The 70,499-nt window shown below is 50.7% G+C and overlaps 2 protein-coding genes and 1 pseudogene across 2 annotated transcripts; all 3 read left to right on the top strand.

Annotated features, from left to right (window-relative positions):
* Nucleotides 1–13,396: 13,396 nt before the first annotated feature.
* Nucleotides 13,397–18,290, top strand: BLACAT1 (BLACAT1 overlapping LEMD1 locus). Its single transcript, XM_045583047.1, has 2 exons — nt 13,397–13,890; nt 17,341–18,290. The coding sequence occupies exon 2, from the start codon at nt 17,373–17,375 to the stop codon at nt 17,472–17,474; it is 102 nt and encodes a 33-aa protein (XP_045439003.1). The 5' UTR covers nt 13,397–13,890; nt 17,341–17,372; the 3' UTR covers nt 17,475–18,290.
* Nucleotides 18,291–37,245: 18,955 nt separating this feature from the next.
* Nucleotides 37,246–64,460, top strand: LEMD1 (LEM domain containing 1). Its single transcript, XM_036442858.1, has 5 exons — nt 37,246–37,327; nt 38,370–38,492; nt 41,289–41,362; nt 63,314–63,390; nt 64,238–64,460. Exons 1-5 carry the CDS (start codon nt 37,246–37,248, stop codon nt 64,458–64,460), a joined length of 579 nt encoding a protein of 192 aa, XP_036298751.1.
* Nucleotides 54,832–56,121, top strand: LOC118721647 (annotated as a pseudogene).
* Nucleotides 64,461–70,499: the final 6,039 nt, after the last annotated feature.

The following is a 70,499-nucleotide window of genomic DNA, read 5'->3' as shown; positions in this document are numbered from 1 at the left end:
CTGCGGCCAGAGTGCAAGCCTTCAGGCCAGATCGATTCTGAAGGAGACTCTGCACTTTTCTTTAAAACGCCATCCTGGTATTTCCGTTCAGCAGATGTGTACGGAACGCCCATTTGAGGGTGGTGGTTTTGTTGCTTCACGTATTAGCTCATTAAAATATTTCATTCTTCGCTTTGGACAGGTCATCCATGCATGTGGTCCATATGTCACAGCTACTAGGGGAACCGTGAAAAGCGAGTTCCTCTTTTTGCTCCGGTGCCCCATTGCCTCTGACCCCCTTCCAGCGGTAACTGCTGTTATCAAGGTCTTTTGTGTGTTTCCCTAGATATTCCACACCCATCGTTTCACTTAATCTTGCAATACCTTCTCAGGCAGATACAGTGAATTCCACTTGAGAGGTGAGGGATCTCTGCCTTGGAAAGGCTGAGTAACGTGCACAGTGGGCGTTAGAAACACGTCAGTGTCGGTGGAGGTGTGTGTAAGTCCGAAGCCCACGTGGTTTCTGCTGTTCAATCAATTCCTTACCTTCCACACAGCCAGAGGCTCTCAGCAGGGTTGGCTTGAGAGCCTGGGTGTGTCGGTGTGTCGGGCCCTGTCCTAGGTGCTGAAGGAGCTTGGAAAGGCAGTGGATGGCTTAGCCCCTATCCTCAATGGGGCTCACCAGAGAGCTGGGAAGGGGCACCTACCTGTAGTCTAGTGGGGAGAAGGTGGGAAGCCACAAACTGGTTTGTCAAGAAATTTGCATGTGACACTGGGTAGGCCATACCCCCTTTCTGACATCAGTTTCCCCATCTGTCCCGTGGAGATAAACTTAATTCTCAGGGTTGTGCGAATCGAGGATAATAACCGTGGCAGTGCTTGGAAAGCATACGATCCCAGCATGTGGAAAGGAGCCTAGGCTGGTCCTAGGGACAGCTTCCCCACGTGACAGCCAAGGGTCAGTAACAAAGAAAACAGAGTGATACGTGGGGCAGGGAAGTCATCATGTATAATAGGTTGTTTGTTTCAGGGTTCTCTTTAGTAGGCAGAGTGGGTCCAGTTGCAACAGACAGCGACTAGAAGTAGACCGGAGGTAGGGTGCAGGTTTAGCCTGGGCTGAGAGATAACACACGAGCGAGCCTCTTCCAAAACCTTCAGCACAGGCCCGGAGAAGTCTGGCCTGGGTCATACGCATAGATGTTACTCCGGGCGGATCTGTTAGTTCCCCCGGAACAGAGCACAGGCCTTCCTAGCCCCACCTCCCTCTCTGCCAGGTGGATGTTTGATTGCCTTCTAAAGCCAGACGCCAGCAGCTCAAGGCCCTTTCTACAAGTTTCTTCTGCTCAGAACTCCCCCCTCCCCCACCTTCTCCAACCCATCTTCACCTAGCTCTCTCTTATTTATCTTTAGGCCTTCACCCAGATCTCATTTCCTCAGAGAAGCCCTTCTGGGCTTGCTAACTACATTAAAAACCCCTGCTAGCCGAAACCGGTTTGGCTCAGTGGATAGAGCGTCAGCCTGAGGACTGAGAGGTCCGGGGTTCGATTCCGGTCAAGGGCATGAACCTTTGTTGCAGGCACATCCCCAGTGTGTGTGTGTGTGTGGGGGGGGGGGGGGAATGTGTGTGTGCAGGAGGCAGCTGATCAATGTCTTTCTCTCATCGATGTTTCTAACTCTATCTCTCTCCCTTCCTCTCTGTAAAAAATATATTAAAAAAACAGACAAAACCCCCCCAAAAAACAAACAAACAAAAAACCCAACTCTGCTAGTCCCATCACCCTCCCCTTACCCATATCACACCAGTGTCAGTGCCCACCAGACTGTCTGCTCCGAGGGGTGGGTGTGGGGGGCGTGGACACCATGCCTACCAGTCCATCTATGTGTCTCCAATGCCTAGCACAGAGCCTGGCACATAAGACATGCTGAATCATTAGTTGAATGAATGAAATAGTCACCCTATTACTGAGTTCAAAACTTGCCGGTACCTTGGTGTGGCATCTCTCACACAGTTGTAATTTTATTTTATTTTATTTATTTATTTTTGCATGACGGCAGATCTGAATCTTTTCTCTCTGTATTTCCCGGTGCCTAGCACATAGAGGTGGTCCTGCATATTACTTACTTGAGGAATGAATGAATGAATGCATTCTTGGCAGGGGGCTGCTCGGAACCAGAGGGTGTTGCCTGTCTTCCAGGCGGGCATGGAAAGGCCCAGGAAATAGGGAACAAGGTTGGGCTGGAGCTGACAGGGCTGGAGAAAGCAAAGAGCCTTAGTGCCACCTCCTCTTTGTCACCGCTACTGTGTGGAGGGCAGGAGATGGCCCCAAGCGAGGGGCCTTGGCCGCTACAGGGCTCCTCTCCTCTCCCCCCAGGCCCTCTCTGAGGCGGGCTTGGCCCAGGTGAGCGACCCCAGCTGCCCCCGCTTCTCCTTCTTGAAGGGCGGTGGGAGCAGAGGTTGGGGGAGGGAGTCTGCAATCTCCATCCTTTCTGGGCTTCTTTCTCCCAGTCTCTTCGTCCCCAGGACACCAGCCAGAACCGAGAGGGGCGAAGAAGGGTCAGGCGGCGCAGGGCGGCGGGGGAGGGGCGGCGAGCCAGCCGGCTGGTGTCCTCCGGTGTCTGGAGCCCAGGCCCCCGGCTCTTGGCCCCGCGCGAAGGGAGGCGAGCCGGAGCTGTGCGGTGCATGCAAAGAGCCGGGCAGACTCCCAGCCCGGCGCCGCCGACGGCCGCCTCCGCCGCAGCCCAATGGGAGGCGAGCAGATAATGTATTCTCTAATCCGCGATCGGTGCCCGGCGCGGGCGGGCGAGTGGCTGGGCTGGGGGTGGGTCTCTTCTCCCCGCTCCCGCTCCCGCCGCGCTCCTCCCCGCCCCCCTTTCTCCCCCCCGCCCCCCCCCCCCCCCCGGCTCCCGGCGCGCACACACACACATTTCCTGACAATTAGCGAGCACACCTTGTCCGCGGCCTCCCTCCGGCGCCGCCGCCGCTTTTGTCTCCCGCCCGCCGGGCTGCGCGGAGCGGGCGCCCGGGCGCGAAGTTGCCGCTCGGACGGACGCGCTGCTCCGGAATGCCGGCCGCCCGGCGGGGCGCGGGGCGCGGGGGACGGGGGAGTGCGGGGCCGGCAGGCTGGGGGCTGCGGGGCTGCCCAAGAGTGGAGAAGAGGAAGAAAAAAGTAAGGCAGCGCCGCTGGTCCCTCTTCCTTTGTTACAGCCCGGAGTGCGTGCGAGCGCGCGCGGCAGTGTCTGTGCGCAGCTAGGTACGCGCGCGTGTGCAAATGCGTTCCTGTGTGTGTGTGGGGGCGCGCGTGTGCAAATGCGTTCCTGTGTGTGTGTGTGCGTGCACTTGTGCAAATACGTCCGGTGTGTGTGTGTGTGCGCGCGCGCGCAGGCCGGGACCGGCGGGGGCGGCGGGACCCCCAGGCGCTGGGTGGCTCTGCCCGCCGCCGGAGGGATCGTGTTCTGGGCCTTCCTCGCTCCGCCGGGAACTCCGGCGAGCGGGCAGGTCGCAGTCCCGCTCTTGCCGGCATCCGCGGCTCTGAGCCCGGAGTTAGTTCCCGGCCGGGCGCCGTGCGGGGGCGCGGGGGCCCGGGCCCAGCCGCGGCGTACGCGCGGGAAGTGGGAGAAGCGCCCGCCGAGGGTCTGCCCCGCCCGCAGGGGGCGCGCGAGGGGGGGGCTTGGGGGCACAGAGCAAGATAAGGCGGCCCCCTGACACCCCGGTGACCACTGCGAGGCTGTGGAGGTGGCTTGTTGAGGCTGGGGCGGGGGGGGTGGGAGGCAGAGACCCAAGTCTGTCTGTCTAAATGCCAAACCTGAAGTTCCGCGCCTCGGCCGTCCTTTCATACCTTAATGCATATGTATGCTGCGCCGAGACAGGCTTGATGATGAATCCCCGGAGTCCTCCGCAGAGGTTAAAGGGACCCCGAAGGTGTGTGCATTGATTGGGCGCCCCGGCGGGGGTGTGTGTGTGCGCGCCCCGTGCGAACCCATTGAGAAGAATCATTATTTCTCTCCGCTGGAAGAGGCTGCGGAGTCTCCGACGAGGAGGGAAGAGAGAGAGGAGAGAGGGAGAGAAAGAGAGACAAAGGAAGTGAGTGCGAGAGGGGAGCCGACTCGGCATCGAACGGTGAGTACTGAGCGGAAACAAATGGGCAGAAAGTGCCGCGAGCTCGAGCCCTGGGCCGGGCTGAGGGCCGGGGGCGGCCGGGGAGGGCTCGCCTCCTCGCGGGGCTCTGGCTGGGCGGCGAGGGGTGCTGGGGTTCGGCCGGACTCCGCCGCGATGCGGCCCAGGCACTCACCCGAAAGCCGGGCCAACTGGACGCGGCCGCGTCGACGCGCCCCAGGTCGGCCAAAGGGAGCCCCCGCCCGGCCCCCATCGCCTTTGTTCTTGTAAAGGTGTTTGCAGTTGGTGCGATTCAGGGGGGCAGTGTGAGAGGGAGCGAGGGCCCTGGCTCAGGAGGTCGCCCAGGCTCCCACTCCGGGCTTGGAGAGACCAGCTTTGGGGGCCACCACCCTTTCTTTCCTTCACCCCAGGGTGCGGGTGGGATTGGGGGAAAAGGGATATAGGCGAGGCAGGGGTCAGGGCTTGGTGACACCTGTGCCTGTGTTTGGCACGAAGAAGGGAAAGCAGAGGTGTCTGGTACCCCTGGGGCAAAGGTCCCGGGAGACCCCATCATGGGAGGCTAGGTGAAACCCTTAGGGCAGGATCACCCCCTCCCTCCTCGAACCCGGGGTCTTCACACACACACACACACACACACACCTAAGAGGGGCTGGAGCTGGAGGCCAGCCTGGGAGCAGAGCCCAGCCAGGGAGGCTGGGAAGCAGCAACGGACAGGAGACCCGCACCCTTTTCCTGAGAAAGGGTCCTTGGCAGAGTGACCATAGAGAACCGGCTGGCCACCTGCCCCTGCCTCTGCCCAACTGGTCAGGAGAGTGCGCCTGGGGGCCCAAGGGAGACCCGCCCCTCCTGACTGCCATCCCACCGCCTTCCTGGGGAAGCACTAGAATCCTGCCCCCGCCCCTCAGTTCCCATTAACAAATGCTTCTTTGGGTTTGATTTTACTTTCTCCTGGTGATTCTTTCATTGTACCGTCAGCAACCAGGGAACAACCTAGCCCAGCCTGAGCCTGGAGGAGGGTAACTTTGGAGGCTATTTGGCCCTCATGAGGCTGGGATGGGAGCCCCGGGATCAAAGAGCTCTGAGTTGACTGTCCCCTAAGATGCCCCCTTGGTGGGGGCACTTTTGGTGGCCTGAAAACCCTGGTCACGTCCTCCAAGCGGACACAGCCGAGGCTCAGTGCTGGGAACAGTGTCTGTCTCTGTCACTCAATTCCAGCTCCCCATTGCCCCATTGGGGCTTCCCTCTCCGAGCACGCGCTCTCTCTCTCTCTCTCTCTCTCTCTCTCTCTCTCTCTCACACACACACACACACACACACACACACACACAGTATCCACCTGAGGCCACCTGCCTAAAGGTATGAAGAGGAAGGAGGGACCCTCAAACAGAGAGAGTGCCAAGTTCAGTGTAAGACACCCCGCCACTGCCGCCAAAAGGCAGTGTGAAGGCCCTGGGCGGTGAGGGAGACCAGGGCCAGGGTGGGAGGACTGCTCTGAATGCCATCATTGCCTGTGGGCCCATCTTCCCCTCACTGCTTGTGTGGCTGAGCCTCACGGAGGGCTGTGTCCCAGTGCCTAGCACAGCCCCTGCCGCATTGTACGTGCTCAGTGCATGTTTGTTAAACCAGTGGCTGCCCCTGCAGACCGTCTCCCCACCCCAACCCCCACTTCTCTGCCTGCCTCCTCCTCTGAGTATGTCAAACTCCACAGGGGCTTGGGAGAGGGTGGCATGCTGTAGGCTCGGCCACCTTCGCCCACTGTGGGCTGAGGGAGGCCCGGGAGGAAGGGAGTGGGCTGGCAGGAGGAGATGGGGTCTGGGGTAGGTCGCTGGAACATTCTGATGTTCGTGAATGGCTTGGGCTGAAATGCATGTGAGTTTGCCAATGACCCGTTATTGTATTTTTTTTCTTTAACAGCTTGGCTGCTCTGAGAGGCAGAACTGTGGCCAGGTCCTGAGGTTGGGGAGGCTGGATTCTGGTGACCCAAGCACTTTCTGTGTTTTCCTCCCTCCCACAGCCCAGCCCTGGGAGCTTAGGAGAAGTCAGAGGCAGGGGCCGAACGTGTCAGGGCTGCAAAGACCCCTCCCCTTTATCGCTCTGTCCTCTGGTCTCGCTCTGCCTTGATGGTCTGAGGCTACCCCAGGGCTCCCTCCCCTTCCCATCCCCTAAGCCCGGGGACCCTGTCAGGCTGGGAGCTCCCTCCGTTTGCTTGGGAGGCTCAGCACTGAGACCCCGGAGACAAACAGACAAAGCCCTCGGAAGAAAAAAGAAAACTCATGCCTGGCTTCTCTGTGCTTTCTTGCTCAGTGGCCAGCACCCTCCCCCTGAAGCCAGTGACTGGGAAGGAGCCTGAGCTGGTCATGCTTTGGAGCAGAAGCAGAGCCAGGAGGCAGCGGAGGTGTGTGCCGCAGAGGAGGCCGCCTAGGGGCCCAGAAATCAGGTGGTCCTCCTGCTTTTGGGAGCAGGCACCCCTCTGGTCTGGTTCGGGTCTAGAGGACCGTGTGGAGGAGATTGCCTGGTCCGCCTGGAACTGGCCCTCAGGGTCAGTAATGGGCCGAGGACTGCACCCACAGACCCATCCCAATGTCACCTCCAAATCTGGAGGCCTGTTTGGGCAGAGGCAGCAGAATCAAATCCCTGGCACTCTGAAGTTTCTGCAGTGTGTCTTCTCCCCCCTCATGATGGGGTGGAATCAGATGTCAGGAGGTGTGTTCCTACCCCTAACCCAGCCTGCTCCAGCACAGGGACTCTCCTCCCCGACAGGACAGACCCTGAGGAGCTACACACACACACACACACACACACACACACACACACACATCTGAGCAATGGGAGAATCTAGATCGTTTGCTCTTGTTTCCAAGCTTCACCATTCATTCGTTCGTTCACTCACTCACTCATTCAACAACTACATGCCTGTATCGTTCAGCCAGCATCCTTAGAATGAGGTGGTATGCTTCCACTTCAACCTCCGTGGGAGGGTGTGTGGGGTTGTGAGAGTGCCTCACCTTCCTAGCTGAGTATCTTCCTAATGTCCTGGTTTCCGGACACCAGGGGCAAAGAAAGAGGCGGGGCTGCTGGGCTCCCAGCCCCTCAAAAGGCAACTAAGTCTGTAGACTCATGAAATCTTGGAGGTGATGGAACCTCGGGTTTGCCGTAACCTCATACCAAGTGCAAGAATCCCTAATACGCTAGCGTACCACCTACTGTGTGCCTACTGAGCGCCTACTGTGTGCCTGGCCACGGTGCTGAGAGGTGGTTGTGCCCCCGGTGGCTTCGTTCTAGTTCCTCAGTCTTCTCCCCAGGCTGGGCCTCGTCTGTGCCCCTGGCCCCTTCTACAATATTACGGCTTTCTTTCTGGTGGAGGGTGAGCAGCTCACTAGCCCCTCCCACTCCTCTCCTTGCAAAGGAATGTTCTCTGATCTGCCTGATTTTTCAACTGGAGCTGCTTCCAACCCCAGTGCTTAGAGGTAGGCTGAGGCTCAGGGTGACTGGGCCGTCGGAGGCAGTGGTGGGAGTGGGGGCTCCTTGCCAAGGGAGCTGCTGCCGCCTGCTCCCCCGTGAAACAAGCCTTCGTGCCCAGGCTGCACCTGGGTCTCCAGCAGGTGTGGCAGCAAAGGACGCATTCCCGAGAGGGGATGGCGCCTGGGCCCTTAGAGTGTGTGCTCCCTAGTCGGGCAGCCGGACCCGAAGGGAATGGTGGGAGGTTGGGGATATCCCAAGACCACGGCTGGCCCTCGTCCTCCACCCACTCTGCCTCCTCCCTAAGCTGCTTGTTTTCCACGGCAGCCTCTTTCCTCATTGTCAGCATCCTTCCTTTTCAGTCTCTCCTTTCTCCCAGACTCCCCCTGCTCCCTGTCCTAAGAGCAAACATGCCCGTCCCGCTTCTGTAAGCCTCCGTTTTCTCATCTAGATGAGAAGAAGAATACCAACACTTGGTATTAAAGGCCTAGCGTGCGCTTGACATGGTTTTCACTTAATAAAATATCAGTTCCTTCCTCCCCGCCCCGTTTCTCCTCTATCATTTCTCTCACATTTCCATCTCCTTTCACCATTGCTCTGGGTCTCCCCCAGTCCTGTCTCCTCCCCTCTGTTTTGTCTCCTTTTACTTCCTCCCGATTGTCCCCTGCCTCCCTCCCCCAACCTCTGCCCCCCACAGGCGCGGGCCGGGCTGTGCGCAGAGTGCAGGGCGGGAAGGGCTGGTGGCGGTCTCGGCTTCTCATTAGAGCCCAGGAATGTGTGGAGTCAGGAGGGACAAAGGGAGCCGGCCACAGGAAGAATGGGGCCTCTGTTGGGGCTGGAGAACTTTCCCAAATCCTCCTCCGCTCCGCTGAATGGCGTACCTGAGGGGCGGGGAGGGGAGGAGGAGGCCACAGGTGGTGCCCGGGGAACTGGCAGGGCCCCTGCAGAGACAATGGGAGCCCTCAGCATCTGCTGGCATTTCTGGGGAGCGCTCAGCCCTCAGAGGTGACTGTCTCCCTCCCTGCAGGGGCCTGCCTGGGAAACGGCCGGGGAAGCCGGAGAGGAGTGCAGTCCTCACCCCGCAGCGCGGCAGGAGGTTTGGGGCGGCCACGGAGGAGGCAGGGATGGTGGGATGGCCCCCACTTGAGGAGGGTGAACCCTTGGGGTTCTCACCCAGTGACAGCCTTTCGCTAGAATGCAGATTCTCAGGTCTGGACAAAGCAGGGTTTCCTCTGAAGAGAAGGTGAGGCCTGGCTGACCTGCTTCTCCTTCCACCTTCCAGGAGGTCTGGACAGGCCACTGAGACCTGAGAGCTGTCCTCCCCGTCACGCCCTAATCCTTCTGGCCCCAGTAACACCCAGGAGAGAGGCAGCCCCCTGTGGAGGTGGGCTGGGCCAGGGGCCGGCCAGGGCGAGGAATCCATGGTCCGAGGGAAGGACCAGGTGAGAGTGAGTGGATGGGGCCCAGACCTGAGCTGGTCTGAGGATCTTGGAGAGACGGACAGACAGGTGCAGCCGCAGAGGCTGGGCAGGGACACGGTCTGGGTGAGGAGAGGAGCGAGCTAGGGCCGAGAGGTGGGGAGAGCACTCTGGAGGAAGGGGCCTCTGGGCAGCTGCCTCAGGTCTCCTGCCAAAAATCAAAGCATAAAAAAGCTAGAGGGGAGCAGCGGCGGGAGGAAGGAGAGAGGAGGTGGGGAGGGGCGGAGGGAGGGGAGTCCAGCCACACCAATAGCCTGGCAGGGGGATGTGAGTAATACATGGTGTGTGTGTTCAGACGGAGTGAGATCAAAAGCGAGCAGATACAAGAGGTTTGTGCTTCACTGACCAGACAGCCGGAGGCTCAATGAGACCTTTGTTACTCCGGCCCAACCGAGTCAGGGTTGAAGAAATACCTGACCTCCTGCCGGCCCCGCCCACCCCACCCACACCCACACCCACCGGCCACTGGGCTGGGGGAGGGGCGGGTCAGGTCTTCCCTAGTGAGTCAAGTCCAGTGGTGCACAACTCAGACCAGGAGGCAGCGTGCGGACCGGAAGGCCTGCCCCAGTGGCTGGGCGAGGAGCTCCTGGGGTAAGCGGGAGGGAGTGGGTGGCTGCATGGAAGCAGGCAGTGGCTCTTGGGGAGTCATGAGCCCCTTGGCCCAGCGCCCCGTGGGAGAGGACTGAGGGCATTCTTGGAGCCCACAGTGTTTGCAGGGCCTGTGTCTGGGCTCTGGGGGCCGATGACCGTAAGTTTCACGTGGGAAGTTGGAGGGTGTCAGTTTGGCTCTTAAAATTGGGCAAGATTGGTGTGTGTGTGTGTGTGTGTGTAGTGTGGGAAGCAGCCAGGGTCCCGCAGAGAGCCAGTGAGCCTCCTCCAGAGGCTGGGGATAGGGCTGAGGTGGGATTGCCCCTGCTGCCTGGCAGAGACAGGGCCTGGTCTGTGTGGGGTCCCTGAGAGAGGTCAAGGCTGGGCTTGGGGGATTCGAATTCCCTGGAGCTTCTCCGAACTCTCCTCCAAGGCCGATGCAGGCCCACCACTGCCCCATCGTGGGAGAGGGAGGAGGAGACAGCCCTGCGTTTAGAACACGTTTTCCTGGGGCCGGAGACCTTGGTTTCCTTGGACTCAGCCCTTCACCCTGAAGCTGGAGGTGCCTGTGCCAGCCCCCCCGCCCCCATCCTGCCAATGAGGGAGGCAGAGCGTCACGCACCTCTCCCCCAGCATCACCCAGGGGTGGCGAGCGCCATGGCTAGCTCCTTGCTGGAGGTGGGAGACGGTGGGGAGGTCAAGCGCTGGCCCTTTTCCTGCCGCCTTCTAAACCGCCCGAGAATGGAACTGTCTGTAACTACCGGGACCCGTCTGGAAAGTTGGGCCATCTCCCATCCCCCCACCTTCGGGGCTCAGCAGATGTGTTCGTCCCTCTACAGCAAAGGCAGGCGCTTATCTCTGCTCTCCTCCTCCCAGACCCTCTTGCCCTCTCTGCTTCCCGTGGCCGGACTAGAAAGGGTTAAACTTGGTAAGGGGAGCATCCGACGGGGCTGGTCCTGGGCCTGCAGCAGTGCAGTGAAAAGATCCGGCCCTATTCTCTGGGGGTGGGGTGGGGGGTGCAGTGAAGGCCCCTGGGCAGGGGCTGGAGGCTAATTAAGGGGCCTGGAGGAGTCCTTTATGGCCTGGAAGCCACCCCTCATCCCGGAGGGAGGCCCATTGTGCAGGGCTTTTGTGGGCCCAGAACCGGGAACTCATTACTGGGATGGCTTTCATGCTTCTGGGGCCGGCCCAGCCGGTGAGAGAATGTAACCTGGGGGGCCCAGGACCTCAGAGGAGGCAGTGTGGGTGGGTGGGTGGGAAGGGGCATGAGGGCATCCAAGTCCCTTCAGCTCCCCGAGTCCTTTTGTGATTCCTGCTGCCGGACCCCCTCCGCTCTGCTGTGGCCTATGGCTTTTCATTCCTATGTGATTGCCGTTGGAACTCATGTAGGGCTAAAAGCCATGGGCTACAGTGAGGGGCCTGCTCCTTCTCCTGCAGCGTCTGCGTCTCCCTCAGGACCAGGCTGGGAGACCGCCGGGAAGGGGCACCCGATGGGGCTCGGTTTGGGGGCGGGGCATGCAGGGGGTCTGGGGCTAGGCTGTGTGACGTTGGCCAAGTCACTTCCCCTCTCTGGTCCTGGTCCTTCACTCTGAAATGAAGAGGCTGGAAAGAGACGTGCAGGGGCGCGGAGGTCTCTGTCAGCTCCTGCCTTTGTCAGCTCCTGCCTCCTTGCCACGTCACTGAGGCCTGGCCTGCGCCCTGGGATTGGGGGCTGGAGTCAGGAATGTTGGGCCACTTGGCACTTGGACCTTTGCTCAGTACCTCCAGGACAGCCTCTGCCTCTCGGCCTCACTCACTCCTCGTGGTCGGCTCGAATCCTCAGCCTTTGTCGGGGGAAGAGAGACCCGGGTCCTCTCCGTGGCTGACATGGGAGGACTCAGGCTGGCCACTGGGAGAGAGGAACTTCAGCAGAGAAAGCAGGAAGCAGCCACCCCCACAGGCTCTGGTTGGAGCCCAGGATCCCAGCTCCTGGCCTGCTACCCTGTCCAGGCACTTCCTCCCTTCCCGCTGAATCTATGAAAGACCTGCTCTCCCTGCCCTCTCCCGCCTGGCTCCCCCTACCTGGTCCTCTCTGCAACTTGCCTACCTGCACCCCTGCCGCCCTGGAGGACTCCGCAGAGGGAGCTGAGGCAGGCAGTCTGGCGGGAGGAGCGGAGGAAGCACCCTCGCCTCCCCTCCCCTTCCAGCCCCCAGTCTGCCTAAGACAGACCAAATATAGAGCCAGAGGACTATGTTTGATAGGGAGAATCAGAAGGCAAGTTACGTGTGATGCCTCAGAGCCTTTCATTTTCCCAGCCGATACCTACCTCATACCCGCCATGTGTCAGACCCAATTCTGTCCATCATACCTGTGCTCGCTCATTTCATCCTGGAAGCAACCCTTGAGAAAGGAACTATTATTATCCCACTTGTGGGAAATCTGAGACTCAAGGGAGCTAGGAAAGTGGCCCAAGTTCACACGGCCGGGAAGGGGCAGTGCTGGGGTTTGAACCTGTGCTCTCGCCACATCACGCCAGAGGCTGGGAGCACCGACCAGCTGGTGCATGGCAAAGTGCTCAGAACTGGAAAGTGCTGTTCCCACCTGAGGGGCTCTCACCACGTCCCTCTTGGACGTCTGTCTACAAATTGCCCCCAGGGCCCAACTCTAATCACTGGTTTTCCTTTCCGGAGAGCTGGGGGTCAGGAATCCAACAAGAAGAGAAAGCCCAGGCCAACTGGGTTTTGCTGGGGCGGATCCAAGCCACTTCAATGGTGCTGGGAACAGAGAGGAGAATTTGCCAGGGTTTTCACTCACCTCTGGTTCTCCCGCCCAGAGAGCAGAGGTGGCCAGCACCTCCCTCCCCGCTCCTTATCCATCTGCCCTGGCTCAGTGTCAGCCTATCCTGTTTCCTGTCACGCCCTGAGGACACCCCAGCACCGGTCTGCCTCCCTTAGCTCCGGGTCTCCTAGGTGAGAAGCCAGCTAGGAGCAGCACCCCTCCTGCAGCTGGACCCGTGTCGCCCAGTTTGCAGGAAGGCCCCAACACTGGGCGGGACCGGGACCATGGGGGCAGATGACTGCTCCAGCGACTAAAGCTCCAGCAAGGCTCAGTAGGGGCTTCTGGGTAAATGGTTGTCGAATGAATGGAATTGAAAGCTTGAAGAAAGGGGGTGAGGGCGGGGGTGAAGGTAGTAAGTTGTCAGGAGCAGGGACAAAGCAAGCGCACAGCTCAGCAGCGCACCTGGGCCAGTTCACCTGGATGGGCCCGGGCAGGGGAGCTTCCGGGATTAGAGCTGCAGCTTTCTGTTCTCTGTCGTGGGCCCCACGCCCTCTCTCCCGGCACGACTTGCAGATCAGAGGGCTGCGTCTCCTGTTCCCTGGTGCAGACAGCTGGAACCTAGCATTCTGAGCCATCTAAGTCTCCCGTGGTCCTCGGAGACAGCCAGCAGAAGGCTCCATGGGGAAAGTGCTTCCATGTTTAACTACACTGAGGTCCAAGCGGATCTCTGGTTGTTCTTGTCCTGTGTCTTAGTGGAGACGGAGTTTGACTGCTAAAACCACCCCTTTCTGTTGAAAACAATCTGGCTCATCTTGACAAGGGGGGGCATCACGTGTGAGCTGGGGGCGGGGGGCTTCTGGGACTGACAGTTTGGACCACTGGGTCCTGAGCTGTGGGGGCCCTCAGTTATGCTCGAGACTCTGCCGGCTCCCACGGCTGGGTCCCTCAGAACCAATGGCCAGTGTGTGGGTGCCCCTGTAGTCTTGACAGGTGTGTGTGTGTGTGGGGGGGGGAGGAGCTTCCCCTCTACATGAGTGAGCAAGCCATGGAGGGCAGAGAGGACTTTCCTGCAGATGCCAGAGTGCTCAGCCAGCCAGAGGCAGGGACCCAGCCTCTCGCAGGCCAAGAAGGAGTTAATCTCCAAGGAGAACTCGGGCTTCTCCCAGACGAGGCCTGTGCCCAGCTTTGCTGCTGCCAACTCCGGGAAGAAGTCCTGGGATCTGTAGTCTGTGCCACCACCCACCCCTGGCCTGCCTGTTTATCAACACAGTCCTGGAGACTACAGTTCCCAGAAACCTGCAGAGGCCAGGCTTTGGGGGGAAGGGGTGGGGTGTGAGGCTCAGTGGTGGCGGGAGAGGGAGGAGGTGGGGAGAGAAAACCCAGTTCACCCCCTTCCTTTCTAATTCTTCCTCCTCCTGGTGTGTCTGCTCCAGCGCCTGAGTTAATCCCCCAAATCCGGTCTCCCAGGCCGCAGCTGCTTCCCTGCGCCGTGATGAATGGCTCGGGGAGGGAAGGTGAATTCATATTTTAATTACGGAGGCCCGGTGCTGAGGGGGCGGGGCGGGGGGGGGCTGAGCATTGTTCTAGAGGCCGAGGGTGTCCCTCCTCCCTGGGTCACTTCTCTTTCTGCCCTTTACCTGGGGTCGGGGGTGGGGTGGGTGTAAGATGGGGGGTGAGGAGCCTAGAGGAAGATACTCTGCTTCTGCTTTTGGAGGTGAGGGGGTGGGGGGTGGGAGGCACAGGATCCCTTTTCTTGTTAGAGAATTCCTGGCATGTACCAACACTTACAATTCTCTCCCAACCCCCACTGCCGCCCACTTTGAGGGGACACCGCCAGAATGGGAAACACCCAGGAGTTTGTGGTCTGCAAGCCCGGAGCCCTGGCTGTCTTCTCATCTTAGCGTCTCGCCTGTTCCGAGTCCCTCTTGCTTCTTCCACCTGTTAAGCGGTCTCTGCCCCATTTTCACTGGAGGTTTTGGATGGGGGACCCCGTGGGGGTGTTTGGCAAAGAGAGGAGATGTGAGGGTGAGGACCAAGGGAGGCTGGGACCCTCCTGTGGTTTGGGATGATGGTGGGGATCTGACTTCACCAGGGAGCCCTCCAGCTAATGCTGCTGAGTGAAGGGACAAAGACGGGGGGCAAAGCAGGCAGCAGCAGAGACCACGGCCCTGGCAAAGGGTCCCCAGGCACCTGCTGCTGGGGCCGCGGGAGGGGGCGGGGCCCCACAGTGGGCAAACTAAAATGGGAAGGGGTTCTCTGCTCCATGTCCCCCCCTGGGGCTGGCTGGGGACCTGTGAGTCACAGACAGTCCAGACTGCCTCCAGGGCTCGGAGCATGCACCTCACAGGGAGGGCCCTGGGGGCTGGTGGAGAGGGGAGGGGATGCCCAGAGCATTTTGAACCAAAGACCTGAGCCTGGCTCTTCTCTGTCCTTAGAAACAAGGGCCCAGGAATCCCGTGAGGCAGTCAGCTCTGGACCCCTCTGGGAAGCCACTGCAGCCCCAGCACCTGAGCGCACCTCCTTTCCTCCGGAGGTCCTGGCTCCCCTTCCCCCCAACTCCCTCCAGTGAGCCAAATCCTCAGGATCTCCTCACCTTCCCAAAGGCGCCAGTGGGACCCATCATGTCAGGGGACAGTTTGCTGTTTTTAAGAAAGCTGGCCTTGGAGGGGAGGCGGGTAGAGAGAGGGGTTGGATCTTTACACCCTGGAACCCTGAGTTGGGGGAGAGGGGGTGTGCGAGAGGGCAGTTATGGGCCAAGCTACTTGCCTGGCTTGTTTTCTTCAGCAGTTCCTTCCCCACATCCGCTTTGTTGATTTAACCCCAGATAGTTTCCCCGTAATCGTGGGAATGCTTTGTAGATAGTACCCTTGACATACATCCCCCAGCAAAGAAAATGTACGACTACCCATTGCAAGGGGACCCCCGTTCTCCCCCGCCCCCGTTCTCCCTCCCTGATCAAGCGAGGGTTCCCAGCGGTTTGGGGTCTAAGCGTTAAACCTTGATGAGCTTCCTGGTATGACGAAAAGAGGTAATGAAAGCCCAGTGGAGGACAGCCATCGCCCGGGGGGGGACACAGCGTGCCAGCGTCAGAGCCAGGAATAGAACCCGGCCACCCAAGCCCCAGTTGAGACACCTGCCTCTCTCTAGGTTTTGTCTCGGAGGGATCCAGAGACAGCTGCGGGAGAGAGATCTAGAAATCTAGTAGTTATGTCTTGGCGCTGGCTATATGTACGGCGAGCAGATTGCTCCCGCTTTCTATATATACTCCGGGAGAGTGGGTGTCTGGACGGCGCTGGGAAGCGGGTGATGAAACCAGTCTACCTGCCCGTGCTGACTCACGCCGGGCCTCCTGCCCACCCAGCTGGCCCTTGCAAATGCATCGCACCTATAAGTGACCGTCGGTCACTGCATTCCCGGGACCCGACGGGCGAGGGGACCGTGGGCATTGTGCTTGGGGAGGGCCTGCCAGCTGGGCCCCCTGCCCTATCTGGAGAAGCACGAAGGAGCTTGTCTGCCAGAACGAGGTTGGCCAGACTTTTGCAACTGTCCAGAGAGCCATCCCTGGGCACAGGCCAGGCTCCTCAAACACAGTGGACACACTGCAGGGGTGCCCAGCACCTGGGGCCTGGGACATCCATGCAATCTCTTGCAAGAGGGTCTGGGCCCAGGGACATGCCTCGTGCTTGCTTCTCCACAGCCCCTGCCTCCCCCTCCTCTGGGCATTGGGCCGGGCTGCCTTCTGTGTTCGCAGAGCAGTGACTCAGGCAGGCGCAGGGCGGAGGCCAGCCCCTGGCCCACACAGGGGGCTTTCCTCTGGGCCCAGCTGCTCCGCTTGAATTGACATGAATGCGCTTCTGCCCTCTCGGCAGGCGGGAGGGCAGAGGAGTGAGCTGGAGGAATGTGTGTGTGTGTGTGTTGGGGGGCCACAGGAGTGTGGAGAAAGGGGTGCTCGCACAGACTGAGTGTATCTTCTGAAGCCCCTCCTACCCCCAGACTGACTGCCTCAGACACCAGGGGGACCCCAAAGGTAGAGGACCACATGCCCAGCTGGGGCAAGCACAGCCTCAACCTCAGATTTCTTTTGTGCCCGGGGAGAAACTATACTTTTATCCTGATGGCCCTTCCTCCTGAGCCCTCTGCCCAGCATAGGTGCTCAATAAAAGAGCCTGTTGGCTAAAAGAACACTGCTTTAAAAAAAGATACATAAATGGTTTTATTGATTTCAGAGAGGAAGGGAGAGAGAGAGAGAGAAACATCAATGAGAGAGAATCATAGGTTGGCTACCTCCTGCACACCCCGTACTGGGGACGGAGCCCCAAACATGGTCATGTGCCCTGACGGGGAATCGAACCATGACCTGGTTCATGGGGTGGATGTTCAACCACTGAGCCACACCGCTGTGCTTCTTTCTGTTCTCTGCGTGAGGACAGATGTGTGCTGCCCTGAAGCGGTCAAAGCAAGTGCATTATGTCCCCTATAGACTTCCCCGAGGGCCTCAGACACATGGGGGCTGCCAGGGAAGGGAGGAAGCCGGGACTCAGTTCCAGGTGTCAAGGTCGAGGCTGTGCTGGACGAGGGGCCTTCTTCAAGGTCCACACAGTCCTGCGTTGGCATCATCAGACCCTGTGACCTGAGTGGAACGCTCCCTCCTAACCTGTGTACAGGGGCCCGGGCAGAGCTTGCTCTGAGTCAGCCTGCTTCCTGTCTCCAACCGCAGGTGTGGTGATGAGGTTAGGCGGAGGGAGTGGGAGGGGAGCAGTGCGGTCAGCTGGCAGTTTCTCCTCCCTGCCGGGGACTCGGACCGCTCCACTCCAGGAATGCCGTCAGCTCCAGCTCCGCACAGGTCAGGAAACGGGTTTCTGAGCTGCTGTTTGGTGTCGTGGCCCTTCCCCCGGTAGACATTAACCGCAGCTGCCTCTCTCCTGTCTCTCTCCCGCCCCTGCCCTCCCGGCCTTCCTCTGCAGCTCTCAGGTGAGCCCCCGGCCTGGCCTAGGGCATGCCCCAGTTCACCTTCGCCTGCTTCTGTGGCTTCCACGGCTTCTGCAAGATGAAGAGGAAGAAGGAGAACGTGCGCAGGGAGCGGGAAACAGCGGTGTGAGCGGGTGCCGGGCCTCGGGCACCTCTGGCTGAGGCTGGTGGCAGCATCGGCCCTTCTCCACTTGGCCTGACTGCATCCAATCCGAGGGCATCAGTCCAGGCCCCTGGCTTCTAGTCCCTGGAGACCCCCCTGGAGAGGTCCCAGTCACTCCAAGGGAGGCCCAGGACCTTACCAGGAGCCCCGAGAGGCCCCTGGAGAGACACGTCTTCCTGCCCCGAGGCTCCAGGCTCTGCTCAGGGTACCTCTCCCCTGAGACACCTCAGCCTTACTATTGCTAATGAGGAAACTGGACACGGTCTGGTCTGCTCGCCCGAGGAGCTCCCCGCAGCGCTGACTCCTCAGGAGGCCACAGCTCGGCTGTGCCCGTTGGACAGAGAGACGAGCCCATCGGAGCCCAGAGTGGGGTCTCTCCTAGAACCCGCAGCAGTAGCCTCTGTGGTTGTGGGAGATGAGTCTCTTCCCAGAATCCCCTGGGCCAGATGGAGCCAGGCCTGAGGGGCAGGCTGGTTGAGTAGGGTGGCCAGGTGTGTCTCCCTCTTCCCCACACTCCACAGAGCAACCGCCCCTGCAGCCCTGGCCTCTGCCCACTCCCTTCCTTCCGGCTCTACCGGCAGCTCAGGTGGGAGAGCTGTTCCCTAGGCTCCGACACCCCTCAGGGCCTGCCTCCAGGGCAGACTGAGGGGCCCTCTCCCAGACTGAGCCCTGAGCCGTGTGCTCCCTTCCCCTGTCTCTTTGTCTCCCCCACTTGCTTCTCTCAGAAGCCACAGGGGGGACCTGTTTGCATGGGACGCCTTTAGGGGAAACTCTGGGGGAGGGGGACCTCTAGGACTTTACTCTTAGTCTCCTCTGCCCCGTTCCCAGCCTATTTCCAGGAGGTAGGAAGCAAACAAAAAACTACTTCCTTCCTCCCCCCCTCCCCCGACTGTGATGTAACTTAGCCTGTCGTGGGCCTAGAGGGCCACGCGGACAGCAGAGCCCGCGCAGACACTAGCAGCTCCTGCCTCTGCAGTCTGTCTGCCTCTGCTTCAGCCCAGCAGCCGTCAGCCCAGCAGCCCTCCACTCAGGGACACAGCTGCCTTTCCCACAGCACAGGTGTCCTGGGCAGGGGAGACCCGGGCCCGGGACAGAAAGAGGGGCCGTGTGCCCCTTTCCTTGGCATGTGGGCCTCTCTGGGCCGTGGGGAGGGCAGGAGACCTCTTCTGCTGGTCCCTCCGGAGCCCGGGAGGAGCAAGGGTGCATTGCATCCGGGCAGCCTTGGCCCGGCCAGCTCCTGCTCGTGAAGCCGAAGCACAAGTTCAGATGTCTCTCCTCCGGTCCTTGGCCCCGGCCCCCTCTCCCCCATCACAGCCTTCCAAGATCTGCAATTCCCTTTTATACCCAAAGAACTGTACACAGAAGTCCTTCTCTCCAGGAAGCGGCAATAAAGGCCCTCGGGGTCACAAGGACAGAGGAAAACGCCCTGGTTCTTGGACTGTGGCGGCGGCCTTGGCGCGGCAAAGAGCTTTCAAGGGTAGAGGCAGGCGGGCCGGCCCCCAGGGCACCCGTGTCCCGGCGGCTCCTGCGGGCTGAGGCCCAGAGAAGGCGCTGCTGTGGTGGAGGGTGAAACCGTATCCCCGGGACTCAGAGGTGTTGAGTGTTCTGTCCTGACCACACGGGCTCACCCCGAGGAAAGGTCAGGAGAGGGGAGAACACAGGCGGGAGGGGTAGGGTGGGGGGGAGCGGGCGCTTCCCTCGCAGCCTCTCCGGCCTTGGCAGGGATGTCAGCCGCAGGGGGTTGGCCTTGAGCCTGTCCTGAGCGTGTCTCTGAGCGTGCCCTCTCCCCCCAGCACTCCCCTGGCTCTGGAGGGATACTGAATCTACCGGGCCCCTCTGTGGGAACACGGGAGAGGGCCCAAGGACAAGGTGCTAGTATGTCTGAGTGGAAGCCCAGCGGTGCCTGTAGGCAGACCACTGCCCTTGGCCTCCCAGCTGGTGGTCCTGTCTGCGTCCAAGGCTAAGGTTGGGGCCAGCACCGCAGTGGAAAGGCCTGAGGAGCAGGCATAGCAGCGTCTAGCCTGACACCTCTCCTACAGTCCCTGTTTCCTTCTCAGCCTTAAGGGGGGCCGTCTGGAGACCCGTTCCTGCCTCTCCGCCTCTGGGCTTCCCCGGGGAGAGGTTCCTTCCGGAAAGGGCCGTGCGGCCCAGAGCCTCAGAGGGCCGTCCAGGCTCTTCTTCCTCTTGCTCTTCAGAGGAGGGGGCGGGGCCTGGGCCCTGGTGCCAGCCTCACTCCTCCCCAGTGGTTAGGTGGGATGGTCTTGCCCTGCTAACTCCCTCCCACGAACCTCTCCCAGACGCCAGCTGGGAGGTGGGGACTGGGAAGTCCGGGGTGAGGCCGGGGAGCGCGGGTGGGGGGCATAGGGGGTGAGGGGGCACAGTGAGGAGATGATCCTGAGGACGCTCTGGCCATTTGTCTGTGGGGCATGGCCCTGAGTCCTGGTGAAGAGGGGGAACCGTAGTCTCCTGGGCCTCCTCTCCCTCTGAAGTGAGAAGGTCTCACACCATTTCCCTTCCTATGCTGTGGCTGTGGCTGCGGCTGTGGCTGCGGAGCGGGGGATAAAGTTGTGACGGGTGGTGGTACTTAAGGCTCCTGTGACTTGAATGCAGTCAGGGACCCTGGCCCGAGACCCTGAGGGGCTTCCTGTCTCAGGCTGAGGTTTTTTTTGTTTTTTTAATTAGAATGTCATTTCCTTACCCATTCCTGTGGGGGTGGGGACAGGGGCTTTGAATGAAGCATATGGGTCAACAGAAATATTATATATGAGGAGATAATTGGGGGAGGAAAAAAAGCAATAATTTACCTGAAATAGGCATGAGGTAGCACAGTGGGGTACTGAGAGCTAGGGCCCATGTGGACACTGATGACGGGGTGCCCTCAGGCTAATCGCGTCCTACTTCTGCGACTCAGGTTCCTTAACACAAGGAGGGGTTGCATTCATGTTCTCCAGGTTCCCCCCTTCCCAGGCTCTGCGTCCGGGAAGCTGAGCATCAGTGGGGTTCCGGGCTGTGAGGCCAGGGGAATGCAGGTTTCCTGTGCCCCCCCCCCCCCCCCCCCCGTTGGTCAGCTCTGTGCTTGCAGCAAATAGGGATGCTACGGTAGATCCAAGAAATGGAGGGGAGGGGGGGTACGAAGAGGGAAAGCCAAAGCACCCAGAGCTGCTAGGGTCCTCCCCCAACATTCCCTGCCCAGGGAGCCAGTGCATCTGCCGCCTTCCTATACCCAGGCCCCGAGGGAGCACGTGTCAGCCTGGACTCCAACTCCAGGCCCTGTCTAGAGCATCACAAGTGCCACTTTTGTCCTCTCTCACACACACACACACACACACACACACACACACACACACACCACTCCTTGCAAATGGGGTCCCAAAGACTCACTCCCTGCTCCTCTTATGGAATCCATGAGCCCTTCTCTGAGCCGACTGGACCCACCCCACCTCATCACCTTGCCACCTGCAAGGGGAAATGACTCAGCAATCTGCCCTGTCCGCAGACTGAATGTGCATTTCGCCCAGTGGCTTGGGGTGTGCTGGTGGTAGGATGGGCCAGTGACTGGCCGTCGATACACAGCTGCAGCCCCCCATTGCCCAGTGCTCCTCCACGGCTGACTCCTGACCTTGCAATTTGCTTCCTGTCTCCCAGCCCCTGCAAAAAGGTGGTGGCCAGACCCATCCCCCCACCTCACCGGGAGGCGTGCCTTGCAAAAGGGCACGTGGTATCTGCTGTGGCTTGAATTTTTGGAGACAGACACTTGGTCATAACCACAGAGATGGGCTTTCACCAGGGGAGGGAATCTCCAGCTCCTGCGTTGGGTGGGCTCTTGGCAGGCTGGTCCGGAAAACCTGAAGGTGGTTGCTGGGCCCAACAGGTGTTGGGGATAAAACACCACCAGAACCAAGAACCAGAATCTGTTTCCAAAGACTGAGCACCCATCCCTTTGACTCGAGAACAAGAGACAGCCCTCTCCAGCATCTCCCAGTTTCAATGCAAACGGTTCCCTAAGGCTGTGTTGCTAAACAACCCAGGAGCAGAGAGTGTGGCTTTTCAGAGTAAATCTACCGCCCAGGCCATGCCCCTAGGCCAGTGCCAACTGTGCCAGGCTCCTGGCCAGTCCTGCCTGGGCCCCCTTCTCAGAGCCACAGACCATGGAGAGGAGACAGAAACCTTGGCTGTTCCGGGGGGAGCCCAGCACACCAGGACCACCCTCCAGGAGGGTGAGGCGTGGGGCTCAGGTTATCTCTGGAGAAACTGATGCTGAGGGAGAAATTCCAGAAGGCGGGAAATTCTCCCTTATCGCGCCCCTCCCACCCCACCCCCAGCCTGAGCTCTGGAGTTCTGGGGTTTCCTTAGGCAGCCTTCCCTCCACTCAGCTCATTCCCGTTCTATCCGAGAAGCAAGACGCGGAGGAAGGCTGGAGGGGGAGATGGCAGGACCCAGACCAGATCCTCAGGACTCTTCCCAGCCTTCGTTGCCATGGCAATGCTGCTATTTTCATCTCAATGTTCATGATGCTCAAAGCCCTCACTTTCTCTGTTCCAGAAAGGCCAGCCTGACTCTGCCCTCACCCTCCAATGCAGCCCCTTCTCCCCGGGGCCTGGGAGGAAAAGGAGAGATGGAGGGAAGGGGTACCCACCACCCGGGGACCGTTTAGGGTGGGCTGCCCTGCATGTTGGAGCCTTTTCGGTGTCCAGCTTCGGCGCTCAGGTTAATAGTTTCAGAATCAAACTCACCCACGTATGCCCCAGAGCGCAAAGGAGATGCCACTCTGGATGAGGTTTCCACGTGCTTAGACATGGGCGCTGCCCCGGGAAGACCAGATCTGGTTCTGAAGAACGTCCTGTTAGCAGCACCAGCTGTCCCTTGGCGGGATGGAGAGGCGGGTTTGTGTTAACCATCATTACACGGACCATCACTGGGGGATCCACACCAGCATTCCCTTTCCTCTGCCCTCCGCCAAAGCCCCAGGCATCGGGGCTTCATGCCTATGCCCAGTCTCATGCCCAAAGCAAGTTAGAGCAAGTTGGCACCTATCTCCAGGCCGCAACACCGTCTCCTGGTTCCTCTCCTACACCCCCCCCCCCCCCCCGCCCCGCCCCGCCTCTCCCCTCCAGCCATGTTTCCCTTCAGGGGCTTGAGGGGAAGCCCGGATTTCAGGATAGGATTTCGTAGAGCTGTTTGGTTTCTGTCCCAGCCTCGGGTCCTCTCCCTGTGCCCCCACGTCACCCCAGTAATAAGGTGCCCTGAGAGCCCATGGTACTAACATTCCCCACCTAGAAGCTCAGTGAACTATGAACCCAGCGGCTGGGCGGTTGGGCTGGGGCTTGCATTTCGTGCAGGACCTCCAGCCCATGACCTTGGAGACAGGCCCAGTAGCACTCACGGTGCTGGACTCCGGCATCCAAGTTCTACCTCCGCCCAGCTGCTCCTGCACGGCTGTTTTCTAGGGAGCCCGAGACCCATTCGCTAAGCCTCCACTGGGTTCATTTTGGCTCCGGTGGCACGGTCTCCCGGATCTGTGCACCTGGAGTCAGCACTTCTCCCGGTTGCCACTGGAAAGCGTGCCGGCAGACACCGCTCCGTTAATTGCTGTAATAAACAGACTTTATTACATCCCTTCGCAGTAAATGAATTATGTTGTCGGGGTGGATGGGGCATCCGTGTGTATTCCGCGCAGGGATACACTGCAGCGGCGGCACAAGCCAAGCATTTCCGCCAAGTGCTCTGGAGAGGAGGAAGGGAGGCTGGGAGGCAGGGAGCAGCATGAACAAGGGAGGTGGTGTGGCCTAGGAGGAGGCCCCTGGGACAGCCCGGAGCCCCGAGCCTCACTCGTGCTCCCCATGAGCTGAGCGAAGGCAGGCCTCCTGCCTCTTCCCACCGCAGAGAAACCGTGGGATAAAACCGGCTGGAGGAGCTGGGGTAGGGAATAGGGATGGTGGTTTGGGACTACAATATGATCACGTGGACTTAAAGGTGCCTTCATTTTTTAAAATACTTTTTAAAAAAAATTGATTTTAGACAGAGGAAAGAGGGAGATAGAGATAGGAACATCGAACATCCATGATCAGAGAAAATCATTGATCAACTGCCCCCTGCATGCCCCGCACTGATCAAACCCATAACCAGGGCATGTGCCCTGACCCGGAATTGCACCATGACCACCTAGTTCGTGGGTCGATGCTCAACCACTGAACCACACAGGCCGGGTAAGGCACCTTGATTTATTTTTAAAAAAATACATTTTATTGATTTTTAATATAATCAATAGATAAAGGAAGGGAGAGGGAGAGAGAGCTAGATACATCGATGAGAGAGAAACATCAATCAGCTGCCTCCTGCACACCCCCCACTGGGGATGTGCCTGCAACCAAGGCACAGGCCCCTGTGGCCGGAATCGAACCTGGAAACCCTGAATCCACAGGCCGACGCTCTATCCACTGAGCCAAACCAGGTTGGGCAAGGAACCCTTATTTTTTACAGAAAGAATAAAGACCTTTGGCTGGGCTTCTCAGCACTACTGACAGAACAAATGGGAATTTACAGACTTACAAGGAGAGGAAGATGCTATGAGGTGGCATACTATTGCGAACAAGATTTACTCTATCGTGGTATGTGAAGCATCAATAAAACTCTTTTTAAAAAGAATTCTTCTATAACTCCACTTGGATCGGAGGGACGGAGATTTCAGATCGTCACCGAAGGGCCGGAGAGCTGGGGCCATCAGCTCCAGCTCCAGAGCCAGCTGCTCCTGACGGGGCGGCTGCTCTTTTCCCAGTCAGCCGCCATGGTGCCCAGCACATCCGCACACAATGAGTCCCCTCACCACCTGGGACAGATCAGCGCCCCGCACCTTTCCGTCTTGTTGTTGGTCCGGTAGGCTTGGGACTCTGTCTCGGGACCTCGGTTTCCCTCCTCTTCAGGAGTCAGCTGGGGTGCCTTCTCCCAGCCCTTCTGCTTTCCGCACCCCAGTCCTCACCCCACCCCCGGTGGGGGGAAATGTGTGTGTGCTGTGTCCTGTTGTCAACTCAATCCATTCGATTGATATTGAGTCCCGACTGTGCAAAGCCCGGTGGGAGGAGCTGCGGGAGAAACGGGAAAACCAGACATTGATTTCCCCTTGAGGAACTCACAATTTAATGAAAAGCGGCATGCCAAGGCTCAAAGGATGCAAGATGCCTCAGAGGACAAGCAAAGGGCGTGGAGGCTGCAGTGGCCTGAAAGCGCAGCTGTTTAGAGAGGGGAGGTATCATGGAAGGCTTCACAGAGGAGGTGACATTGATCTGAGCCCTGAAGGATGGAGAGGGGAGGGTTCGGAGCACAGACTCTGGAGACATCTCTATGCCAGTATCTACAGACAGACGCCAGACAGAACTGTGCGAGCAGGTGCTGTATGCAGCTTCTCCTGTCACAGGTGGGCCTTCTGGCTCCCAAATGTTTCTCCTCTCCAGGAGGGTGGCCCCTGAAATGTCACCAGTGCTTCCTCTCCTTTACTTTAGGCTTCCATCCTCTGGGACTGATACTGTGGGAGAGAGGCAAATCCCGGGTAGTTATCAGGCATTTGTCCTGATATCAATGAGTGCATCGAATTCCCTTCCTGGAGAAGTTTCATTAGGATGGAGGGGGAAATCATGAGAGCATCGGCAGGCATCTGGCTGGGGCACGGGCACCTTGTAGGGACAGAGGGCAAGAAAGGTGTAGCTGGGAGCTCTGACGATGAACCTCCCCTAGCTCCCAGCTCTGCCCAGCCAGGACTGTGCCTACGGATGCTCCTTCACTCTCCAGACCCGCTCCTTCCTTTTCTCTTCCTCCTCTGCTCTTCAACTACCTTCCCCTCCCTCCTTCCAAAGAGACTGTCAGGAAACCTCAGAGACATCTTATGATGCCCCATCCTGAAGGCCGGGGACAGCGGCACGGGCTGGCTGTCCTGGCTCTGCCCCCGCTCAGGTACTTCCTAGGTGGCTAGATAGACACGTGACGTTGTCTGTCTGGGCCTCAGTTTCCCTCCTCCTAGGATGAGTGGCTCTCTGCGTCCGCCTCCCTTTCTCCCCATTAGCTATGGTGGTCGGGGGAGCACAAGACTTGGGTTCTGATCTCGATTCTCTCCAAGAGCTGTGGCAGCCTAGAGAACCAACTCCTCTCCCCAAACCTCTGCCTTCCCTGGGTAAAGCCGCCCTGAAAGCTGTGTGAGGGTCAGGTAATATATGCTGAAGGGTTTATTTACTTCACTCACGCCTGGCACAAAGTAGGGGTTCAGTACAAGTCGCCGGAGAGGGTTAGTTGAAAGAACTACAAATGGCAAGAGGTACTGCCTATCCCACACATGGCATTGCTTCTAGCACAGTGTTGGGGAGAGGACAGAGATTCCGAAAACAAGTCACACTGCGTGGAAGACAGCTATGCCGAAACCGGTGTGGCTCAGTGGATAGACCTTTGGCTGCGGACTGAAAGGTCCCAGGTTCAATTCTGGTCAAGGGCATGTGCCTTGGTTGTGGGGCATGCGCAGGAGGCAGCTGATTGATGTTTTTCTCTCATCGATGTTTCTGACTATCTCTCTCCTTTCCTCTCTGTGAAAAATCAATAAAATATATATATTTTAAAATGAATTGAAGACAGCTGTGATTTGAAGACAGGTACGGAGACGTCAGGGATTATGACATTAGCTCACCTGTGTGCTAGGTAGCTTCTCCTTCCCCAGGTAGTGGACGAGAAACAGTGCATAGTGAGGCTGCCCCTCTGGTGGTGCGGTGACATCGAGCTGGGGTTCCTCCAGCTTCCGATTTTCCGAGCCCTCTTCCCCACACCCTGACCTCCAACTGGCTGAACACACTAGACCAAGCATGCTAAACTCGCGGCCAGCAGGCCACATGCAGCCCACAATGAATATTTTTGCGGCCTAGCCAATATAACGGTATGTAAGAAATTTAAAAAAAAAAAAAAAAAAAATATATATATATATATATATATATATATATATATATATATATATGCTTTATTGATTTTTTACAGAGAGGAAGGGAGAGAGATTGAGAGTTAGAAACGTCAATCCCCTGCCTCCTGCATGTTCCCTACTGGGGATGTGCCCACAACTAAGGTACATGCCCTTGACTGGAATTGAACCTAGGACCTTTCAGTCCGCAGGCTGATGCTCTATCCACTGAGCCAAACTGGTTTTGGCAGAAATGTTTTAATAGAATGTTGATAACTTAATTCTTACACTATCCTGTTATACATAATTATTAATAATGAACTACAACGTTCGCTAGTGACTGATGACTATAATCCTGTTGCATTCATTTCCCTCACGTGCCTTACACACAAGTGCACCATTTCTCTCCGCTAACACCAGCAGAGGATATTTTAGCAGCGGATTGCCACGTCATTAGTCTTGGACTGACTTGTCTGGAGTGCGCAACAGGAAATATTTCGCTTTTGGAGGACAAGAGAAATATGTTTATTTGTGTGACGCTTACTAATTTGTGCAGTTATTCAGTGTCTGGTAAGTTAATGTTCAAGAAAAAAAATAATTTTTATTAAAATGTTCTATTATTTTATATTCAAGATGACACATTTATTTCAGTGCTTTGTATTCAGCATGCCTCTATTGAAATAAACCTACGCTTCTATGAAAATTGAAGCTTTGTTGTTGTTGTTTTGTTTGTTTGTTTTTGCGACTCACATAAACTCAAACCTTGTTTATCTGGCCCGTGTGAGCCTTTGGGTTTGACCTGCTTGCTGTAGGCAGATCCCTTTCCTCTGCTACAATTCCGGGAGCCTCCTGCAGGGGGCGCTCTCCTGTCGTCTCAGCCTCAGCAGAGGAGGGGCTGGAGCAGGGATGAGGGGAGGAGGGCACATGTGAAGGAAAACCAGGCCCAGGCGTCGCTCACATATTTACATAGGAGCTGTCAAAACAGTTATTTTTAAGTCAAGTTCTGTCTGCTGCGGGTTTGCACTCGGCAGCGCGGGGGCGGGGCGCCCTGCTGCGGGGTGCAGGCTGCGTGGGGGCTGTGGGTGCAGCGGATGTGCCCGGCTGTGTGCGCACTCGGGGGGGCCACTGCCTCTTCCTATGGCCACTTTGCTCCTGACTTGGGGAGCTGCGGAAACGCGGCTGCTCCCTGCCTTGTGGTTCCTGGCCATCCTGGTTTCCAGGGCAACGGGCATCCCATCCTGGCTAAGGTGGGGTTCCGCCCTGTGCTCATCGTCTGCTGGAAAGGAGATTCCACGCCTGGTCCTTCCCTGATTACCCTCAGTCTGGAAGTTCTCCGTGGCCTAATGACACCCCTCCTAGCTGCGACCCGGGCCCATTCATTCCATCTCTAAAGCAAGGTGTCCTGGGCTCCAGCTGCTGGACCAGCTCCCCACCCCATCAGCCTTTCTGGGCCGGCAGGAGCTGGCCAGCGTTCCGTGGCTGAAGCTGAGGACCCTTGGTCCACATGCAGGGGAGAGAATGACTTCGCTCTAACTATCAGGAAGGGCGAGAATTAACATATTCCTCCCGCCCTCGCCAATGAAGGGCCTGCGGTTTGACAGTGACGACGCTTCCTTCTAGCTCTCGCTGGCTCTCTCGGGGGCAGCGGGGTTTGAGGCAGACGCTGGCTGGCCCTGCTGTCATCAATATGTGTCCAGGCCCTGTCCAATGTCTGCTCGGTAATGAGCGGTGTTTCGGAATGTCACCTCTGCTAATGGGGAAGCGGCACCTGTGCACAGCCGGAACCACCTCTCTGTCTTCATTAGGCAGCCCGCCGCCTGCCGCCCGCCGCCCTGGCCGGGTGACAGATGACAGGGCTGAGGGAGGAGAGCAGCAGCCTCCTGCTGTCCAGGATTCAATCCCAGACAATGACCCGGAATGCCCGTCCCTGTCCCCTGCTCCCTCCCGCCCTCCTCCCTCCCCACAAAGGCACCGCCGGGGAGAAATGCTCTTGTGGAGCGAGAGGCTGCAAGGACACATCGCAGCTAGGAACCCGGCAAAGGAGATGGAGGAGACAGTCCCAGAAACAAAGCCTGTCCGGGCCATTGTGGCTCCTGTCCGGATTGCATTTGGGGACATCTTCCTCCCCCCACACCCCAGGCTACCTTTTGTGTCCCTTCTAAGAAATCTGCAGCAGGCAGCAGACACAGGCTACGGGCACAGGAGTGCTCCAATTCCAGACTCTCTCCCCACCCCTCCCCCAGGTCTGCATATTGTCCTCCAGCAAAATCCTGCTCCTTTCAAATCTCAGTCCTCAAGTCCCTTGACATGGGGCATTGAGATGAGCCAAGCCCCCAAATGGCATGGGACACTGCCATGTCTTCTGAGGACCCCTGCTATTATGATAAAAACATCACCACGCATACCGCATTCCTCTGACTCAGCTCCATGATTGCACCCCACCCCACCCCCAAGGCTGTTTGGTTTTTTATATTGATAATTTTATTGATTTCAGAGAGGAAGGGAGAGGGAGAGAGAGAGATAGAAACATTAATCATGAGAGAATCATTGATCCGCTGCCTCCCGCACATCCCCCATTGGGGATGGAGCTTGCAACCCAGGCGTGTGCCCTGCCTGGGAATCCAAGTGAACTGTGACCTCCCAGTTCATAGGTCAATGCTCACCCACCGAGCCACATGGCTGGGCCCAGGGCTGTTTTAAATAGTGGGGCATCTCCTTTGTCTCCTCTACTGCCCAGCTGACCCACACGTGGCTCTCCTGACTAGCTCCGTGGCTGGAGTGGCTGTGGTGCCAGCTTTGGGGCATGGTGATGATCACTTGGCATTGCCCTCGGCAACTGTCTGATCTGGAAGCTGCATCGATAGTTGGTTTCTGGACTGGGGCTGGTAGGTGACTTGGCTTCACTTTGCCAGGCCTTCACTTTGAAAGGCGGTGATAGGGCCACCTCAAAGGTAATCATCCTTTGATTCAGGCCAGAGTCATCCTGGACATCCCCAACTCTCTACTCTGAATTTGATTGATCAGTAAGTCCTGTGGGTTCTCCCTCCCAAATCTCCCTCAAATCTACTGCTCCCCATTCCCCCCTCCTCCCTGCCCCCCCCCACCACCGTGGGCCAGGCTGTCCTCCTTTCTCACCTGGCCTCTCCCTTCTCATCTCTCTATGCTCTCGCTCCTGTGGCTCCACCCATCCTGACCTTCTTTTCTTTCTTTCTTTTTTTAATTTTTAAAATGTATTTTATTGACTTTTTACAGAGAGGAAGGGAGAGGGATAGAGAGCCGGAAACATCAATGAGAGAGAAACATCGACCAGCTGCCTCCTGCACACCCCCCACTGGGGATGTGCCTGCAACCAATGTACATGCCCTTGACCAGAATCGAACCTGGGACCCCTCAGTCCTCACACCGATGCTCTATCCACTGAGCCAAACCATCCTGGCTTTCTTGATTCAGGAACACAAGCAGGACCATCCAATCTAAATTAGACCTCTGCCCCCCATCTTCTTCTCAAGTATCAGGAATGGCTAGATTCTCCGGAGCCTAACTTTGTTTTGTTTTCATCTTATGAGTATGAAGTGGTAGACTTTTTGTGTGTGGCTGCTAAAAAGCTGGGTCACATTGGAGATCCCCCTGCATGTACCATAAAGGTCTATGTCGTTGTTTAGGGATTCTGGCTCTTGTCACTTCATTCTTGGCTTCATTTAATGCTCCCACTTTTTTTCTTTTTTCTTTTGCTTCCACTTTGGTCATGGTACAGCATCTCCTTTAAGCCATGGAATTCACAGAACCTGGTTTAAGGACAGGAATGGATGTCCCATGCCCTCTCCAACTTGCCTTATCTAGTCTCTCATTAAACTTAGTTGCTCCTGCCGAAACTGGTTTGGCTCAGTGGATAGAGCGTCGGCTTCTAGTTACACAGCCACCTCTCCATGGGCCAGCCCCAGCTCCATTGTGGCCCCCACAGATGACCCACACTGAACTGTAACATGGAGTGGCTTTTCCCTCCCCTCCCCTGCTCCCTCCTTCCCCTGCCCAGCTGTCATGGGATCAGGGACTATTAGTTAATTTTAATATTAGCCTAAGAAAGATTAATTAAGAAGGCAAATTTGCTCTAAGAGGTGTAATTAATTCCAGAGCCAAACAGAGGAGTGCTATGGATTATCTGCATTGCTGCTGCCTTCAAATAGTGTGCACGGTCCAGGGCTGACCGGAGGCGGGCAGAGTAATTTTTTAAGGGTCAGTGCTGTGTAGAACAAACTCCATATGGTTCCTGGTGTAAGCAGGCCCATGGCTAAGACAAAAGATTTAGACCGAGGTGGGGCCTGTGCGAGAGAAGTGAAGAGGAACCATCTGACCAGGCATCCCGGTCTGGCTATTCCAGCTTCTAAATCACTCATGAACCGTGTGTCCTCCTCTCCAGTCCTTCTCCACACTGGTCCGGCCCAAGTCTGAAACAACTCTTTTGTGGACCGTGTAATAATGTCCCCAAGTAGCTTCCAGACTTCGTCTTGCCAACTCATTCTCCGTTCAGAACCACGCCTCGATTGTCTCAAATGTATAAACACATAATTCTCCACTCAGTGTCAAACATGTATTTAATCATGTCATGTCCTGCTTATGCACTTTTTAAAAATGTATATGTATTTTATTGATTCTTTTTTTACAGAGAGGAAGGGACGATAGAGAGATAGAAACATCAATGAGAGAGAAACATCGATCAGCTGCCTCCCGCACACCTCCCACTGGGGATGTGCCTGCAACCAAGGCACATGCTCTTGACAGGAACCGAACCTGGGACCCTTCAGTCCACTGAGCCAAACCGGTTTCGGCACCTGCTCATACACTTTCAAACATGCCTGGAGGATCCTTAGCGTGGTCCTCTCCAAATTGGCTCCAACCTACTCACCTGGCCCATTTCCTCTCTTGCTCACCACACTCCTAGAATGGCTGCCCCAAGCCCCCTGTTATAAGGCAAACTATTGCCGGTTCTGGAAGTCTCAGTCTAAATGAAACCTTCAAACCCTAAGGGCTTCCAGTTCTGGGCTCCTGTTAACAGTTTATTTTCTTGTAATTACTGTATTTGTTTTATTTTCTCTTTAAGGAGACAATGAGCTCCTTGAAAGGACTATAGCTTTTGCATCTTTGTATTCTCTTCTACTTCTCCCTAAATTAGGCCAACTAGAATGTCTGTTCCAGAGGAGATGATCAATCAATATTTCAAATATGTTTCTTATTGATTTCAGAGAGAGAAGGGAGAGAGAGAGAGAGAGAGAGAGAGAGAGAGAGAGAGAGAGAGAGAGAGAGAGAGAGAAAGAATGATGAGAGAGAATCACTGATCCACTGCTTCCTGCACAGCCTCTACTGGGATCGAGCCTGCAACCTGGGCATATGCTCTGAGTGGGAATCGAACCGTGAACTGATTCCTGGATTGGTGCTCTACCACTGAGCCACACCAGCCAGGCACTCAATATTTCTTGAAAGAAATTGGTCAGTTAATGATTTCAACAAGGATACCAACCAGGTTAGCTCATTGAAACCCTAACTTTCTCTTTTTCTCTTCCAGTCAATAGTCAATGGCTCCTTGAACTATCTGGGAAGATGCTGGAGTTCTCCACTTCCTTTTTCCTGCCTGGCTGAGGCTCAGAGGCAGGTGGCTTCAGGAGGAAAGTCATAGGAGAATGGCAAGTGATGGGACTGCAGCCTGACAGCTGCTGATCTTTGCTCTAGCTGATTTCCCCCTTTGCAAATGGTTCTTTGGCAATTGAAACTGCAAATCTACTATCTGCTCCCCTATGTAAATTGCATTTACATTTAAATTGTGCATTCTTCTGAAGGATGGGGCTGGTAAATAAGGGCAGATTGAACTTGAGGAGAGGAAATTGTGCCCCGCGTCAGACCTGAGACTGAAGTGACATCTGGCTTTTACTATTTCCGTTATTTCAGTTTAATAACGGCATGTGGCATTAAGGGAGAAGAAATTGGATCCACATTTTAACGAAAGGAGGAAGCTCTCGGGGTTCAGATACCTTATCATGTTGAATACCTAGTCGATTGGCAATTAAAACTTCCCTCAAGAACTGGAATAAAATATGTTCGCAGCCATGGAGGAAATAAAAAACAAGCTAATGCCCAAGACTTCACAGGTACAACCAAGGGAACTGGGGGCTGTAAACATCAAAATGGGATATTTCAGCATCCTGCAGAGTACAAGAATCCTTTTTGAAAAAATATATTTTTTAAGTTGATTTCAGAGAGGAAGGGAGAGGGGGAGAAAGAGAGAAACATCAAGGAGAGAGAATCATTAATCGGCTGCCTCCTGCACGCTCCACACTGGGGATCAAGCCGAACCTTGACTTCCTGGTCAACGCTCAACCACGGAGCCATGCCAGTCAGGCAGAGTACAGGAATTCTTAAACAGAACAATGATGAGAGTAGAGCCATGGATGAGCTGGTGGGGGAATCTTTAAGAGAATGACCTCAGACAGAATAGCTTGCACATAATAGAGGGCTCCACCCAAGGAGAGTATCTGATTGAATCCTTTGTCAGCCTCGCTTGTTATAATCCCCAGAGGTCTGACCAAAAACTATTTTAGAAATGCCTGTTTCATTCCAATATTTTAACTGCTTAAATGGAAGGGGTTCCACCAGCTGTCTGCTTTCCTTGTGTGTGTAAAGCAATTCTGGGAAATGTAAACAAAATGCTTGTGCATCCTAATAACCCAAGCCTATCATTTATGTGCTTTGATTGAAACAAACGTGCCAACTTTCAACCTCTTTGTCTGGTGCATCCAGTGTTTGGATGTTGGCAAATGTGTGTATTACATGTTTGTTTGGAAACTGAGCCAGGGCTCTTGGAACTGTTGGCAGCGGAATGGCACCAGGGGTTAGACGGGTGGAGTCAAACCGGACCTCGGTTCAGCCACCTCAGTACTTGAGTCCTGGCTAAGAAAGAATTCTGAGACTAGGCTCCAGCTAGAAGAGAAAGTTTATTTAGAAAGCCACAGAAGTGGAAGAAGTGAGTGACAGAAGAAATGGGCTCAGGAAACAAGTTACAGAGGCAAACGAAGGGACTCTTAGAGCGTAGGAGTGAGAAAGGTAAAGGTCATGCAATGTGAGGTGGGGTGGAGGGGAGAGGAAGAAAATGAGAAAAGTGAGGGCGTGCTCTTGACAGAGAGAGCACCCTGGGTCCTTCGACCTGAGAGTATGTATCTGCAGCTCTCAGAATATCCAGCAGCTTCCCAGGTGTGTCCTTTCAGAGTGTGTGTGTGGGGGTGTCTTGTTTTCCCAGTTTGGCCAGGCACTGGGGGCTTTCCCCCTGGTGACCTTCTGTACTTGGCCCATCGTCCTTGCTCTGCTCAGTCTGTCTAACGGCCTACCACAGAGGCTCTGTGTGGATCACTCAAGGAGCCTCCCTGACCAAGCGCCCAAAGGTGCTCAGTCCTTTCCCAGCATCGGGGAAGTACAGACATGATAGGGTCGCACGGTAAGTGTAAGTAGAATGGAGCCCCCTGGAGAAGAGGCTGGATGTAGGATGTCTCTGAGGCTAGGGCACATGCATAATTAGTGCTTGCTGTGTGGTAGAACTCATTAAATGCACATGACAGCCCTGTGAGGTGGGCACCCCTGCCATCCCCATTGCAGATGAAGCAAAGGAGACGACGAGTTTAGTAACTTCCCCTACTTGGCATCCATCACCCACTCTGGAAAGAGGCAGGCTGGAATTTGGCTCCAGTCAGGCTGGCTCCACTGTCCCCTTAACCCCTTTCGGGTGACTCCTTCCGATCCCTGGTATTTAATTAAGACATGTGTTTTCCCAAAGTCACATTTTGTCTTGCATAAGTGTTTCAGCCTAATTTGTCTTGCACGATTGTCTCAGCAAACTCAAGCTCCTAGTCTAAGGGATCTTTCCTTAAAGAAACTTAAGCAACAACAACAAGAACTGGCCTCCTGCAACATAGATGCTGTCTGTTCCCGGCTGTCATAGGAGTGTGCCGAGCATGAAACGGGATACGAGTTTGCTTTGAAAAGGCCCAAACCATCCACATTCTGCAACGTACTATTTATCTGCACTCTGACCGGATCCATATTTTTAAATGAGCAACTCCTTAACAAGTTAATACAGGTTACTTTCATTTTCTCATTTTCAGTGGTCAGCAAACCACGGCTCGTGAGCCACATGCGGCTCTTTGGCCCCTTGGGTGTGGCTCTTCCACAAAATACCACGGCCTGGGCGAGTCTATTTGGAAGAAGTGGCGTTAGAAGAAGTTTAAGTTTAAAATAAATGTGGTTCTCGCCGAAACCGGTTTGGCTCAGTGGTGGAGCGTCGGTCTGCCGACTGAAAGGTCCCGGGTTCAATTCCGGTCAAGGGCATGTACCTTGATTACGGGCACATCCCCGGTATGGGGTGTGCAAGAGGCAGCTGGTCGATGTTTCTCTCTCATCGACGTTTCTAGCTCTCTATCTCTCTCCCTTCCTCTCTGTAAAAAATCAATAAAAATATATTTTTAAAAAAATGTGGTTCTCAAAAGAAATGTCAATCGTTGTACTGTTGATATTTGGCTCTCTTGACTAATAAGTTTGCTGACCACTGCCCTGGAGGATATGGCCAAACTACCCATCTGCTACTGTGGCTCTTATATGTCGGCAAACTGTGGCTCACGAGTCACATGAGGCTCTCGAGTGACTAATGTCAAGCATCGAGGCCAATGCTCTGCCGCTCTGGTGACTAATGAGTCTGCAGACCACTGGCCTAGATGCTTGACATTTGATTTCTCCTTTATCTTTTCAGTTTCTCAGCAGCGCTTGGTTTGGTGGCAGCTCCTTTTCCTCACTTCCTGTTGCCTGCTGATAACCGCCCCTGCATCCCTTGACATGTTAACATGGCAGTCAGCCTGTGAAGTCAACCAGTGCCGCCTCTGTTTGACCCTAGGTTAAATGAATCCTCAGACTTGCACATCAGTCTGTTGCTAAGGAGGTTATTGATGTCACACTGTCAGTATTATGATTATCACAATATCCAACAGGCAGAAAGGGGCTGGTTGCTCGTGGGAACCCTTGGGTGAAACACACCCAGCTTCAGTAACCAACCCAACTGCACAGACTTCAGACAACCATGTAAAGGGGTGAGTGGATGATGAATCATCCGGTTGGATCCCATTTGAATATTCCTCTTCCATATGTGTGTTCCCTCCAGGCAATTGTCTAGTGTCACTTGAAATGGATGAGAGCTCTTTTGGAGGTTATTTTTGGGAAGGTGGTGAGACAACAGACAGCTGTTCTCTGGAGAAAATGTCACAGGATCTGCCTAAGCTAGCTTCCAGTAAAAAATAAAAATAAAAAAAATCAATCAATAAAAATAAAAAATGGAAGCACATTGTCCTTTTCCTTCCTAACGTTAGGATGTTTACTAGTGACCTAAAAGTGTTAATTTAGCCCTAACAGTTTGGCTCAGTGGATAGAGCGTTGGCCTGTGGACTGAAAGATCCCAAGTTCGATTCCAGTCAAGGGCCATGTACTCTGATTGTGGGCACATCCCCAGTGAGGGGTGTGCAGAAGGCAGCTGATCAATGATTCTCTTTCATCGATGTTTCTAGCTCTCTATACCTCTCCCTTCCTCTCTGTAAAAATTCAATAAAATATATTAAAAAAATAAAAAAATAAAAGCGTTCCTTCAGCTTCTCAAACATACAGAAAAGAGGGGAAGACATTTTCTAAGCCCCTGTGTGACCCTGGCCCGAGCAGAGCTTTAAAAGTGGAGACCTGTTAAGCTGGGCGTTCTCAAACAGCCTTGGTATGCATGACAATTCACAGCTTTCTCTAGCTGTGTACCATGTTCTTCCTAATTGGACATTGACTGATCACCAATAGAGGCAAAGTCATTACTTAAAATTGGTCCAGATCCTCCGATGCTGAGTAATTGTCTTGAAGCCATTTTCACGGTGATATTAAAAAGCCTGGAGACATGATAGAAACGAGGTCCAATAAATAAACCCCTAAATTAAAAATCTCTGTTAAAAGGTTTGACAAATGGATCTGTCCGTTAGGATTTTGTGAAGTGGGTGGAGGGGCCGGTTTGGGTGGACAGAGGGATCAACTGGATAACGCTGGTCGAACGGGAGGCTGTGCAGGTTGGGGAAGCCATGTTGAGATTTGCGTGAATCTATATAAATCAATTCACGTGCAAGCGAATGAACAGCTGACTTTTTCAAATGCCAATTCAGCAATTACAGAGTCTGCTGGCGGTTAATTAAAAACGACCCTCTTGTTACATTCAGAGTTAAATTACAAGTGTGCAAACTACTACTGTTTGCAATATCTGAATGCTCTGTACTCTCTGTACTCTCATCAAAAGGCGGGCTGGGATAAATAACTTCTATTTAACTCACTAAAAAATCGCTCTCAGCTCTTTCATATTTAATTAACTTCTTATCTTCTCAGAACTTGAGTCTCTCTCAGCTCCTAAGCAGTAATAGAAATATGTGTTCATTCGTTCCTTTTGGGCAGAGGATTTCCTCACATTAGTTGAGTAGAAAAGTTAGAAATAAGTGAACCCCAACATGGGGAGAGTGACATCCATCCAAAGCTTTGCATCGAGGCAAACAAATCTGGAATAGATTTGTGGCCGAAACAGCAAAAAATGGTGATTTTTTTTTCTTTTTATTGTCTTTGCACCTCCAAGATTGGGGAGCTCAGTTTGGACATACGTTGACTGAGTGGTGACATTTTAGTTCTTCCTTGTAAGGCTGTCTTAATGAACTTAATGTTTTACTCTTTCAGAGATCTCACTATCAGAAAAGAGACCAAGCTGCCATCACCATGGTGGACGTGAAATTTCTGAGTGACTGTGACTTACAGAATGAACTTAATAAGCTTGGATTTTCACCTGGCCCAATTCTATGTATGTATTCTGAGTATCTATGCGGCAAATATAAGAGACTAGGACTCATAGACTACCTCAAAGATTTAAATTTATTTTTAGTGAAAGAAACATATGTAATAAAAATCATTAAACTAGAAATAGGAAAATAAAAAAAAGCAGAAAAACCCTAAAGAAGGTAAGAGGTGATAAACAGACTCAGATACTTCATACAGATTAGTAAGTATGGAGTCAGACAGAAAAAAAAAATCTCTTCCCCCCAGTTACTCTTGATTACATCATCCTGGGCTCTTTTCCATTCTTAGCATATGCACTGTGCTAACCATGCATGTATGTATTGTCCATAGTCCTTATAGAGTCTGTGGAATAGACGGAATTACAATATTGTCAGTCTTCTCAGATGTATCCAATGCCTGACTCTATGGCTAACTCACAGAGGCTTCCCCTGAAGTGTCTGTGGAAGGGACAGAGTGAGTTGAGTAGATGGGAGGTCCCCCTCATTGTGAAAAACCCAGTTAATAATGTAAGTATAAGAGGAAGGATCTGAGCCTGGCTGACATGGCTCAGGGATTGAGCCTCAACCTAGGAACCAGGTGGTCATGGTTCTGTTCCCGGGCAGGGCACATGCCTTGGTTGCAGGTTCAATCCCTAGTGCAAGGCAGCTGATCAATAATTCTCATCATTGATGTTTCTATTTCTCTCCTCCCTTTCTCTCAGAAATCAATACCCCCCCCCCCTATATAATGAGAGGAATATGCTAATGTTCCTACAGGGCATTATCTGTTATGCCCTGAGTTGTAAGGACCAGATCATGGTTCTGCAGGAGGGCTGGGCCGTGAACTACAGAAGGGGGCAGGGCTGCAAGGTATAAGGGAGGGAGAGGAGGAGGGAGGGAAACTGCAGGAGGGTGGGGCAGCCGGCAGAGAGCTACCCATGGATTCGTGTGCAGGGCTACTAGTATTAAATAAAAAGAATAAGGATCTGAGTTGTGAAATACTTTGAACCCAATAAGAGCCCGTATACAAACAGAACAACTTAAACTGTTCTCCACATTCTCCCTCAGCTTCCACCAGAAAACTGTATGAAAACAAGTTAAAGCAATTGTTGGTCTCACTTCCCTGTGTATCACTTACAATGAATGGACCGGGAAAGCAGCACAGAACTCAAGACTATGAAGATGGGCAAGGTACCATTAGAGGCTCTACTGTTCAATAGCAACTTTGCACTTATTATTACTTATTGATATTTTTTATTGATTCCAGAGAGGAAGGGAGAGGGAGAGAGAGATAGAAACATCCATGATGAGAGAGAATCATCGATTCACGCCAGTGACTTAGTTGAGTAGCAAATCTATTTGGTTTCTAAAACCAGAAGTTCCTACAGATAATTTCCAGGACTCCTGTAAGGTCTCAGCCTCTGTTTTGCCTTAGTCAATAATTCTGATAATTATTTTCTTTGGATTAGATGATTTCACATACATTAAGAAAGATGAACCAGACCCTCCCTCCCTATGCCTACTGCCCTCCTGCCTTCATGGGAGCTGACCACAGCTGGTCTCTCCCAGGTCCTAGGGGGTGGGGAGTGGTGGTCTCTGGGACGCAAGAGCTTCCCCTACAGTGGCCCCTGCCCAGGTGCACCTTTCCCCTGTGGGGGCATCTAGTTTAGGCTTCTAGGCCAGTGGTCGGCAAACACATCAGTCCACAGAGCCAAATATCAACAGGACAACGATTGACATTTCTTTTGAGAGTCAAATTTTTAAACTTCAACTTCTTCTAATGCCATTTCTTCCACATAGACTCACCCAGGCCATGGTATTTTGTGGAAGAGCCACACCCAAGGGGCCAAAGAGCAGCATGTGGCTCACGAGGCACAGTTTGCCGACCACGGTCCTAGGGGGTAGACTTAAAGATTCCCACAGTACATCCCAAGGCTCTCCCATTCAGTAAATATTTATTAGACTTTCTCTATGAGTAAAATAAGAGGAAGTACCGTTCAGTAAAGGCCATCAATGCATTTCCGGCCTAACTTCCATGATCTCACTTAATATTCACAACACTTCGCTAGAGTTCAGCATCACAGAGCGAGGAAGTGGCCCCAGAAGATAAGCCGCCACTAAAGGGGCCACGAAGCGCAAGGCCCATCTGTCTTCGTCAGCACGACACGTCCAGCTGCCAGGGCAGGCCCACGCCCATCGCAGGGATTCAGTATATGTTTGTTGAATGAATGTGATAGAGAAGTGAGATTTGAACCCAGGACTGGCTGTCATAAGTGTGCTCTTTCCACCACAGCCTGTGTTTTTCTCACAATTTCTAGTGTGAGAATAGACACATCACTTTTTTTTTTTTTTTTACCATGTTTGATATATACCCCTTCCCCTCCAAAAATGGCAATTTCATATAAGTTCAAGTTCATAGTTCAGCAAACATTATAATATACCCTGCAATGGTATTAAAGGTAGCATGGATACTGAGGTGTCCCCCAAGAGTCTGGAATGGCTGGCCTGGTGGTGAGCGGGCAGCAGGACAGTTAGCCTGGGGGTGCCTCAGGGCTCGTGGCTGCCCCAGACCCTTTCTGGAGGTGGGGTGTGTTCACAGTCCTGTCCCGGCCCTGGGGCTGCCTCTGCTTCCTGCCTGGGAAGGAGCTGAAGGGACAAAACCAGCCCTCAGATGTAAAGCAGTACCAGGCTCCAAGATTCCAGGGAGGCGAGCGTGTGCCCTCACTGCTCATGATGCTGAGGACTGCAGATCAACGCTGCCAGAGTCTCCGTCCACGCCGCCCTGGGTCCCAGCATGTGGGCCTCCACGCAGCCCCCACCAAGGGGCAGTCATGCTAGGGCCAGGCCAAAGCGGGGCCTTCGGTTCAGCTTTGCATTGCTTTATGCGGTGGCCGCCTGATGCTAGCTCTCCGTCAAGCCAGAGGTGGGAGGTCTGCCTCAGTCCTAGCTTTGTCTTGGGGCGCAGGCTGTCACTGGCCAGGGGTGGGTACAAGTCAAAAACCTGCTTCTCAGAAACCGGCCTGGATCAGACATTGGAACTTGCGCCTTGGAGGTGCCATTAGGATGGAGGGGTGGACGTGGAACTAGGGGGGTCCTGTGGAGACTCAGCCTTGAGCACTTCACAGAGATACCTCGTCCTGGGGAGCAGGGAGGGGCATCCAAACAATGGGTGGATTCCATTCTTCTCATTTTCATTCATTGTTTTGGCACCGGGTGAGCACAGCTTTCTAATCTACCCTTTTACAAAAATACATATTTTATTTATTTATTTATTTATTTATTTATTTATTTATTTATTTATTACAGAGAGGAAGGGAGAGGGAGAGGGAGAAATATCAACCAGTTGCCTCCTGCACACCCCCTACTGGGGATGTGCCCGCAACCAAGGTACATGCCTCTGACTGGAGTTGAACCTGGGACCCTTGAGTCTGTAGTTGACGCTCTATCCACTGAGCCAAACCGGTTAGGGCTCTACCTTTTTTTTTTTCAACCTCCCCAAATTATATTTCTGACCTGGGAGCTCATTTAAAATCCCCTCCAGGAAAAGCTCGCTGATATTCTAGAGCAGGGATGGCTCCAAGCTTATCAAACAGCTTCCTCCCAGCCTGAGGCGAGGGCTGACCTACAGCCACCTTTCTGCCGGGCTGCTCCCCTGCCGGTGAAGCCTGAGCACAGGTCTGGCCTTCCCTCCCCTGGATGCCTCTCAGGATACAATGGCTGGGCTGCAAGCAACCGCCCAGCAGAGCAGCCCGCTCGGGCTCAGCATGCTTTGCTCTCGGAGGCCCCCCAACCCCACAGCTTCCCTGACAGGGCCCCCCATGTCCCCAGAGGAAGGCCTGGGTGTGGTCCTCAAAGGCCAGGGCACAGATGCTCTCTCCCTCGCAGCTCTCTCCGGCCCCGGGATGAATAGAATTCACTGCTTGCTGGTTTTCGTGGCTGGCTCGTCTGTCCTCATGGCTTATTTTCCTTTTGTCTCCCATGATCCAGAGCTGAGGGGCATTATCGTTTTCAAAGGAAATATCATACTCTCACCAGGAAAAAAGAAGGGATGTGCCAAAAAAGTATGTACCGTTGGAATGCATGGGCACTTGCACACGCAGTGAACATTAAGAGGCAGCTGCTCCCCGTGTGAGGGCGTAGCACGGCGCTGCATTGCGCTGTGGCGGGGATGTAGGTTAAAGAAGCTCGTTGGAAGGCAGGTTTCTGTCTTGTGACACTATTACCAGGTGGTAGCGCAGGCCCCAGAGGAGCAGCCCCTCTCTGAAAGAGCAGCGCCCCGTTTTACTCCCCGGCTGCCCGCCCACCCTCTCTCTGCGTCCACCGCCGGGGGTCTGCCTTCACAGAGCACCCAGCTCAGCCCCAGGCCCAGGGGAGCACAGAGCATGTGCGGGTGTCTGTCCCCTTCTCCTGTCCGGGCGCTGAGAGCTGGCTCCTACCCTCACCAAACGGTTTGGCTGCCCTTCCACCTGCCAGCTGTGTGACGCTGGTGTGTGTGTGTGTGTGTGTGTGTGTGTGTGTGTGTGTGTGTGTCACTGAATGGACCTGAACCTCCTCTCCCAGTTCAGTTAGCAGGACCTACCTCCGAGGGTGTGTGAGGGAAAGGCAGGTGAAGCTCTGAGCACAGAACACGGCACATCATGCTTTCCTTCCGTCCCTAAACTCCAAGATTGCTGCGCTAGTGACTTGTGCTGGGTCCCTCTTTATTTAGAGCCACCTGCCTCCTCCCACGTTGGCAACTCTGCTCTCTCTAGGTTCTGGACTCTGCCCCCCGCCTGTGTCCACTCTGACTATGTCTTCAGCCACTTCTCTTCCTGCTCCGCATCGCGCGCCCCGGGTCCTCTCCTCCTCTCCTTCACTTACCACCTCTGTGTCCTGACTCCACATGTACCCCTCCATGCTGGCCCTCTCTCCTGAGCCACAGATCTCCTCCTGGAAAGCTCCTTCCCTCCTTCCTGCATTCATTCAACAAATGGTTTTTTATTTGCTTACTTATTTTTACCTTCCCCCAGGGCATGTTTCTATTGGTTTTAGAGAGAGAGGAAGGGAGAAGGGGAGAGATAGAGAGAGAGAGAGAGAGAGAGAGAGAGAGAGAGAGAGAGAGAGAGAGAGAGAGAGAGAAAGAGAAACATTGATGTGAGAGAGAAATATTAATGGGTTGCCTCTAGTAGGTGCCTCAACTGGAGATCGAACCCACAACCTGGGCATGTGCTCTGACTAGGAATCGAACCCGTGACACTTTGGTGCAGAGGACAATGCTCCAACCCAGTGGTTGGCAAACTGCGGCTCGGGAGCCACATACAGCTCTTTGGCCCCTTGAGTGTGGCTCTTCCACAGAATACCACAGCCTGGGCGAGTCTGTTTTGAAGAAGTAGTGTTAAAAGAAGTTTAAATTTGGCTCTCAAAAGAAATTTCAATTGTTGTACTGTTGATATTTGGCTCTGTTGACTAATGAGTTTGCCGACCACCGCTCCAACCAACTGAGCCACACCAGCCACGACCACAAACGTCCACGTATGATTACGGATGTTTCATGGGTTATACAGGCTATTTATACTTTTGTGGCCACCCCAGCACCTCACTCCAGCACCACCTGCATTTGTGGCCTCCCTTTACCTTGATGGTTCCACCTCCTTCTCACGCTCCAGTCTCAATATCACATCGCTACCTCGGAAGGCCCATTCCCCCTTGCTCTTCACACAAAAACAGTCCAGTCGCTAAGTCCTATGGATTTGAATTACAATTTTCAAAAATCCACCCCTCCTTTCTCTTCCCACTGCTGCTTTCCCAGCTCGCACCCACATTATTGTTGGTTTATTAATTCAAACACTAGCAATACCCTCCTAATTGGCCTCTGCCTCCAACCTTTACCAATGCCAGTTCAGATCTACAAGCAGAGATTGAATCATGTCTTTTCTTTGCCTGGAAACTTGCTGTACAGCAGGAAGAGACACCGGATCTCCTGCACATCCATCTCCCTCACCATCCGACCCAGCGCCCGCTTACCTTGTTTCTCCACCTCTCCCGCCTCTCCCCACACACCTGGGCCTCAACCATTCTTTATGCCTAGAATTCTTCTCATGCTTTCACCCACCCCCTCTTTCTTCCTGTTACAATTCTGTGATCACTTACAGTGGTTCTCAACTCTTCTGATTCCATGACCCCCTAATATAGTTCCTCATGGTGTGGTGACCCCCAACCATAAAATTATTTTTGTTGCTACTTCATAACGGTAATTTTGCTACTGTTTTTTTTTAAATATATATATTTTATTGATTTTGTACAGAGAGGAAGGGAGAGAGATACAAAGTTAGAAACATCGATGAGAGAGAGTCATCGATCAGCTGCCTCTTGCACACCCCCTACTGGGGATATGCCCTTGACTGGAATCGAACCTGGGACCCTTCAGTCCCCAAGCCGACGCTCTATCCATTGAGCCAAACCGGTTTCGGCTAATTTTGCTACTGTTAATGAATTGTCATGTAAACACCTATGTTTTCTGATGGTCATAGAGGCCTCTCCCGTGCATCCCATTAAAATTGCACGTTGTCATCATGCTGAGTGAAATAAACCAGTCAATGAAAGAGAAACTCCACATGACCTCACTCATTTATGGATAATAAAGAACATTATAAACGGATGAACCAAAAGATAGATATAGAGACAGTAAATCAACAAGTAGAATGTCAAATTACATCAGGTCGGGTAGGGAGATCTGGGGGAGATAATAGATCACCCGAAGGACTTGTATACATGCATATAAGTACAACCAATGGACACAAAACTATGGGGAGGGAGGGTATGTATGGGAGGGGGGGCAATGTTAAAATATGTACACAGGTAATAATTTAATTAAAAAAAATAAAATTGCACGTTGTCTCATTCAGTAACTGTCACAGGGCTTTGCTCATACCAGGAGCCCAAAGACTACTTTATCAAGCCTAGCCAACAGCTCCAGTGGCACACAGGCTGGTTTGAAAATAGGATCTCATGTTTAAAATACTTGTTGTGTCTAAATATTGATAAATGAAAGAAACTCTAGGTAAACATTCCTGAAGTAAGTCAGTACGTTAGCTTTCCATCTGAACCTAATTCACAATTGATGGAATATTCTGATCGCAAACTTTCTCAGAGATACTTCTTAAATCTTTCACACGAACCTCGTTTCTGCAGAAAACCCTTTCGCCTAGCTCCTGCCAAGACATTTACAGGAGAAAAGCAACCTGAGTGTTTACAATGCAACCAATGTCCTTCAGGCGTTGCTTTACGGTAAACCTGAAATAAAACCACATCAATAGTTTGAATTGGCAATAGAATTAAATGGAAAGTTTGTGATGGCATATAAAATGTTTTGATCTGAAGGATTATATAAGCCATTTTGATTCTCAGAAGAGCCGCAAGACATCTGTTCCATTTCAAATCTGAACGTCAATGTAAATAAGCATTTACATTTCCACGTTAAAAGGTAGTAGAACGTGTGTTTATTGAGACACTTGTCTGGCACCATAGACTTTAATTACTTAAGAGCATTGGCCCGTGCCTAACAGTTCTCTAAGTACCCGGGAAGGTGGATTATACATTTCTTGGAAACATTAATGAACACATATTTTCCTCTCATTCCAGTAGGTTTCTAGTGAAATACAAATCACCTTGAGATTTGGATTACGCCAATTTCTGGATACTTTTTAACACCGTACGTGTGTTTTATTTATTTTAAAAATATTTTAAATTAATTTTGAGAGAAGAAAGAGAGAGAGAGAGAGAGAGAGAGAGAGAGAGAGAAAGGGAGAGGGAGAGAAACATCTATGTGAGAGAGAAACATTGATTGGCAACCTCCTGCCTGCCCCCTACTGGGCATCAAGCCCGCAACTGAAGCACGTGCCTGATGGGAATCCAACTGGCAACCTTTTGATGCACAGGACAATGCCCAACCAAATGACACTAACTAGGTATACATGTATATTTTATTAAATTATATATGCAGCCTATTTGATTTGGTGATGAAGGCCACTTAGAAAGCTAAGTCACTTTTTTTTTTTAATTGGGGAACTTTCTCATCAGATAGATTCGAGACACAGCTTGAGCTTCCATCGATGGAGCAGGGAGTGAAGCCAATGTGTGTAAGTCAGGTTCCCAAAACCTCTAAGGAGGAGAGATGGGACTCGGGAATGGCAGGGAGGCAAGGCAGAAGGACCTACTACGTCAGGCTGCACAAAGGGGGTTTGCACAAATGGATGACCATGTCATTTATCACGACAAACAGGATGCTTTTGGGAGTGAAAGGGGACACCCAACAGAAGGGTGCTGGGATGACAGGAATAAAGCAGAACCGTCCTGGCAAACCAGAGCCTCGAGCCATCCCGGGTTTGGGCGTGGCCCCAAGGGCTGAAGTGTTTGCCTGTGCCTTCCCCTCTGCAGGGGGTGCTGCCTGCAGAGGGCGGCTGGCCCTGGAGGGGTGCTCCTGTGTGTGTGTGTGTGTGTGTGTGTGTGTGTGTGTGTGTGAGAGAGAGAGAGAGAGAGAGAGAGAGAGAGAGAGAGAGAAAGAGAGAATGTGTGTGGTTACTCAGTCCCTGTTGGATGAACTGAAAGGAACTTTTGTCCTATATTCATGTTGATGATCCTCCTTTTTCTGGTTTCCTATTCTGTACCATCTCCTTTGGACTTGCCTTAATGTATTCTCTTGAGAGATAATGCTTAGGCCATAGTGAATTGATGAGCATCACAGAGCTTCCAGCCTTTGAGTGGACACCTGAAATAAAGGGCGTTGTGCTAGATCTTCTTGTTCCTGTCCCGAATAAACTTTAAAATGAGCTCTTGAAACACCGAATATGTGTGTCAGAGATAGGGACTCTAGCCTGTGTGGCGTGGCTCAGTGGTTGAGCATGGACCTATGAACCGGGAGGTCAGGGGTCGATTCCTGGTCATGGCATATGCCTGGGTTGCTAACTTGATCCCCTTTGTGGGGCATGCAGGAGGTCGCCAATCAGTGATTCTCATCATTGATGTTCCTCTCTCTCTCTCTCTCCCTTCCTTTCTGAAATAAAAATAAAATGTTTTTAAAAATTGGGGCTTTAGAAACAGCCTGCATAGGTTCAAATTCCGTCTCTGTCACTAACCTTGACAAGACACTTGACCTCTCTATCTCTTAGCTCCTCATCTATTGTATAAATAAGGGTAATAATAGTCTCTACTTCATAATGTGTTATGAGGATTAAGTTAAAGTATCGATATGTAAAATAGAGTAGTGATGGCACATAGTAAGAGCTGTCAAAGTACAAATAAGAACTATTACTATCATTAATATTCCTATTATATAAGAAGCCTGGTATTTAGTCATCTGAAATGCAAAGCAATATATTTAAGCGAACAATAATATAACGGAAGCTAAATTTTCAGTATTGAGCTCTATAGACTGTGGTTTATCAGAGTGCCTACAGATATATTTATATAATTAAATATACAGATGCAATTAAAGATTAGTGTCTGGAAGTGCTGTGCATTTAGTGAAGCCGACCAAGCTTAAAAAAAAAAAAAAAAAGTTATTTGAGCCCTCCCACTATATAGGACTCCTTTCTTAGTCTGATACTTAAATTCTTCTTTCCTTTGCCTCTTTAAACATTTAAAAAAAACAACTTCAAGCTTAGAAAAAGTTGCAAGTAATAAAACAAAGAATTCCCATATGCTTTTTACCCAGATTGTTACTTTTGACCACATTTGCTGTGCGTGTGCGTGTACACGCGCGCGCGTGTGTGTGCATGTGTGTGTGTGTGTGTGTGTGTGTGTGTAGTGTGTCTTTCTGAATTATTTGAGAGCAAACTGTAGGCATGAAGCCCCTCAGTTCTCTGGCATGTATTCTGCCTCCCTCCCAAGAACACTTTCCTACATGTTCACGGAACAACACTCCCAATAAGGAATTCACATTGATTCAGTGACAGCATCCAATATTCACATCCCATTCAAATACCACCAGCTATCCCATAATGTCTCTGTCTTCCAGTCCTCGGCTAGTCCAGGCGCACATGTTGCTTTTGGTTGTCAAGGCCCTTCAGCCTCCTTCAATTTCAAACAGCAGTGCCTCCATCTTTCCCTGGCATTCACGTTCTTAACCATTAAAAATTTTAAAAAAATTCATTTCAGAAAGGAAGGGAGAGGGAGAGAGAGATAGAAGCATCAATGATGAGAGAGAATTACTGATTGGCTGCCTCCTCCACACCCCCTACTGTGGGTCAAGCCCACACGTGGGGACTGTGCCCTTGGCCTAATGGAACCCCAGGACCCTTCAGTTGACGCTCTAATCCCTGAGCCAAGCCAGCTAAGGTGCCCTTGACCATTTAAAAGAGAATATGCCTTTCATCCTGTAGGCGACTTCTGCCTGATTTTTCATTTTGACTATTCAGAGAGCCCGTGTCCTCTGGGCAGGAAATCCCCAGGAGGATGCCGTGCTCTTCTCAGAGCATCACACCAGGTGGCAATGCTACGCTCTTCCACCGCTGGTAACATTAACCTTAATCACCTGGAGAAGTTGGTGTCTGTCAGGTTTCTCCATAAAACCATCATTTTTCTCCCCATTTGTAATCAAACAGTATTCTGTGGGGAAATATTCTGAAATGACACTAACATAGTGCTCCTATTCAAACCTCATCCATTAGCCCTCGCTCCCCTAGAGGACTGCCTGAATCAGCTTCCATTGTAACGATGGCCCATTGAGACTTTCTGTTTCTATTGTTCCCTGTCCGTTTATTAGATGGTAGTCAGCATAAGGAAGACCTTCCCTCCTCTCTCATTTTATTCATTCATTCATTTGTTTGCTTGTTCTTTGTTTCATTTGTTCTTTCATTCAATCATATTATACTCACTGATTCTTTTTAATCAAACGAACTGTATCTTGATATCTTTATATATTTTAATGCTCAAATTGTCCCAGATTTGGCCAGTGGAAGCCTACTGTGTTTTTTTTTTTTTTTTTTTTTTTTTTTTTTTTTTTTTTTTTTTTTTGATATGTCCTCCTCATTCCTTGAGCACGTCCTGAATTTCTGGCACAAAAAGATGTTTCAGACCCATCTGGTGCTTTTTCTATCCCAGGAGGGAGCCCTAGATGGTGTCTACTGCAGGATTGTGTTTACTTTTCCTACAGGACGGTATTTAAAAGAAGATCTAGCTCTGGTCGATGTGGCTCAGTCTGTTGAGCATTGTCCCATGCACTGAAAGGTTGCCAGTTCAATTCCCAGTCCAGGCAGATGCCCAGATTGCATGTTTAGTCACCAGTTAGCCAGGGTGCATTCAGGGGCAACTGATTGATGTTTTTTCTCATATCAGTGTTTCTTTCTTTCTCCCTCTCCTGTCCTCCCTCTCTAAAATCAATAATAAATTAAAAAAAAAACATTAAAAAAAAGGTCTAGGTCTTCAGTGAGCTCATTGCTACTGGGAATCATTGCTTCTAGATCCTCTTGGTGAATACAGCTAGAAAATAAATGTGTGTATATATGGACATCTGCACATATGCATCCTAACTTTTTATATATATCTCTCTATATATAAATTTAAAAATCATAAGTGCATACTGATCTTCAATCACAATCCAATATTTCAGTGTTCTTTCTAATCTGTCATTGCCCTGTTTGTAAATCACTTCTGTGACAGTGAGAAACCTGGCTCCCAGGACCCTCAATAGATTTGCATTTTGCTCCACTTTCTAATTCCCTCAGTGTAACCCATATCCCAGTCATAACAGCCACCACCTCCTTCTCTGCATAGCCCTCAGCTCCACCTCCGCCACCACTGGACATGGCAACACCTCCATGTGGCCTCCCATCACGATCTCTCTTCCTGGACACAGGGCTCACTGAAGCCTGCAGGCCATCTCCTTCCCTCCCGCTGCCATTCTTTGGCCACCAGGAACCCCAATGTACACTGCCCCTCCCCCTCCATTTCTTTGGCCTCCAGGTATTCTGATCCCTCGTTTGCGTTGCCTCTGCCCCACTTCTTGTGTAAGACACATGACATTCCAGGGAAGGACAAGGGAGGGAAGGAAAGCTTCAAGTTTCTTTTTTGCTCCCAATTCTGAGGTCTGTTTCAATGTCTTGGTGCCAAAACGTCAATAGGATTTTTATTTTTGTGTCTCAATTACTGTTGTTGTTGGTAAGATACTTTGTAGGCCTATCATGTGTATGTGCAGGGCCTAACCCAATTGCTACTATCGGAAGACCCAGTGTACCAAGGGAATATACACTGAGTGGCCAGATTATGATGATCTCTGAACACATAATAATCTGGCCACTCAGTATATAACCTATATAATAAAAGGCTAATATGCAAATTGACCCCTTGACCAGTAGTTTAACCAGCAGGCAGGCCAGCCAACCGCCCATGTCCTACCCCCCCCCCAGCCCCCGCCAGGTTGGCCAGCCCCCACCCATGCACAAATTCATGCACTGGGCCTCTAATATCTATGTCTATGTCTATATATCTATATCTATATCTATATCTATATCTATATCTATATCTATATCTATATCTTACCTACCATAATAATAGACAAACATGTAAATTGACCATACCTCTGCTACGCCACCAGTCAATCAAGAGTGATATGCAAACTAACCCAACAAAGATGGGAGTTAATTTGCATACACAGACGCTAAGTGATAGGGTGGCAGAACCACCCCCGGTCTCTCAGGGCCTCTGGACAGCTTGGTAAGGCGAGGCTGGAGTGGAAAGAGGTGGCTCCCAGAGTGAAAAGAGGCTGGGCTGGGGTGGAAAGGGGGTGCCGGCAGCCAGAGAAAGGAAAGCCCATTTTAGCACAAATCTTCATACATCAGGTTTCTAATATATATATATATATATATATATATATATATATATATATATATATACACACACACACACACACACACACACACACACACACACACACAGCGGCCAGAATATTATGTGTTCAGAGAGCATAATTATCTGGCCACTCAGTGTATATTAAAGGACTACCATTAAGTGTGTGGTTTGAGTTGCATGTAAAGGTTTTAGGCGACCCAATGTTAAACATCTCTATAATACTTTCTTAATTAATTGAAAAGCATCCTTATTCCCAATAGTGTTATATATTCCAGTTGGGTCAATGTGAAGAGTAAATTACATATTTGATGACTACTTAATAAACCCTTCATTCTTACCTTTGACATGTACTAATGGGAGCTAAATACCATGTTTATAAGGAATGCAACACTCTTCCTGTACAACTACTGACCTCCTAGTATATCTGCTTAAATGTGCTAATAATCCATGTCTTTATCTCATTGATTACATGCTGATTCTTTCTGTGTAATAGAACCCAGTCTTTGAAAGGCATCAGGAAGAGTTAGTGAAACCAAACTCTGATCACAATGATTCTAAGATGATAAGAAAGGTAAACTTTATTTTCATAAAACCGAATTATGAGCAGTGGTGTTCTCTTTCTTTAGGAAAAAAATATGCATTTGTTCAAAAAACCCAACATTGCTTTCGTTTTCAACTAAGAATATTTAACCAAACTCACTTTAGCTAGTTTATCATTTGCACGATGGGTATAGCTCTACGTATCCATTTTAAAGAAAGGGGTTTCCTGTTTGCCTCCACGATGAGCACTCCTGAGTTATTTTGAACTCTTGGGATTTGGTAGGGCTTCCTTAGTACCAGGCTCTATTCATCAGGATGCAGGAATCTAGGCATTATTTATAATGATTGATCCTGGAATTTCCTCTCTGAAAGGCTTCTCCGAGGAGGCTCTGGGGCGCATCTTACAGATGCAGAAAGAAGCAGAGAGGGGGTATGGCTTGCCTGAGACCACACAGGGTTAGCAGAAAAACTGGAAAGAGCATTCCAGTCTTCTAATTTCCATGTCGCAGCCTTTTCCATGATGTCCAGCCGCCAAAGGAAGAGGAGCCACAAAGGCCCCTGAGTGGTGAAACAGCTCCCCCCAGTGTCTCGTTCTGTGGTCTCCCAGGGCTCCTCGTCCCCTGTGACGGCGAAGGCTTACTTTCTGGGGTGGCCTTGCACCTGAGGCCCTTCTCACTGGCCCTTCCGTCCACACAGGAAAGCCATGGTACAGAAATCACAGCTAAAATGGACTGACATCTATGCACATTTTCTTCTGTCCACTTGGAATTTGCTCAAGTAGACAGAAGAAATTTCAAACCTGAAAACTTTTTTTTAAAGAAATATGTTTTTATTGACTTCAGAGAGAGGAAGGGAAAGAAACATCCATGATGAGAGAGAATCATGGACAGGCTGCTTTCTGCACACTCTCTACTGGGGACCGAGCCCGCACCCCAGCCATGTGCCTTGACCAGGGATCAAACTGAACCGTGACCTCCTGGTTCATAGGTCAATGATCAACCACTGAGCAACACCAGTCGGGCCGGAAAACTTTTTTTTTTTTTAATACTTTATTATAACACATGCATCTAAAAATGCATAAAGAATTATGTAATAAGTGGTTAGATTCTCACCCTAGAGATTAAAAATTAAAGCATTGCTAATTCCGTTGAAGACCCCAATTTTCATATTCCCCTTCCTTCATTTCCCCTAAGGTAACCACTACCCTGAATTTTCTACTTATTATTCTTTTCCTTTTCTTTACAGTATCCACAAACTTTAGTTTCTCATGATTTTGGATTTTATTTAAATGATATCGTAGTGTAAGTATTCTTTTGGTCACTTCTCTTTACCTTTCACCATTATGTTATGAGCTTCACTCCATACTTGTAGCTCTCACTCATTCATTTTCACTGCCGTATAATTATTGTAAAAATCTATGTATCCATTCCTTATTTACGGGACATTTGAATTTTTGCCAGGTTTGCCTAATACAAACAATGCTGTTACAGCCGAAGCCGGTTTGGCTCAGTGGTAGAGCGTAGGTCTGCGGACTGAAGGGTCCCGGGTTCAATTTCGGTCAAGGGCATGTACATTAGTTGCAGGCACATCTCCGGTAGGGGGTGTGCAGGAGGCAGCTGGTCGATGTTTCTCTCTCATCGACGTTTCTAGCTCTCTATCTCTCTCCCTTCCTCTCTATAAAAAATCAATAAAATATATATATTTTTAAAAATACAAAAAAACAAAAAACAATGCTGTTACAAACAATCGTGGCACACAATCCACTGTGTACAGGTGCAAGAATTTTTTCCTGATTGAATGAATATACCCAGAAGGGTAACTGCAGGATAGATACCTGCTCTTCAGCTGAAGAGATCATGCTAAATCACTCTACAGTGGCCACACCACTTTATATTCCTACCAGCAACGTATTAAGAGCTCCATTATTCTAAACCTTCTTCAAAGTGTATCATTGCCAGGTTTCATTTTTGTCAACGTAGTGGATGTAAGATGGTATTTTATTATGATTGTAATGCGTATTACTCTTAGGCTAATAAGGTTGAGCATCTTCTCACATGTTCATTGGTTATTTATGTTCAGTTCATTGGTTATTTATGTTCTGTAAAACATCTTTTCATGTTTTTTTTTGCCCATTTTTCTATTAGGCTGTTTATCTTTTTCTCATAACTTTATAGGAGCTCTTACGTATTTTGGATACTAACCCTTTGTCAGTCATAAGTGTAGCGCAGATCTCTTAGAAGTTTGGGGTTGTCTTAACATTTTTTGTTTGTTTGTTTGTTTGTTTTCAGCAGTTCACATCATAACTGAGAGTGAGGTACAGAGATTCTCATACAACCTCTGCTCCCCTTTTGCCCCCCATCTCATGAATAGCTTCCCCCATTATTAACATCTCCCACAGTGGGCTTGTCTTTTCACATTTTTCTACTAGCCTTTAAAAAAAAAATCTTCACCTGAGGGTATACTTTCATTGATTTTGAGAGTGAGAGAGGGGGAAGGTAAGTGAGAAAGAGAGAGAGGAGAGAGAGAGAGTAACATTGATGTGAGAAACATCAATTGGTTGCCTCCCAAACAAATCAAACCTGTAACCTTTTATTTTTATTTATTTTTTAAAATATATTTTATTGATTTTACCCAGAGAGGAATTGAGAGGAATAGAGAGTTAGAAATGTCGATGAGAGAGAAACATCTACCAGCTCCCTCTTGCACACCCCCCACTAGGGATGTGCCCGCAACCAATGTACATGCCCTTGACCAGAATTGAACCTGGGACCTTTCAGTCCCCAGACAGACGCTCTTCCACTGAGCCAAACCGGCTTCGGCAAACCTGCAACTTTTTAGTGAATGGGGTGATGCTCCAACCAATTGAGCCACCACCAGTTTGGGCTCTACTTGCCTTTTAAAAATGTAATTTAAAACAATTTTCAAACTTAAAGCAAGTTTCCAACAAAGAATTCCTACATGGCCTTCACCCAGATGTACCAATTGTTAACGTTTTACCATGTTTGTTTTATAATGTTATCTATTTATTATTTTTTCTTGAACTAATTTATGACATCATAATCTTTTACTTTCTTCCCCAAACTTCAGTATATATTTCTTTAGTCTAAAAACATAAGGATATTTACAATGATGAGAATCAGAAATTTTCTCTCTCTGTGTGTGTGTGTTTATGTTTTGATTGCTTTCAGAAAGAGGGAGAGGGAGAGATAGAAATGTCAATGGGCTGCCTCCTGCACGCCCCCTACTGGGAATTGAGCCTGAAACCCGGACATATGCTCTGACAGGGAATTAAATAAATGACCTTTTTTGATACATGAGATGATTCTCAACCAACAGTGTCACACTGGCTGAGCAGAAATTTTTGTTAAGGTTAAATTCACATGACATAAAATTTTCTATTTTAAAGTGCAAAATTCAATGGCATATAGTATATTCACAATGCTGCCTCCACTTAGATTCAAAACATGTTCATTCACCCCAAAATAAAACTCAGTACCATTACACAGTTACTCCACAAGCCCTTCCTGACAACTACTGATCTGCTTTCAGTTTCAATGGGTATTTTCTTCTGTATGTTTCCTATAAATGGAATTATCCAATATGTGATGTTTTGTGACCTTTTTAATTTACTATAAGGTTTTTAAAGTTTATCCATGTTGTAGTGTGTGTGTATCAGCACACCATCTCTTGTTATGACTGAATAATAATGTTATGGACATTTTGGATTGTTTCTACCTCTTGACTACTGCAAATGATGGTACTGTGAACGCTCATTCATGTATAAGTGTCTGTTTTCCATTTCTTTTGAATATATACCTACGAGTGGAATTTTGAGCCATGTGATAATTCTATGTTTAACTTTTTTTAGTAATGGCAAAACTGTTTTCCACAGTGGGTGATCATCTTACACTCCCACCACCAATGTATGCAGGTTCCAATTTCTCCATATCATTGCCAACCCAACATTAAAAAATTTTTTTTTATTTTATTGATTTTTAGAAAGAGAGAAAGGGAGATGGAGAGAGAGAATGCCCTCTCCCGGGGGATCCAGCCCACAACCCGAGCCGGGTATAGGCCCTGATTGGGTACCAAACTTCTGGGTCATGGGATGATGCTCAACCAAATTGAGCCACACCAGCTAGGATTCCACCCCACCTTTTTGAAAATGGTCATCCTCATGTGTATGAGGTGGTAGCTCACTGAGGCCTTGATTTGCATTTCCCTGATGACTAATGATGTTGAGACTCTTTTCATTTGCTCATTGAATAAACATTTCTCCAAAGAATACGTACAAATGTTCACGTCACTTGTCCATATTTTAATTGGGTTGTCTTTAGATTAAGATGTAAGAATTGTTTATATATCATATTCTGACTACTAGACTGTTACCAAATGTATGATTTGCAAATCTTTTTCCCATTCTGTGAAAAGGATTGCCTTTTCTCTTTCTTCACAATGTCATTTGATGCACAGAAGTTTGCTAGTTCTTGACATGGATTTCTCTGGGTTTGTCTTTGGAATTCACTCAGCTTTTTGAAATCTGTAGAGTTGTATCTTTTGCCATGTCTGGGACATGTTCAGCTCTTATTTCTTCAAATACCCTTTTCATCCACACCTTACTCTTCTCTCCTCCAGGGACTCTGATAACACAAATATTAGATCTTTTGTTTTGGGTTGTTTTTTTGGAAGAGCTTACACGGTTAAGAGACCATAGGTAATAATTCTGTGAGCTCTCCACTCCTGTCTCTTCAGCAGCGAACATGGTGCATTCTCTAGTCTCTGTTTGTCTTCTTCAATCCCCCAAAAGGTGCGATAACATTATGGATCTCCTCCTTTACCAGCCACAGTATCTTAATGCAGTTCAGATGATGTGTCCACATATTCTTTGCTACTTGACTACAGCAGGCATAACAAACAAAAGTGTTCGAAAATGCCAGCAGGTGCTAAAAGATGTAGGCAAAGTTATTTAATGGGATTCCTACACATACAAAGACCCAATTACTGAGTTTGTTGAATGCTTAGATGTTCACTTTTACTTTGATGGGGCTCAGAGAGAAAGCTGTGCTTATAAATGACTTCCTGGTGTCTTGACTTGAGGGTTTCACTGAAAATTCCCATCTCTTCATATCTGAGACTTCTAGCTGCATCCAGCATGTATCAGCATTAACACATTGGCAGATACACGAAGCATGACTCCAGAAGCAGCTGAAAGGTGGATTATAAATTTGTTTAGAAATGCAAGACTAGACGCCAAGATCGATTCTAAATTAGGTCATGTGGTTATGGGTAACCATGCAATCTTACCCCATCAGCCAGTAATTTAAAACACCAAAAGCCTTTCATTTAGAAGCCAGATGCTGACTCTTAATATTTAGAAGTAACTTAATCAGAAGAGTAGGCTAGAGGCTCCTAATTGGGCAACTGAAGACACTGGCTTTTACTAAAGAATTGTAAAGAAAAACAGTAAAACTAGCAAGGAAAGGTGAAATAATGAAACTATTATATAAAGGGTGTCATACATTTTAGCAACCACTTTTGAGTTTAACTTTTAGAGAATTTGAATATAATTGGGATGCTTCATGAAGAAAAAGAGTTCATTGATATTTCCCTCTGTCTTCTCCATTCTCTGTCAAGCCATCTTGCCAGTGTTTTACTTCTGTTGCATTCTTTTTTATTCTAAAATTTACACTGGGTTCTTCTTTATATATTCTACTTATCTGCAGAGAGTTAATATATTTTTTTCAATTGTTTCATACATGTTTATCTGGTTCTTTGAAACATTTTATGATGGCTACTCTAAAATCGTGGTCAGCGAATCCAACACTATGTCATCTCGGTGCTGGCATGTGCTATCATCTTTTCTCCTCAAATTCTGAGAGACTTCGGGTTGTATTGAAATATTGTGTTTTAGCTTCCTCCTCAGACTTTATTTGCTGGTGAGGGAAGAGGGACCCCAGCTCTTCACTGCAGGGCAAGTGATAGACGTTCACATCCCCCACTGGGCCTCCATTGACACCCTGTTGTATGTTTGTTGGTTCATTATTGCTGGGCTGCTGGAGGGGAGAGGAGGAGGGCAGAGGTCCATGATACTAGCCCAGTAGAAACGAGGTGGAAGTCCAGGCTTCCCAAGCACCTTGGCTGGTGGGCTGTTTGGTAAAATTGTTAGTCTTGTGAGGCTGCCCCTTTCTCCTTCCCTAGCCTTTCCAGAGGCTTTTTGTTTGCACTTTTTGGTGTTTCCAGATTGCCAGCTTCTCCAGCAAACAGTCTGAGGGTACGTCATGTACAAAGAAAATCCAGGACATTCACTGCAACTCATTCCTCTGGTCCTGAGGTCCCTAGCCCTTTTTTCTCCACCTTTCAGTCTTCTTCTGTTTGCTTTACATCTAGAGTCCAGGTGTTGCCAGTGGAAATGGGGTTCTTCCACGGAGTTGCAAGAAAAGCATTTCAGGGACCCACACATGGGAGGATGAGGTACAGTGGTGAGACTGACTAGAGCTGGAGCAAACACAAAGGACTGTGCCCAAGTGCCAGTGTCTCATCCACCACCAGGGAGCTTAGCTTCATCCAGCTGTGGATGAAGTCCAGCCAGGTCTTCACCAAGCCCTGAAGAGCCAGAGTCTAGAGAGAGGGTGCCATTGCTCAGTATCGGCAGGGCATCCCAGGCCGCCATAGTCCAGTTTAGTCCATGCCAAACCTTAGTTCCAGTTCAGCCTCAGTGCCCAGCTGTGGTCCAGCTGGTGCTGCCCTGCTGCACCCAGGCCAGCACTTGGAGCCCGTGCGTGGGTGTGCAGCTGCTATGGACAGAGAATGTGCCGAACAGAGGAACAAATAGTGAACACGTGCTACTGAGAGAGGCCTTAGTAGGCTTTGATTATATTCCCTCAGGCTTGGGAAAGGGCAAGCTTTCTTTCAAACTAAGCAATCTCTTTCCTGGCTCTTAGCAGGCTTGTGTTGGGTCTTTCCCAGATCCAATCTCTTGCCTAGATCTTCTGAGGTTTCATACGCACATCTAATCCAATCCTTTCCCCAGGCTTAGACACCTCCCCTCTTTGGTCACCATCTTGGCTCCTACTGGGAATGCCTCAAAGCAGAAGAATCTTCTTCTGTACCATCTTGGTTTCTACTGCACATGTGCCTAGCAAAGGAATTTCCCTTTTATTGTTCACTAGAGGCCGGATGCACAAAATTCGTGCAAGAGTAGGCCTTCCTTCCCCTGGCTGCCGGCACTGGCTTCCCTCTGGCTGGCACCTGGGACCCGAGCTTCCCTCCACCTGCTGGCACCCAGGACCTGGGCTTTCCTTATAGAGGGAGGCTCCATCCACCTGTAGCAGCCTGCCTGTCAGTGGCCTGGGCCTCCCTCTGTGGGGTGATCATGGGGTGATGGCCAGGCCCCCAACCAATCGCATCACACTCGCCTTGGCTGGCCTGGCACCAGTGGTGTCATAGCATGGTTCCGGATGGTCACTTGGATGGTCATTCTGCTGTTTGGTTGTTCAGTCAATTTGCATGTTACACTTTTATTATATAGGATTCCTCCCCCACATAGTACCAGCGAGTAGACCCCTTGTACCTGGGAGATTGGAAAGCAGGTCCTTCTTCCCTACACAGGGGGATGGAGAGGTGTTAATCCCCTTTGCAGGGTGAGTCAGGGGAGACAGCTATTCGCTATTCTCTGGAGTATCAGCTATCCTGTGGGGTGTCTGGAAGCTAAGTGTAACTTCCAGACTTATTCAGGCCCAGCCAGTGTAGCTCCCTTCTCCTTTGTTAATTCCTAGCTGCCTGTGCTAACACAGGAATTTTGGCTATAATGAGCAGAAGAATTTTGGAGAAGTATATCTATCTCACCTTGTTCTCAATACCATTTTTGAATTTCTTCTCCTTTCTCATCTGGTTGGCAATGTTAGCTCTTGTCATTCATCAGATTTCCATAGGAGTTTTAAAATGCACCGAGGACTTGTTTTAATCAGGTATAGTAAGGTGACAGGCAGGGAGATAGCTGCCTTCCAAGGAAATGTATTACCTACAATACCCCAGAGGACTGATTACCTCATGCCAATGGGCCACCTGGGGAAGGAGCAGGGTCAGCCAGGAGGCAGGAGTGAGAGGAAGGCATGGGCACAAGGCTTTGCTGTGGCCTTTGCAGGGAGGAATGGCTGAGGCAAAGTAAGCATTTTAGGATTAGCTAGTTTGACTAATTCCAGCAGTTCTGGGCTTTAGGGGTGCACCCTAGGTGGCCAATATCTGGCCCTGGGCTGATGCAGGGCAGGGAAAGTCCTGGCTTGGTAAGTGAAAGTTAGATAAAGGAGAAGGTTGGAGGGGTTGGTTGGCTTGTACATGGAAGGCTTGGTCACTAGGAGTCTTTACTGTCCCTAGGAGTGGGCCAGCCTTCGGAGAGGCAGTGTCTCCAGGGTCAGCGAGGCCCCAGGATGCCAAAGCATCGTAAAAGACAGAACACAAAACCCGTGATTGATAGTACGAGGGGGTTTCCCTTCCTGATCAATGTGTCTAGCTTGTGCTCATAGAAGAATGCCTTCATTACCAGAGCAGCCCCTCTCCATCTTGTTGGATTAAGTCAGTCGTTGGTTTTCACTTGTCCCTTTGCTCTTCCAAATAAATTTTAGAATAAGCTTAGAAAGCTCCATGAAAAACTCAGAATACGATTTAGATAGAAATTTAGCTAACTTTATAAATCAATCAGGAAAAAGCTGACTCTATTGAGTCTTCCTGCTCACGAACATGATGCATCTTTACATTTATTGAAATTGTCTTTAAAGTCCTTCAGTAAGGCTTTTATTGTTTTCTCAATAAAGGTCACATCAACTTTTGTTAGCTTTATCACTAGGTAGGCTTTTCATTTCAATTGCCAAATTTTGATGGAAATAAGAAGAATTCTTTTGTTGGGAACAGTATCTTTTTTAAAATATGCTTTCAATGGTTTGTTGCTGGTATATGGGATTGCAGTTGACTTTTGTCAGTACCTTTAGTCTTATAACAATGAACACTTAGCAATTATAATAATTTTCCTGCAGATTCTTTTCAGTCTAATGTGAATACCTTTAATTTCTTTTTGTTTACCTGTGCCTCTAAGACCTTTTCATTACAATATTATGTAAGTAATAATAGTAGGAATACTTTCTTTAGTTCTGATTTTAAAGAAAATGCTTTTAACATTTTACCTTTTTTAAAATATATTTTTAATTGATTTTAGAGAGGAAGGGAGGAGAGCGATAGAAACATCAATGATGAGAGAGACTCATTGATCGGCTGTCTCCTGCACACCCCACACTGGGGATCAAACCTGCAACCCAGGCAGGCGCCCTGACCGGGAATCAAACCCTAACCTTCTGGTTTATAGTCCTATGCTCAACCACTGAGCCACGTCAGCCGGGCTTAATATTTTACCTTTGAGTATAATTTTTGGTATAGGCGTTGGGAGATACCTTGTATCAAGTTAAGAAAGTTCCCATTTCATTCCTGGTTTACAAGAAGACATTTTAAAGCAGGAATGCAGATGATCATAAAGTTTTTAACCTTTTTTTTTTTTAAATAATGTAGTGGAGATAATTTTAAATGACTTTTAATTATATAATTCAAAATAATTATTTAGGTTAAAAGAACACAATGTTTTAAATTAGAGCTTTATTGAGTCAAGGTTGAGGGAAAACAATAGAGTGAAATTATTGCAAGATCTTTATTAACGTAATCAGTTTTAGTCAATAAGGGATTTGGGGTTAACTCAATATTAAAGAGCTCTAAGTGAAGAGTTTCCCCCTCACACACTTGTACGAAGGTCGTAACTGCCAGTTTGCCAAGTCATTTGTAAAAGTGTCTGGCTCTAAGCACAGCCTTTCTTCAACATTCGCATTAGTGAAGAAGGAGAGCGATTGGAAAATGTAACACATTTCAGCTTGAAGAGAATTTCATCCCCACCTCCCGGGAGCATCACTGCCTCCTGGCTCCCTGAACGCCAACAGTAAGAATCCTGGAGGAATAAGCGGAAGGAGGGGTGGGGGGGCCTCAGCACTCAGCGCCCCTTCTTTGCCCCTAATTGAAGGTGCCAGCCTAGGACATTTCAGGCCAGGTTTGGGCCCACACTGTAAAATATACATCTTGCATCCTGCAAGCAAACTTGCATTTATTTATGGATAAGTATTAATCATTTTAATCAAAGTAGATAATTTTTCAAAAACCAGATCCATTTTTTGATGAGTCATGATTTCGTGAGAATACTGGGGAATGCTCCAGTCGCCACCGCCCTGGTCCATGGCCCGCTGTTGTGTGAGGCCTCTGGCAGCATGGGAGGTGTCAGAGGCCCCTCTCATGTTTAGGGGGGCTGGGTCCCTGGGAAGGGGGATGAACACCAACTAACCAACACCCCTACATGGTAGATATCATGCTTTGATTAAAGAGAAATAAAATACAGAACATGTGTATTAGGGCTGAAGAAATGTAGACTAGACCAGTAGTCGGCAAACTCATTATTCAACAGAGTCAAATATCAATAGTATACAACGATTGAAATTTCTTTTGAGAACCACATTTTTTAAACTTAAACTTTTCCTAACGCCACTTCTTCAAAATAGACTTGCCCAGGCCGTGGTATTTTGTGGAAGAGCCACACTCAAGGGGCCAAAGAGCCCCATGTGGCTCGAGAGCCACAGTTTGCCAACCACTGGACTAGACAACTGACCTGAGTAAATGAGAATAAAGAATTTCTTGCAGGAGGGAAATTAATTTTAGAAGCTGAAAGATAACATTGTGTGACCCTAGACTGTTACTTAAGCTTTCTGTGCCTCAAGACTCATCATCTCCCATATGGAGCAATGACAGTGCCTACCAGATGAGGGTAGGGTGGTCCAGGAGGCCTCTGTGAGTTAGTGGGTTAACGGGGCCTGGCACTCGGTAAATGGGGGTTAGCAACATCATCTGACACCACAGCTTCACATTCTTGGACACTGCAGACACCTGAGGATGATATTATATTATCCTATATAATAAAGAGCCAATATGCTAATTAGACCCAGCAGCAGAACAATCATTCAGACGACCTTCCAGATGAAGCCAGAGCTGAGAGGCCTGAGGCATCAGGCCTCTAGTGAAGTCTGAATAGACAATCAAGGACAACTAGACAGTTGAGGAAAAATGACAATATGAAATTAACAATAATTATCATTAGCACTAAGTGCTTTCATTAAGTGCTTACTATATATCAGAAAGTGTTTTAATCATTTTGCATAGATGAAGTCACTTAATCTTTACAACTTTATTTCACAAAGAGGAAACAAAAGCATAGAGAACTATGCATTTTTACTTTATTGCAAAAATGACAACATGAAAGAACATTTTGGAAAAGGAAAAGAAAACATGATTGTTCTTCTATGCCTCATACAGAACATTTCATTTCCCTAAATGAAATATAGGAAAGTCGTGCATAGCCAACTTAAAAAAAAACCAACAAAAAAACCCAAAAACTTTATTCTTTGTATAAAAATGGTGCACGCTCATTAAAAAAACTCCAAGCACCTGGTTGAGTGTTGACCCATGCACCAGGAGGTCACCAGTTCGATTCCTGGTCAGAGCACATGCTTGATCCCCAGTGGGGGGCTGTGCAGGAGGCAGCCAATTAATGTTTCTCTCATCAATGTTTCTATCTCTTTATACCTCTCCTTTCTTCTCTCTCTAAAATAAATAAAAACATATATTTTTAAAAAGCTCCAAGCAATAAAAGTACAAATGAAATGCAAAACGGAAAGATGATATTTAAGAACAGAATGCTGCCTGTGTCATGTGACCCTTGACACTGGTGTGTCTATTGTGCCAGTCACTGATGTAAAATATTGCTCCATGAGCCCTCACTCATGTGGCTCAGTTGGTTGGGTGTCATTCCATGCACCAAAAGGCTGCCACTTCCATTCCCAGTCAGGGCACAGAACCGGGGTTGTGGGCTCCATTCCCGGTGGCGGTGTGTGTGCAAGGAGGCAGCCTATCAACGTTTCTCTCTTGTCGGTGTTTCTCTGTCTCCCCCTCTTCTTTCAAAATATTTTATATTATGAAATACTAAACCACCTGATGTACCAAAACGTTATCAGTCCCTATATTATACAAGTTTAAGATATAGCAGATGCCACGAGGCAAAGTGAGGGCGTGGTCAAGATGTTTACAACATTCTCGTGGGTTTCAATCCCACTCAACTACATGCACCTGAACTCTATCAGGCCCACATCACTGAGGCACGTAGAGCCGTGTGTTCAGACCACAGGTTCAAGCCCACAATCATAGCTGTTGGCTATCATTGACTTATTTTAACCCTTGCTTGAGGATATGTTTTTATTGACTTTAGAGAGAGAGGAGGGAGAGAAAGACACAACAATGTGAGAAACATTAATCCGTTGCCTCCTGTAAGCACCCTGAGCAGGCATGGAATCTGAAACTTGGTTTGTGCCCTGATCTGGGACCAAACCCACAGCCTTTTGATTGACTGGATGATGCTCCAACTGACTGAGCCACCCGGCCAGGACATGATTATTTTCTAGAACAAAAAATAAGGTCCTTTGTACAAGACATTGGAAACTGTGAGGGCTCTTCTTGATAACTTGGTATTATCTTTCTGATAAATAAGTTCTTGATATTTTCTTTCTGTTCATTAGAGACCCAAGGCTTTCACCACTAAACCAAAACCCCAACATCTCTGCTGTCAGCATCATAAGCACGCTGAGAAAACAAGGTAATGCTTTCCTTAGCATCTGAGGAGATGTTCTTGACGTATGTAACTCTGAAAAAAATTGTTATTCAGATTTTCGTGAAGGGTTTGAGTCTGAAAAAGATTCTGTTGAGAAGAAAGATGCATAACATCTCATTTCTAAGCTAAAGGGGCCCTCCATCACCCCCCGCTCACCACTTCGGCTTAGAGGCCAGAGAGGCTGAGGGGGATTGAACTGAGACCAGAACCCAAGGTTCTGGATTTGTAGACATTTTTCCTTTGTGTCTTGGAAAATGGGGAAAGGAAAAAAGAAAAAGAGCAGGTAATCGAAATAAAAGCTCAAGATGGGCTATTTTATTAGTCAGAAAGTAAAGCTTTCTGGAAAGTTCCCCCAACTTTTCTGAAAAAACATCAGCCAATTTCCAGATGAAACTAGTGAAAACATAAGACTGAAAGCTTTCAGAAAGATGCTTCTTGCTCTTTTAAATGCAAAATAAGCACATTTCAAAAGCACTTCCTGTCTGCACCCCGAAAGGCTGGGTGTAGACTGGGAAGAAAGGATTATGAACTGATGTCCCCCATTCGGCTTTTACGGCTCCCCAGCAGGGTCCAGGGGATCTGTAAGTCCGCGGGCCAGGCTCCGTGCCTACATTGATAGACATAAAGAAATGCTTGGCGGGACATTTGAGATCTCACATCCTCATGATCCCGTGCTAACATCCCTTGTTAAAATTAGCATAGGTCTTTCCTGATAGAGGCCTACTCTCTAAAGCCCCACTAGGGTTATTTCTTTGAGCCCCAAGGCTACACACGTTCTGGGGGTGCTAGTTCGTCCCGTACTCAACCCTAAGAGCCACTCATGTTTCCACAGGTGGGCCTCAGGAGCGCCGTACACCAGGTTCGGAGGATGGAGTGACCCCGAAGAGGACACCTACTGCACAGTAAACGGGAGTGCTGGGAGCAGGAACCTAGAGAGGTTTCCGGTGGGCTTGAAGCTTGCTGTGTTTGGCATCTTCGTCATCGTGATATTTGTCTACATAACCGTGGAAAAGAAGCCGCTCCTTTGGTTAAGCACTTTAGGAGCAGAGCTATGATTGCTTCAAGCTCTACTGCTTCGTGGAAGAACGGGACTGCTCTGAGGGGGAGGGCCAGCCCTGCAGCCAGGTAGTCTTCCTGTGCACTGTGCCCGCTCCATGCTCCGTACCCAGGCTCAGCCGGGTGGAAGGAACAAGGGGAAGAACGAGAGCTGAACCAAAGGTACTTCCAGGAGGCATGCCGGCCATCATTAAAGGTGCTTCGACATTGAAGTGCACGTCTCAAAAGGCAGCTGAGCCTGCATCTTTCTTTTTCTTTTTAAATGTATTTTATTGATTTTTCACAGAGAGGAAGGGAGAGGGATAGAGAGTTAGAAACATCAATGAGAGGGAAACATCGACCAGCTGCCTCCTCCACACCCCATACTGGGTATGTGCCCGCAACCAAGGTACATGCCCTTGACCGGAATGGAACCTGGGACCCTTGAGTTCCCAGGCCGAAGTTCTATCCACTGAGCCAAACCAGTTAGGGCAGGAACTCTTCTAAGAACTAACACCTTCTGCCTCTCTGATTGCAGTCCACATGGGCCGTTTCCATGTCGCTTTCCACATTGGTTTCCTCAGCTTCCCCGGCTTCCCCTGAGAATTCGGGAGAGAGGGTTTCTAAGGAGTCAGCAAAGCAAAGGAGCTGTTTGCCCAGCCCCCCGATGGACACTGGGAGCCGGGGGTCAGTTCCCTGTGTGTTGGGTGCTGGCAGCAGCAGCAGTGGGCAGCTCAGCATTTGTGGGAGGCAGCACACTTTGACATACTTCAACAGTGTGCCCTTGACAAGGATGGCAAATACAGCGCTGCTAGGAGCAAGGGCAGCAGAGAAGTCGGGAGATGCTACCAGGTGGGTGGCTCAGATAACTGTGCTGGTGAGCAGACAGGGGTACTTTTATGACACGGGGACTCCAAGGGAGAGAGCGATGGTTTGTGATGTGACCCCAGTATTTCATCACCGCCTCTTCAAGCCTCACCTTCCCCCAGGTAACCTAGGGAAAGTGAGATGGGGCCCGGGGCTGACTGCCGTCCATGGGCCACTGTCCCTCATCAACATGGAAGTGCTGCCACCAAGCCGACTTCAGCAGAGGGCTGACATGAGGAAGGCCCCTGTCCCTAAATTCTCCACAATCCGATCACACGCATGGAGCATGTAACAGGCTTTTCTGACATCTGAGACATAAGCAGTGTGCCGCGTCGGCACGGCCAAGGGTGACCCTAGTGGGAGCGGCTGAAAGGCTTAGAAAAGACAGACGAGAGAATGAAAGCTGGGTCCCGGTGGGACACTGTTTCTCTGAGGGAGAGACAGTGCACAGCGCCCAGTGCCCACAAACTGTGTCTTTATTGTATAGCAGATGTCTCGAGGCAAAGTAAGGGCGTGGTCAAGCTGTTTACAGCGTTCTCCTGGTTTTCAATCCCACTCAACTGCATGCACCTGAACTCTATCAAGCCCACATCACTCAGGCACGTGGGCCACGTGTTCAGACCACAGGTTCAAGCCCACAACCATAGCTGTTGGCTCTAATTGGGCTGGGAGGGCCCTGCCCTCCAAGCTGGGACTTGCATGTGGCCACGAGAGGACTGTGCCCTCTCATCAGTCCGAGCTTGAGCCTGTCCGAATACCGTAGCTGCTCCCCACAAAGGAGGAGCCTAAACTGTGGGGGAAAGAACTGGCCCTACCCAGTGTCTTTCCCAGCAGTCATCTGTCCACTCCCACCCCCCACCTGCTGCATGACCCAGCAGAAGCCACGACACTGACATGTTCTTGACCTTGGGCCACATTGAATTCCCAGGCCGGGCTCTCTCCCCGACTGGGCTAGGTAACAGGAGGGGAATCGGCAGAGAGATGTAGTCTCCAGCAGCCATCAGGGAGTTTATTTCTCTAGTTCTAAGGACTCTTCTGCCTCCTGTACAAATCTTGGAGCTCCTTGGGCTGGGAACTGCATCTCAGTCATCTTTGGCTCTCTCCTCAAAGTGAGGTCTTCACAAGCCCGCTCCCTTTTCAAGCCATTTACCACCCAGGCATTTGAAACCACAGAACCAGTACCCCAGATGCCGCCTCCTGTGGATTTATTCCTGGGAGGCGAAATGAGCAAACTGCGGGTGAAGGCGTTCCCAACCAGCCTCTTCTGCGGTGTGTATCCTGTTAACCGGCTGTCATTCCCGGGGCTGGGGTGTGCTCCTTCCTGCCAATGTCACTACTGACCCCGGGGTCAGACCTGCCACCCAGCGCGGGAGCCCTCCCTCTGGCTGCCAACCCGTTAGCGGAGCCGGCTGCACTCAGCTGGCCGCATGCCGCACGGGGGCGGCGGGTTTCACGGCCTGTGCTCTCCATCCGCGCCTCAAAGCCCGTTGCATCACGTGGGCCGTTTACATCTCTGCCCCGCCGACATGCAGCCCTGGCAGATGGAAGAAATTCTTAAAGGCTCTATTTCTGGGTTTTGACATTCAGAAGAAACACTGTGCTACCGCCTCTTAAAAATAACTGGTTGCGTGCCAAGCTATTTTCATGGCCACAGTGATAAATAAAGCAGTGCTAGACCACATTGTTCATGTCTATAGTAGTTGGTGATAATTCCCACATGCAAAAAAAGAAAAAGAGAGGAGTATTGGTATTTGGGAGGCTGTCTTTTCTTGCTTATTTCCCTTCCTTCTCTAGGCAGACACCCCGCCCCGCCCCCTTTCCCAGCCAGGAAAAGTCTTGCTGATTTGAGAAAGGTGAGGGGCTGATCTTTGAAGTAAAGTAAAGCTTTACTCTTTCCTGGAGCAAGAAATGTCTCGAGGCTAAAATAAGAAAGAGCCTAACCCACTTAGCATCTGATTCGGGGGAAGATAGATTCCCCCTAGAAACGTGGACGGCAGAAAAGGAAAGGGAAGCTAATTAGTGTACCAGGCCGTGCTAGCTTTCAAAAGGCTTGCTCAGAAAGAACCAAACCGGAACCCATTAAGAGGGCCCGCGAAGGGGGCGTGACCGTCACCCCTGGGTGCGCTTCTTTCCCGTCGCCCTTGGCAGCGCAGGTGAGGGAAGAGCAGAGCAGAACCGAGCGCAGGTGTGACAGCTGAGCGCTCACCGGCAGGTGCACCAGCTCCTGCATCACGGGCCCTGAGGAACGAGGCTCCTGCACGTGTGCTCAGCGGTGGGTGGAACCTCACACACGCTGCGGAGTGACTCCATCTCTGTGAGCAGAGCGGTCTGTTCTAGGGACGCTGGGGCCGTGAGAGAGCAATGTGATAAGGAGTTTCTGGAGAGCCAGTGTTCAGAGCCTCTGAGGAGTGCAAGGACCAGCTAGCAATACATGGAGGGGGACAGGATGAGTTTGCCTTTCTCTCCCCTGTCCCCCTTCGGAGGAGAAGGGGTAATTAATGTTCATTTCTCACTAAAGGGCAGTTCTTTCACTTTGATGTTGGGCAACCCATCAGATGGGCAAACAGGAGAAGGGCACGTTCGAAATCTGCATGAATAAGGATCACTCTGCCGCTATGAAGAGCAGGTTTTCCTACTTACACTACTAGGAAGCTGAAACCCAGGCTAAGAAGGGGGCAAGGAGCGGGAAAGTGCCCTGAGCGGTGAAGGGGGTGGGGGTGGGGTTTGGGTACCAATCCTAAGTCTGTTCCTGGTTGCTTATGGGACTGAGGGCTTTCCTGGGGCCTCAGTTCCCTCATCTGTAAAATGAGCACCAGTATTCTGGGTCAGAACCTAAGCAGCGATGAGCCTTTAAGACACTGTGCTCAGTGAAGTAAGCCCGTCACAAAAGCACCAACACTGTATGACTCCACTTACATGGGAGACCTAGAGTAGCAGTCAGATTCATGGAGACAGGGTGCATGCCAGGGGCTGGCAGGAGCCAGGAATGGAGAGCTGTTGTCTGATGGGGTAGGCCAGTGGTCAGCAAACTCGTTAGACCACAGAGCCAGATATCAACAGTACGACGATTGGAATTTCTTTTGAGAGCCAAATTTTTTTAAACTTCTTCTAACGCCACTTCTTCAAAATAGACTCTCCCAGGCCGTGGTATTTTGTGAAAGAGCCACACTCAAGGGACCAAAGAGCTGCAGGTGGCTCTCAAGCCTCAGTTTGCTGACCATAGGTGTAGGGCACATGTGTCAAACACAAGGCCCGCGGGCCAAATCCGTCCCGCCAGGCCTTGCAATGTGGCCCGCACCGCGATGTCATCACTGCACTCCGCTGCGTTTCCATCACAATGACAGTTTATGACTGTTCAGTAAACCATTCGGCCCGCGATTTAGGCTGGATTTTAGATTTTGGCCCCTTCTCTGATTGAGTTCGACACCCCTAGGTAGGGTATCAGATTGGGGAGGAAGAGAGGTCCTGGAGAGGGTGGTGAGGTTGCACTGCAAGGTGGCTGGGCTTAGTATCGCTAAACTGTACAGTCAGAATGGCGGGTTCTGTTACGTATATGTTACCACAACTGTAAGAAAGGAAAGAGGAAAAGAAGCAATTGCCCACAGCATTAGCCCACAATGCCAGGGGTCTCCCCAGCCACAGGGGCCAGGCAAGTTGTGTACATGAATGTGTGACCCAGTTACCTGCAGAGTGACGGTACACCCCGTGACACTGGAGAGGCGGTGGCTCCCCAGCCCAGCCAAGACTTGCCATTCATGAATGTGGGTAGGTTTTTTTCAAGAAAAGTGAAAATTCTGGATATTTAGCTGAAATTTCTGAATTCTTCAAGTTGGCAACCAATTTAAATTTTTAAAAGCACACAGCAACAAACTGTTTTGGGGGCCAAATCTCTTCTGCAATTTAGATTCTGCTTCCAGGCCTCTGACCTCTCCCTCTGTATATAGACAGTCCATCTGTGTCATCCGGCTCCCTTTTCTTCTTCCCCTGTCAGAATCACACTCCACACGTCCCCCTCAGCACTGGAGTGGCCAAAACAAGCCGTACCTGGGACAAGTCCCCTGACTGTCCACACTGTGTGCCCATGGGAGCCCACAGAACATGCCAGAGCAGGCAGGGTGTATATACGGTGGGCCCCAAAATGTATACACACACTTGGAATAATTTTAAAGGCAGTGTTTATTAAAAAATCCATTTCATTTTCAAAATTGAGCTACAGTGTGTACACATTTTTGTGTGTGTGTGTGTGGGGAACTCTGTATACTCCACTGTAGCATGTACCCTGGCATCAACATGGTGGTGGTCCTAGCAGAGCCCATCAGAGATGTTGGGGTCCTGATATGTCTTTTCTAGCCCCAAACTCCACCATTATCACAAGCTTTTTTTTTTTTTTTGTATTCTTAATGGCAACTAGCGAAATTGTCCTTGACTCTCGCATCACACGTGATGCCATCCATCTACTGAATCCTCTTTTAAAATCCAATCAACTTCCTCACTCTGGTTGATGTCCATTTTCATCACCGTTCTCAGGAGCCAGGCGATATCATGCATCCTTCTTGATTTTTGACAAATGCGGAAAATACAACCCAGTCATTGAGATCTCAGGATAGAGGCTTTATTTTGTCAGAGTACCAACAGCCATGCAGACTCTAGATGTCGCCTGGAACGTGTTTCCCTTATAAGCCCAATACTGCAACTCAGCAAAAGAGCAATAGACAGCGCGTTCCGCGTTTGCCAGCAGCTTTACTTAAAGGTAGGACGGTGCTTGCAAAAGTAGGCCATGTGGGACGGTGCAGGGAGCACATCACTAATCACCTGCCAGGCCGCTTCTTGCTTATATCAACTTTGGTAGCAAAAAGGAAGATATCGGGCATTTCCTGAGGCTAGGCTTTCTACGGTTAATTCTCAGCGACAGCACAGATGTCTCCTGCTTGTGAGAAACGATCAAAAGCTCCTTTTTGATCTAATATGCTCTTCCAAAGTGAGGACGCGAAAGTATTGCCTGAGAGGAACAGATCTGCACGCTCAGCAAACCCCGGTGGCTGATGGGAAGGTTGTAGCCCTGTAATCAGAGAGCCTTCCCGTCTCCTCCCGCGGCCCAGCGCGGCCCAGCGCGGCCCAGCGCGGCCCAGCGCGGCCCAGCGCGGCCCAGCGCGGCCCAGCGCGGCCCAGCGCGGCCCAGCGCGGCCCTATTT

This window comes from Pipistrellus kuhlii, unplaced genomic scaffold (assembly GCF_014108245.1).
Source record: "Pipistrellus kuhlii isolate mPipKuh1 unplaced genomic scaffold, mPipKuh1.p scaffold_m20_p_18, whole genome shotgun sequence".
Lineage (NCBI taxonomy): Eukaryota > Metazoa > Chordata > Mammalia > Chiroptera > Vespertilionidae > Pipistrellus > Pipistrellus kuhlii.
This window is presented reverse-complemented; position numbering and strand designations above follow the sequence as displayed.

Bases quoted from the DNA above. Each gene is read 5' to 3' on its own strand.
- BLACAT1 (XM_045583047.1), top strand. From the start codon at position 17,373: ATGCCCCAGTTCACCTTCGCCTGCTTCTGTGGCTTCCACGGCTTCTGC.
- LEMD1 (XM_036442858.1), top strand. From the start codon at position 37,246: ATGGTGGACGTGAAATTTCTGAGTGACTGTGACTTACAGAATGAACTT. The intron at 37,328-38,369 runs GTATGTATTCTG...ATTCTCCCTCAG, and splicing joins TTCACCTGGCCCAATTCTAT to CTTCCACCAGAAAACTGTAT. The intron at 38,493-41,288 runs GTACCATTAGAG...CCCATGATCCAG, and splicing joins AGACTATGAAGATGGGCAAG to AGCTGAGGGGCATTATCGTT.